Raw genomic sequence first — 72,089 nt, 5'->3', positions numbered from 1 at the left:
TTGATGGCTTTTCTCTAAAGGAGATTTCTTTCTCCTCCTGAAAAGCAAAAAATGGGGAAAAAGTAAAATCAAAGGACAGTCTTGCAAAGAAGCGCAAAAGAGTGGAGAAAGCCAGACCAGTGAGTTGGCGGGCCATTTCAATTTTGAAACATTTATTAAAGCCACTATTGTCATTAACAATTAAACTTTAGCAGCCTGCCATTGGATGATGGACTTTTAATTTGTTTTTATTTCATTTGAAGTCATTTGCACATGTTAATTTGTAACCAGATCTGATTAAGTATACGTGTGTCATATCAACAGCTGATATGATAGCATATAGCATGTTACCATTTCATTTTTTTTTCTCGAAAAAGTGAGAGTTCCTCACCTCTTTCTATTCCTCTTATGGGTAAATTGATCGTTCATGTTTCGGTGTTTTCTTTGAATGAGCTTTATAAGCAATACGAAATTACCGAAAGAAAAGTTCCTTTATCTGCACGTAAAAGGCATTTTGTGTTATCCAGGGTCTTCCGTGCTCGCATGATATTAGGCTTAGGCACACCAAAGGTTTGAACTTGCTATGATTCGTCCATAATGGAGGTTTGATATAAGAACCTTGGATAGTGACACCTCTCAAGATAATAAAAGAAGATTCGTTTGCAGATTTACTTCTCAAGTTGCATTGAAAAACACAGAGTGGGCTTTTTGCAAACAAGAAACAGGTTAAAAGCAGATTCAGCAAACCCTAAGAGGAAGTGATCATTTTTTGTATGAACCGACACTTAACATCACGCAAAGATTGGCCATCCGGTTCAAAGGCTAGAGGGGGACCAAGTTCTACAAGACGCGATTCTTCAACCATTCGAGATTATTGAAAATGGGCGGAAGTGCGGTAAATCTAGAGTCGTGTTCATAATAGTCACGCATGCATATTTATAAGACAAGTTCCTGATTCTGACCCTCATTTAAAGATCGTTGATGCCGATGATGATGAGATCATGAGAGACGCAACGAATTCAAGCTCGCCATCTATAATTATAAACAATGGAGACTTATTTCAAGGTTAGAGATTTGGAACACTAAAGTTCAGCTTTTATCTCATTAAAGATTTGTTCAGGACCATTTTCGAGCAGCAATCTCTCTTAATATAAGGATCTGTTATGTCTGTTCTTCATGGGATGGTGCTTTGTAGCTAATAGCTCTAATTTGTGAGAATTATAGTTGTGCTGCAATTCTTACTTCTGGATGAAATCAGTACAAACTTCTGCGCCTTCTCTTATTTATCATGTTCTATTTTTACTTTTTAAGTTTTTCTCCTTGGACTCCCTTGAAATAATGAAAAATAACAAGGTTTGTTGGTCACAGATAATTTCTATAGATAGACATTACTCGACGACATCATATCTTCTCGTAATCAAAAGTTACTTATAGTAATTGGTGAAAAAAGAAAAAAAAAAGAAAAAGAAAAGAGAAGAGAGTAATTAGTTTCGGCATAGTAGAACTTCCTCAATTTCAGTACAAAAAAAGTAAACTAATTATTGATGGTTGTGATCAATATGCTAGGGCCTTTCTTCGCAAAAAGGAAGGGTTCCAAGTTCGGCCAGTCGTCTGCCATTCTACGGGTCACCTTCAAAAGGGTCATGAATTAGTGCGACTCCATGACTTCCCGGCGTGATCATGATGGGAGTTTTCACACCCATTAGCAATTAATCAGTTAATCAAATGATATTTTTTAAATAATCGATGTTAAACAATGATGTCATGCCAAAATACGGTCGATTCCGCTAAACATTCGAGTTCAAACGGTGTCGGACCACTTCTTTCAATATCTAATATTCTTTGACAATGTCCCCGCCATCTTATCATTGCCTACATTGCTAGCTAGTTATGCAATAGCGAAAGTGCTCTGGGTCGTTGATGTTTGCGACCTAATTTCTTTGGCTCAATCTTTGAGTTTATAATTAGGGTTTAGCAAACCTTAAGGGAGTGATGATAATGAATGACCAACTAGGCGATCCACATAGCGCACAACTTCTGCTCCGTGACTTACTGCTAAACTAGAGAGACCCTCATGCGATGCTTCAGGCAACGCTTCACAGACGGATTTACCGAATCTTTCCAGCATGATCGTCTAAACACGAGTGATGTTAAGTCCGGAATTATCGACCAAAGCGCTAGAATGTGATTGTCCTTAACTTGGCTAAATTTTCAACTGCCTTGCACTGGTCATTGCCACGCAAAATCCCAATCATCACACAAAAGAAAAGGAAAAGGCGACATGTGTCGGCGGCATGCTTTTCTGGTTGATGATTCTTGAATTATTATAGCTAGGGTTTGACAGGTTCTCGAGGTGGGGACTTGGGGAGGTTCTTGGATGATTCCACTTCCCTTTATCTTTGTCAATCGTTCAGAAAACAATTGGCTAGTGATTATTAGGGCATGCAACTCTTAATTGCTTGGTCCTCTTGAATTGAAGTTTCCACTCTTGCTGTGGTCCAATTACACTTTCCGGTTTATTTCTTTTGGAATACTTTATTTTGCAAGCAGATCAAGAGAGGAAAATAAATTCTATTTGTTGAAGTTTTTTAAGTCCTTGTAATCATCGCCACCTCTAGACATCTGTCTAGCTAGCTCATTAGAACTAATGCTTTGAGGCCATGTCCAGTTTTTTAATTGGAACACTAGGATAAGTTATTAATAAAGCTAAATCCTAAATTGACGCATCATGGAAGCTGGCAGGGGTACTCAAAAAGCACGGGTAGCCCTCCCGAATTGGTTCACAAACAGAATAATCAGATATCATAAGTTAATTCATTCTTTCTATTCAGAAAATAATGAAAAACTACCAACTTCATTTTTTCTTCTCGAGACAGCATAAGGGCGAGAACCGAAAAATGACTTACCTTCTTCAATATATATTTTATGGAGTTTGTTCCCTTTTAATTAATATTTGTTTCGTTGTTTGCTTGACTTCACTTTTTGTTTCATGTAGTTAATATTTTTAGCAAAATTATTATTGTTGTTTTTGCCGCCGCCGCCTCTGCTGCGGTGGTGTTGTTGTTGTGACTATTATTATTATTATCGATTCTTGCAATTTACCTTGACATTTAGTTTTATGATTTCTGTAAATTATTTTCTATTTGTATTTCTTTTAGTTTTAAAGAGGAAAAGAATAGGCATTTCATTCCACAACGAAAAATGCAAATATTTTCAAAATTCACGTGCATTGCATGTGCAAGCGAAAAAAAAAAAACTGTAACTAAAAGGGTTAATTCCTAAAAAGCACAAATTTTTGCTCTAATACCAGTTTCGGTCCAAATTTTTTCCATCTCATAAGAAATCACAAATTTTCACCCGATTGCCAAATCTAGTCTCCGTCAATTTGGAAACTTTAGTTGTCCAATGTGGCAAATTCATGTCTGCAATAAATACAAGTTATCTTAATTTCTTTTGACTTTTTTTTTTTTTTTTTTTTTTTGCACTTTTAGGATACTCTCCCACGTCCGTAGCCTAAAATTTCTTCTGCCTAAGCAATGGTAATAGGCGACTCTAATGTTGCCGTCGTTGGTGTCCATTGTTGGTAGCATCCGTTGGACGGCCCCGTCATGGTGGTCTTTATGAAATAAAAAGAAAATTAAGGTCAAAATTGGCACCAATCCTACAGTTGGTTTTTTTAGGGAATTAGCCCCATACTAAAAATGAAAAGCCGCATTTTACTTGTCAAGTTTGTGCCATGTGGCAAAAGTATTTATGTGCCGTATGATGTGATAACAAGTACTACCAAGCGGGCATAGGAGAAAGCATTCTCTTCACCCTGACTTTAAATATAGACATATAATAGAATAAAAGTGCATGAACTTTATCCGTATCAATATTTTTAAAAATACGTAGACTATATCATTTGAGATCACATACTTAAAAATTCTTTCTTTAGATTCATATTTGAAATTAAAATACGTTAAGAGATAGAGATTTCATGATGATAAATTAATAAGTAAAAGCTTATTGGTCAGGGTCACATACAAAATTATGACGTATGTCTTACCACTTGGCAACAATAAAAGCCAAATCAAGTGCCAACATTCTCTCAGCAATCAACGAAATTAAGAATAGGTTTTCTTGCTTTCATGATCAGTTCAATACCCTCAATTTGGATAATTTTGCATAGGCCTTTCTTATTTGTCATATAAATGATGTGGCAACATGATATAGTTTTCAAATGAGCCGAGTTTCAAATGTTTCTAACCCAAAATTCTTTCTTCAACACTTTAAAATTTCTCGTTCATTTAGCAAACCCATTTTAGCATTGTACCATTTATCCTTTTAAGCAACGCTAGAGGTATGCCGGATGCATAATATAAATTCTTTAGCAAATTATACTTCAATCAATTTCATTGTTTCAAGACTATCAACAGTTTGGCAAGAGTCTTTCGTTTGAAAAGCAGGATACACTGAAAGTCTTACAAACATGCAAATGTAATGTATGTCAATTTCACATAATGTATGAAATAACTTATTTGTGCACATATCATCTTTATTCTATTTTACACCAATGTTTCAATCCAAACGTTTGCTTAAACTTGTAAAATAAACAAATGTACAGGTCAAATAGGAATAATTCTTCACGAGAGAAAACAGAATACACAAGTATCAGGAATGAAGTAACACCATTTAAGGAAGAAGTTAGTATATAGATTTAATTTATATATATCAACGTCGCCATAACTATTGATGATGTGAAGTGCTTAAACTGAGTTTGCGTAATAAATTTTCTTTCGGAAGGAAAAACCCATTGAAAATTGAGGAGATGATCATGTTCCACGCGTCAGGGACCCAAAACCGCTCGTGATCTCGTGCCGGCTGCCGCCACCGTTAGCCCAACATCCGAGGAAGCCATGCTTGTAGGGCAAGGTGGTCCTCCTCTTCATCTCCTCCGCAGCTGCTTTCTTCATCCTGTAATGCAACTCGTGAGTCGACTCAGTCGCCCGCCGACTCGAGCTCGACACTGGACGACCAGCGATCTCTCCTCGCTTGAATCCAGAGGAGTACTTCCTGAATGGGTCCTTGCTCGTACCCCGGCCTTCCGATGCGCTTCGGAACAATAACAGATCTTTGAAACTCCATTTTTTCTTATCACCCTTCGAGAACGATATCAGAGACGAGAAGTAGTTGGAAGAAGAAGAAAGAGAAGAAGACGACGACGACGATGAATTCTTATGGATGTTCAGTCCTGAATTCTCCAAATCCTCATCATCTCGGTCGAGCAAAATGTCGGATATTCTCAGGGGTGAGAGAGATCTCGTCCCCTTACGAGAGGAAGACGATGACGATGGTCGGCCGTTTCTCTCTCGACCACGCTCTCCCCCTTTTTGTTGATAACACGGCATATCAAAATCTTCAACTCGACTAATCTGGACAGGTTCAAGTAATTTTCCCCCATCACGTTTAGCAGGCAAGACTCCACCAATGTTGCCGTCTTGTGACTCAGCTGGTGACTGAAGAGGTGGTGACTTCAAGGGTCTGATTTTGCCGCCATGGAAGAGCTCGTCAGCAGACATGGTGGAACTCTCACCTAAACCCCTGCTGAAATCGAACGCAAAGTCTTTCCCATCGTCATCTTCGACGACGCATCCATCCTCTTTCTTCGCATGGATCATCATCGGCAGGGCGTTCTCCCATGCGAAGGCTATGGAGAACCGTGGGTTGTCGTGCCACGAGCCCTCATCTTTGTCCTCGTCCGGGACGAGGGAGATCTCATGGAATTCTTCACGCAAACAAAGATCGAAATCTGGGCGACCAGGACTAGGCGGAGACGTCGGAGGAATTGTGGATGGATTGAAGAAGTTGCGGAACGCTTGAGGGCTCGAAGGAGCGGTGATGTATGGAGTGGAGGTCGTGCTCTCGAAGCTTAAGTCGATAGAGGGCACTGCTGAGACCACCTCCATGTCTGGATCCTCTGAACACAGATTCGCTGGGACTAGGAGAAGGTTAACAGGTTTTGGGATTTGTAGAGGGTGTAGAGCTCATGATTCATGTGTGCGCGGCAATGATTAGCATGGCCACCGATTAACTTTTGTAAGCTGGAGGAGTACGGTATCATATTAAAGCATTTCTCATTTTTCATTAACAGAAGAAAAGGACGATTAGGTTAACTATCATATCCTTTTCCCTTTTCTATTACGTGATTATGTTTAGACTCGGGTTTCTACGAGAATTGAGTGTCTGTGTGTGTGTGTGTGTGTGTGTGTGTGTGTGTGTAATTGAGTTTTTATGAAAAGGATCTTTTAATGACTTTATTATCTACATGTCCTACCAATGCCTCACCAACTATTCTATGAAATTATCTATCATTATTTGAATGGCTTACCAACTTTTTTCGATAAAACAATCCTATAGAAAACTTGGTAATTAGAAAAGGTAACGCTATTTGCACAACCAAAATATCTTTTTCCACAACTTTTTCGAAAGATATATCTTGTTTGGGCTTAGTTGCTTATTGTATTGATTATCAACATCCTATTATAGTCTTCATGAAACATGATCTATCTCTGTACTCATGTCCTAAGCAATTATTACCTTCTAAAACAAAACCGTGCTTTTATAGAATCATTTTAGATTCAACATAAACAATTGAAAATAAGCTATAAGATACCAGCTAATATTATGATTACAATTCTGTTACTGAACTTATTGTTTACTGAGTATAAGTAATGTATTTATTAAAAGTAGTCTATTCACTTAACTGACTAAGATATGAAAATTTTTATGTAGTATGTCTAGTTATATAATTTTGTCATCTCTTCATTTTTAATTTGATAAGATATGTCAATTTAAGTATTTTCACTTCTTCTTTTACCTAATTCTTACGTTAAGAATGAAATCATGAAATGCAACTTATTCGCATAATAAAATAACTTATACTTCAAACCATAAAAAATTAATTGTGATGATATGTTTTAAGTTATATGGTTTTTTTCATTTTAATTTGTTATGATGCATATTTTTTATTTGTTCAGTAATTAATTATATTATGATATTTAAATGAAAGTGAAATTTACTTATGTTAAGTGAAACTTATTCACGTCATAATGTAAGGGTTATCTTTAGGAAAGAAAATAAGTTATAACTACAAATAATCTACTCATAAATTAGATCTATTATTATTATTATTATTATTATTATTATTATTATTATTATTATTATTATTATTATTATTATTATTATTATTATTATTATTATTATTATTATTATTATTATTATTATTATTATTATTATTATTATTATTATTATTATTATTATTATTATTATTATTATTATTATTATTATTATTATTATTATTATTATATTTTAATTTAATTATAAATTAAAAAATTCCTAAATTTTGTAATCATAAATTATTTTTAAAATAAGCTATATTATCTACCAATATATTTCATGATATTTTCTTTTCATAGGTTTTTCCTATTTAGACTCAATCAGATGTAATTGTTTAGAGATAACAAATAAGCTAAAGGTTTTTGTTAAAATAATTGCGAAAAACAACGAAGAAAGACAATACTCCATCAAGAAAACAAACACTTGGAATGAAAAGGAAAGTGGAGCTAGGGATTTTGCTGTAGAACAATGCAAAAGATAAGTTCATATGGATTTGATTATTTGCTTAATTGTTTAGAGAGTATTGTCATGTTAATGAATACGTTGTGGATGAATTGTCAACGAAGAGTAAGTAACAATATAGAAGAATAAAATTGTGGAAGAAAAACATTTGATTGTGGAAATATCATTTCCCTAAAGAAAAAAACCAAATAAGTAGCAGAAATGAATGGTAATTTAAAACTAGTTGATAACTTAATTGGAGAAAATTGGCAAATTAAAGTTGATAATCAAAAGAAAAATAAGTATGGTAAATTACTCAAATAAAAGGGTAACCCAAAACTAGTGTTAACCTAATTGGGAAAAAGTTATTAAGTCACTCTAATTAAGGTTCTTAATTTCTAATAGATATTGATAAATTTAAGGCATAGAAATGAAATTTGGAAACGATAAGAAAGTTAGCGAAATCAACAATAAATTAAAAATAAAATATCAATAAGTAACTCAAATAAGAGTTGGTTACCTCTATGTGCCTTTATAGTGGGAGACAAGTTAGTGAGTTACATTAATTTATGATGGTAATATCTGAAAAGATTAGTAAATATATGATTTGCAAACCAAGCCATATAAAAGTTAGTATATTAAAATGAAATGCAATTAAACATTGGTAAGTAACTCAAATAAAAGTGCTTTGCAACACTTATTGAAATTTATCAGCATGAGAAGAAAAAATGTTTTTTTTTACAATATAATTTAGCTTAGTCTTTAATGAAGCTATATATATGACGTATTTTTCCCATCCACATGCCTAATTACTCCTCTTTTTTCTTCCTTTTTTCTTCCTGTGCATCGCGGGGATAAGCAAATGACGTTCCCTAAATCAACGCAGACGAACTTCGAACTTTTTTGCCTTCTTGACAAAATTAATTTAACTTTTTTTCTATATGAAATTATACAATAAAATAAAATAAAAAGAACAATCGGATACACGTCTTTGCAATCATACACATTTCCTCAATCATCGAAGCAGCTAATGATTATGGCATGAAGTCCTGGTTCGTTTCCCCCTTGTGGGGATTCGACTTTTCTCTCCAATGGTCCCAATCACTTTATTTCTCTCTCTTGATGCATCGTCGGTCGTTGCAATCATTGACATATTCCCCAGAATGCATGATAAGTTAATGTCTTTTGGGGCATGCATTTTGGTACTTAAAAGAAGAATGGCAGGTTCCTTTTCCGTGGAATATGGCTTTCAGTCACGCGCCTTCTTCATTAATCTAATGAAATTCTCGCCTTTAGCGGTACTTTGCGATGTGAATCATGAAATTTTATAGTATGATATATTTTCTTGGTTTATATATAATATGCCTCTTTAGGTACGCAGTTTCATGCGGAAATGACAATTGACACTAGAAGGCTTGTTTGTTGGGGGAAATCTCACCACCAAGCTGGACCAGAAGAAGCGCAGCAAAGGCCTCTCTTCGGCCACTGGCCTGTAATTAGGGTAATTTACCCTAATGCCGTTCGAAAGTAGAAGCACTGGAGCTGGACCTAGCCCTTGGAGCAAGCCAAATTCATAGCTCAGGCTCGTCCAGTGAGCATCTATATATATGTATGTATCATATGTATATTATAGTGAGCACCAAATCCGGTTCAATCTGAGGAAAACCTGTTCGGTTGCAAGCAAAACTTGTTGGAAACTTGTTTGGTTCCAATTCTGCAAGCTTAGGACCAACCAAGGGCTGGTTCAGCTCTTCTTCCAAGATTGAAACCATGTGTTTTACCTGGGAATTAGTTCAATTGATTCAGTTCTCGGGTTGAACCAATTAACGAATTTGGTTTTGAAGCCTATTTAAGAAAAAAACAATCCCCATCAAAAAACGAACCATAATCTTCAACAGGGAAAAGTGTTAAAAAAGTTATAAACCTTTTGCATTTATGTCAATTTAGTCTTAAACCTTTTTTTTTTGTGCTAATTAAGCCTTAAACATTTTTACGTTGTGTCAATTCAGTCATTTCCGGTCAAATTTGGCCGAATTTTGCTAACTAGACGCTAGCCGGCTAACATGGCCTAATCGGCGCTGACGTGAACAATTTTTAATAATATTTTAATATATATTTTTTTTTTATTTTTATTTTTCCTTCTCTCCTTCTTCCTCCAGTCGGTTGCCAAACCTCCCACATGGCCAGTAAGGAAGAAGGAGGAGAAGGAAAAAAGAAAAAAAAAATTAAAATATTATTAAAAGTTAAACACATCAGCACCAATTAGGCCATGTCAGTCAGCCAACGTCCAGTCAGCAAAATCCGGCCAAAATTGGCCGGAAGGACTAAATTGGCGCAATGTAAAAATGTTTATGACTTAATTGGCACCAAAAAAAGGTTTAGGACTTTTTTTTTTAACACTTTTCCCATCTTCAACATGAATAAACAAAAACATAATGACTTAACCATCATATGTTTTGTGGTGAAATGGCATAATTTTTATAATTGACGATCAAAAATTTGATTTTTTTACACGGAAGATAAAATGGACCAATTCCCAATATCAATTAGTTTGGCTCTCAAATCCAATTTTTTGGAATCAAGAATCACACGTTAGTTCCCAAACCCATTCGAGAAGGGAAGTGATCACTACTAGTGCACATGATAAATTTGTGGGCTGAGAAGGCCTAGCTTGGGCCTAACTAGATCTTATAATGATAAGCTTTTGCCCATGCCCACCCAAAGATGCCTTTGGGCACTTGCGGCTTAGGCAGAGCCTATACGGGCCTATGGATCGCTAGGCCTATGATTAGATCTATTGGAAAATGGATTGTTGGGATCCTTAGGATTCTTTTCAAGTCATGGGCCCAACCATTCTAGCACTAGCCCACATTTCATTTGCAAAGTTTTAGGCTTTCAGAATTGGGAAAGTTATCCAAAAAGTTTCAAGCAAATTCAATCATAAACCTTTTAAATTTGCAAAATTAGTCATAGATCTTTTGACAACCCGTCAATTTATGCTAGTTTAGTCATAATTTTTTAACAACTTATAAATTTATTTATAAACCTTTTGATGATTTATTAATTAAATCTTTTAACGATTTGTTAATTCAAACATTTTGGCCAATTTTGGCAAAAGTCACTGACGTGATGATCTAGTCAACGTTAGCCATCTTACATAACATAGGCAATGCTAATATGGACTCTTTTTTTTTTTTTTTTTTTTTACATTTTAAAAATTTTATTAAATTTTTTCTTTTCTTTTTCATTTATTATTCTTCCTTTTTCTTTTTCCTTTTTCCCTTCATCGGCCTTCAGCGAGGGCCTCCCTTGCTAGCCTCACGTGAGGGCCACCTTTAACAACCCTTGGCGAGGGTCGCTCTTGCCTATACCCTCACTTGATTTGGTGAGGATATGCCTTACCTAGCTAGCAAGGAAAAAAGGGAAAGGAAAACGAAACACAAAGAAAAAAAAAATTAAAAATTTGTAAAAGTAGCCACGTTAGCACCAGCTGTGCCATGTAGGATGGTCAACATTAACTAAACTGTCATATTAGCTATTTCTTGTTAAAATTGGCCGGAAAAGATTTAAGATTAAATGAACAAGTTATTAAAAAGTTTAGAGCTAAATTGACAAATTATCAAAAGGTTTATGATTTAATTAGCAAAATTCTAAAAAAATTATGACTGATTTGACTACCGTACAATAGGCTTAGGATGTTTTGGACAATTTACTCTCTAATAATCATGTATCATTAGTCAAGTGAAAAATACGAGAAGATAAAAAGGACAACTCACAACATACTATGATAATATAAACTGAAGATATAAATGGTCACGTGGACATGGTTTTTAAAGCATGATTCTCAAAAGTTTGGGTCATCAAAATCTAATCAGCGAGTCTTATGTTAGGAAGAAAGTTGGTGGAAGACTACGACTAACCTCTTTCGGATTCGCAATAAACAATTTATCCTGGAACGAACGTTAAATTACAGGTGATCAACGAACAATATAACTTCACAATGGTTTGGATGTAGTCACAAGGAAAACATCCAATTTCACAGCGTAAATGCCTATTGTCTTCATAAAGGAATAATGAAATGCCTTTTTTTTTCTTGATGGAAAGGAGACAAGAAGGGAGAACAATTTCTTTATGAATGTATGTTTTGCCAACCATCCTAACGGTTATCTTCAGAAGTTTTTTATATGACTCTCTTATACTCTTTCAAAGGGTGTCTTTCCATAATGACATATCAAGACGAAACGATGCATTTTAATTGCACCCCATCATGGACGTATTAATAAAGTACAACAACACAAGAAGAGTCACTGCAAAAGACCGTTGGAAGCTATTTCGACCTTAAAATGAGTAGTCTTCTCATTTTTCAAGCAAAATTTTATTTTATTTTATTTTGGTTCTCATTTTTTTGGTTATACATATATTTGTTTTTGCTTTATTTCATTAGTTTGGGTTTATCTGAGATCATCTTATGGTTTCAACGATTTTAATATATATATATAAGCTAGACCCAAAACTTTCTAAATGAATGTTGTATAATTTGTTAAAAGAATTATTTATTCATGCAATAGCATGACCAAAAAAATTTGGACATTGCGAAAAATGTAATAGGACACGACAAAATAAAGACAAAAAAGAAAAAGAAAAAGCCAATAGTAGAAAAAAGATTGATACACTAGTTTCACGAAATATAAAAATTTGAAAACTATGAAAATAATTTGATTTTATGTCTTTATATTAAACTTATTTTTAAAACTTTATGCTGCCTCTTTTCCTTTTTTTTTTCTTTTTTTTTTGGGGGATTGATATGAAAGAACTAAGCATGACTAGTTCCTGCCTCGCGCCGGCGGCACAATTTGTTCAGTGACACAGCGAAAAATAGCGTAATTAAAATTTGTTATTTTGAAAGTATACCATATTTCGTAACAACAGCTTCGTCAATAAGCATGTTCAGCTGGATTTATAAATACCATTTAATTTTCTATAGTTAGAAATTGCAATTTAGTTGAATGAAATTTTATGTGTGAATTAGATGTGTGGTATAGGTTCAATTATTATATCATAATGCACAAATTACATGTTTGGGCCAACTAACTCATTTTGGAATCACGTCTTATCTAATTCATGAAGTTAGTGGATACTTTACTACAAATGATCAACTAATCTATAAGGACGAGCAAACAATAAGTGAAAATAGAGATTTACTCCGGTACTTGGAGCTTCTCATTTGATTCAAAAGGCATCGTAATAATTTGAGTGGACATACACTTTTTTTCCCTTTTTCTTTCAAACAAATTATTTCAATTGTTACACTCTAATTTCGGCCTACAAATTACGAAAGATCTCTTTGCATTTTTAGACGTAAGGAAAATTTTCTCGAGGGGGACGTTAAAATAGTTCATACATGAATAATGATAAACTTGAGCAAAAGAGCAATTTTAATAATCAAGAAACAAATAATAAGTAAAATTCCGGGAGCAGTAAAAAGATTAAAAAAAAAAAAAATTAAGATGCACACCCCATATATCAGTGAGGTGAGCATCGAGTAATCCCCACCTAATGTAGGAATCCCCTCGTCTCACACATATCAAATATCTATTGTCGATAGACAAATCTCTACTTCAGCTATTGTCGATAGACAAATCTCTACTTCTGAAGCTGAAGCTGACCCTAAAGAAATACTAACTATAGTGATTCGAGACCAAGTCCTGAGTGTGGAGGATAAACATGCTTCCGACATGAGCAGCCCTTATTGTTAGTTTCATATATTGTATTTTTTTAGTAATATAAGCGATTAATATTTTGAAAATCAAACATTGTGTTGTTAAGTATGCTTGGGCACTTAACAGGGGATGGGCTCGCGACATTCGAGTTCGATCTTCTCCATCCGAGGAGTGCTATCAATTTCTTGTGGGCCCCCAACTCGGGCAAAGCTCTAACTGAGCCATGGGCTAGCAAGGATTGCGTGGATCTCCGGGATTAGTCGGACGAAGCCTGCATCACCTCAAATGGACAAATATGTATACATATATGTATATATTTATGTATGCATGTATGTATGTACATATGTATGTATGGTCACACGAGAATACTACCTGTATATGGCCAGAAAGTGAAGCTTAACATGACAATACTTCAAATGGATCAAATTTAATTAATGATGCGATGGAAGCATGTCATATTTATGCTCTCCACAACTTGCAATAAATGCATCACGCAGCATTATTCATCTAGAAGTTAGTTTGGAGGAATCCCTCCGAGCACATGTATCTTTATACATATACTCATTTGTATCACAACACATATATCAATATACATATACTAATCTTCTTCTCACTGTAGAAGTTTCTCTCGTTTTGTCGAGTCTCTGTCTACCAACCATGGTAGTTTCAATTTCTATACCCTAACCCTAAATCAATCCCTCTTTCACCTCACTCCTGTTTCGACCTCTTTTCCCACGACCACAACCTCTTTTCACTCGGCGAGCCATCCCAATTCCATGGTTTCCTTTGCTAATCGACTCTTCACCACCACCCTCTTCTCCAAAAGATGACTTCGCAGCTTCGTTAATCTGGTCCTCAGCTCCATCAGCCCCTGCATGCAATGGATTCTGTCATTTTCCAAGCCTTTGTAGCTGTTGTTGACATTCTACATCAATTCCAATTGGTGTATCGTTTTGAAAACCCCGTCTACATGTTTTAGTCATGATCTTAACTCGGTCGCATCTATGGCAAATCCAAGACAGGATAGCATCCCTTCTAGCCCAGACATCCCGCGAACAGACCCTCATGAGGAAGCACGTCTAGTAGCACTGTGCAATTGCCTGGGTCGGCTATGGTCTGAACAGAACATTGAAGTGTGGGAGGATGCGCCGTCATAAGAAATAATGGAAGAATGTAAGCTCATCCTTGTCGGTAAGATTCTATCAAATTCCTCAATTAATTTACAAGCCTTTCAGAACACTATTAAGCGAGCTTGGTGAATTGATCAGGTGGATATTTCGCAACGTGAAGCTGGATTATATGTAATAAAATTTAGAACTGAAATAGAGAAAGAGAGAGTTCTTGATACCAGACCTTGGCTTTTTGCTAGTAATCTAGTTATTCTGAAACCCTGGTTGCACAACACACCATTACACTGCTATGACTTCTTGACTTGTGCCTTCTGGGTCCAAGTTTTTGGTCTTCCTTTGGAGTGCTGCACGGAGGAAATGATTAGCAAAGCTATCCGTCATGTCGGTAAAGTTCTGGAAGTTAAAATTGACAACAAAGAGGGTACTTCACTTCGCACTGGTAGGGCACGAGTTGAGATAAATTTGCAAGAACCTCTCAAAACGGGCCAACTCATCACAGTAGAAGGCAAAAACATCTGGTTAGATTTTCGTTATGAACACCTATCCCATTTCTGCTACTCTTGTGGTAAGCTCGGACATTACGCCATGCCCTGCAAAGATTATGCCTTTGATGAGGAGAAATTTGATAATAGGGATAACTTATATTATGGACATTGGCTAAAGGCAAAGGTCTAGGAGTACAGCCCGTTCTGGCTCACCTTTTACGCCTCACCTCAACCCCTTCCAGAGGTCGATGAAACTGTCCCTGAGACCTAGGTCAGGCCTTCGACTGAGCTTCCAGCATATCATTCCCACATCAACAAAGGCAAAGACCTTTTGTAGTTTTCTGATAACCGCCAACCTTTTACTATGGCTGAACCGATTAGTTGGAGACCACAATCAGAGGAGCAAATAGTTCAACAAGCTGGACAAATTCAGTTTCCTGCACACAACGATAAACCAGTAGTAGCAGAAGGGTCACTTAGCTCCATCAAAACAAAGAAAACTAGAAGCAATAGGTTGAGCACAAAGGCTAGGCCGATCAAGAAAATTAGACGTCACAACCCGTTGAGAGAGGGGATTAATAAATCCCATCTTTTGGAAACTCCAATCTTTGAGGCAGTAGGTTCGAATAGTTGCGCTCTGGTGGTTGGCCCTAATAAGCCACCAATAGACAAATGAAGTTAATCAATTGAAATTGTCAGGGTTTGAGCAATCCCCTGACAGTTCAAGCCCTGAGAGCCCTGGTGACTCGAGAAAAGCCCAAAGTTCTCTTTTTGATAAAAACTAAGAATAAAGAAATGGTTCTTTGCGGACTGCAAAAATGTCTTAAGTATCCAAACAGCATTTTGGAACACCCATCAAGCCTAGCAGAGGCCTTGCAATTTTCTGGCAAGATCAGATTTACTCGGGCAATGGAGCAACAAACCTCAAACTTCATCGATTTGATTTACGACGATAGGGACAGTGGAACTTCTATGCGGCTGACTTGTCTTCGTGCGCCGGCTTTGCTCCCACTTCGACAACAATTCTGGGAAAAGTTGAAGCTCATTAGCAACCACAATACCTTACCTTGGCTTTGCATTAGCGATTTTAATGAAGTTATGTATCCTTAGGAAAAACAAGATAAAAGACTAGCCAATTTTCAGCGTATGCATTCCTTTAGAGAACTCTTGAGTGATTGCTCACTATTGGATTTAGAGAGCAAGGGGTGCTCTTTTACTTGGTGTAACAACAGAGAAGGCGATGATATGGTCAAGGAAAGGCTGGATAGAGCCCTTTGTAATATGCAATGGCGACTAACCTTCCCGACTGCTGAAGTTTTCGCTCTTCCAACCATTGGTTCAGACCACAACCCACTGCTTTTGAAGACCACAACTATCCAACCTAGGCTTTGGAGGATCTTTACTTTCAAATCCTATTGGCTACAAGATCAGGATTGTCGTTCAGTAATTTCAGACGCTTTGAAATCTACTCAGAATCAAAATTTAACCTTACCTCAAAAGTTGAGCAGGATCTCGGCAACCCTATCCAGTTGGAGTAGGTCCAAATTTTCAAATGGTCAACGCCAAATAAATGAGCTACAACATTAACTCTAGCTCTTGACCAACAAAAAAAATTGTCAGTTTGATAAGTCAAGAATGGATGCATTGAAAAAGGAAATTCAACGCTTATGGCAACAAGAAGAACAATACCGAGCAATGCATTCTCGAGTGAATTGGCTAAAGTAAGGAGACAAAAATTCTAAGTTCTTTCATGTGACCACCATCCAAAGGCGTCAACGTAACATGATTAACATGTTGCAAAATGAAGAGCACCAATGGGCTCGAGATCACAAATCATTACAGGACATGACTCGGGTTTTCTTTCAAAGGCTATACTCGGTGGGACAACGAGATTATGGCCTAATTTTAGCTCAATGCCCGGCTGTAGTGACAGATGATATGAACAGCACTCTCATAGGCAAAATGACTCCCGAAGAAATCCAAAGAACAGCTTTTCAACTTGGAGCCTCAAAGGCACCAGGCCCAGACGGATTAAACGGTCAGTTCTATCAAACTCACTGGGACATTTTAAAATAATATATTATTAGCTCAGTAAAAGTTTTCTTTGCTTCCGGTGTGTTGGATCCTAAACTCAATAAGACTTCTATTACTTTGATACCGAAAATCTCTCACCCTGAAAGACTAGACCAATATAGATTGATTAGTCTCTGCAATTTTATGTATAAAATCATCTCAAAGGTCTTAGCTAATTGATTGAAGCCATTGCTACCTGCACTCATCTCTATGGAACATAGCACATTTGTTAGTGGACGTAAGATCCAAGATAACATTTTAGTGGTGCATGAAGTTCTACATCAAATTAGAATACGAAGAAAGAAGCGGAATTTTCAGGGCGTACTCAAACTTAACATGCAGAAGGCCTATGATTGCGTCAAATGGGATTTCCTTCGAGATTACCTACATCGGCTTGGTTTTCATGCAGTTTGGGTCCAACGGGTGATGCAGTGTGTGACTACCACTTCTCTAAGTATCAAATTTAACAGCGGACCACTTCAGCCTTTTACAATGACAAGAGGTCTTCGGTAGGACGACCCACTCTCCCCATACTTATTCATTCTAGTAGCAAATGTTCTTTCGACTCTCATACATCAAGCAGTGGACATGGGTAACATCAAAGGTATTAAATTTAATCAGAGGTGTCCTACCCTCTCACACCTATTTTTTGCTGATGATGCCATCTTCTTTATAGAAGGAAAATTGATTGAATGTCAAAACTTGTCAAATATCTTAAACCAATACTGTCTGGCAACAGGACAAGCTGCAATCGCAATAAATCTGGCATATTTTTTAGTTGTGCTTGTCAAGATAATTTTCAAGAGCGTCTAGCTAGAGAATTTCGTGTCCCAGTGATGAAAAAGACGGGGAAATACCCTAGCGTACCATTTGACTGGGGGAAGTCCAAAAAAGAAATGTTTTATTGGTTGTTGGCCAAAGTGAACTCTAAACTGGATGGTTGGAAAGAAAATTTATTTTCCAAAGGAGGTAAGGAAGTTTTGATTAAAGCAGTTGTTTGAGCAGTTCCTCAATACGCCATGTCTATCTTTAAGATCCCAATCTCCCTTTGCAAAAAAGATATCTAGATTTTGGTGGCAAACACAGGGCAACAAATCAGCTATACATTGGAAAAATTGGGAATCACTCAAGAGTTGTAAAGATGTAGGTGGTCTCGATTTTCGAGACCTTGTTGCTTTCAGTAAAGCCCTATTGGCCAAATAGGCTTGGCGTATGTTTCAACAGCCTGCTTCCCTTTAGAGTCGGATCTTTAAAGGGCTTTACTTCCCTTCAAAAGACTTCTGGCTTGCAAAAAGAGGCGACAGACCCTCTTGGGGATGGCAAAGCATTTTGCAAGGCAGAGATTCTATTTCAAACAAGTTACAGTGGTTAGTGGGAAATGGTTAGCATATTTGAGTTAGAGAGGATAAGTGGCTTCCTACAGGCATAATAGGCGGACCTACACCTCGCAACGAACCTAAAATGGTGGCTGATTTTATCTGTCCAGAGCGACAATCATGGAATATCCCTTACTTAAGGGTAGCTTTGATGATCGAATAACATATGAAATTCTCAGAATTCAGCTACGACCATAGTACACACAGGATCAACTGATCTGGATGGGGAGAGCTAATGGAAGTTATACAATTAAAAGCGGATATAATCTTATCAGATCAGGCGAGACCAAGATAGTTCAAAATCAGGCGTTATCTTCCTTTCGTCCTCCAAGACGACTTTGGAATGCAATCTGGAAAGTGCAGACCAGCCCTAAATTACGTATCTTCCTATGGTCTTTGTGCCAAAATGCTCTAGCAACCAGTGAAAATCTTTACCACCGACATGTTATCTTAGATCCGATATGCAGGTTATGTGAACATAGCAAAGTATCCACCCTGCCCCTGAATCCACATAACACCTATTCTTACATTGCCCGTGGATGAATGCAGTCTGGTCTCATCCACAGATTTAACTCAATATTCAACAACATCAGACAAACAGATTTGATGCGTGGTTATTGCAAATATTAGACAAGAAAAATCTCTCACCAGATCTTGTGACAATAGCATCCGTTTTGTGGCATATATGGAAAGCCAGAAATGATTTTATCTTCCGCCGAAGAACCCCCTGATATTGCTAGTATAAGTATCTAGAGGGGGTGAATAGGTGTATAATATAAACCTTGGCAAATATATGCAGAATAAAATAAACTTCGAGTAAAATAAAGGAGTTAGGGAAGAGAATAAGAACACAAGATTTATAGTGGTTTGGCTTAATCCAAGCCTACGTCCACTCTCCCACGATAATGAGCCTTCTTGGTCTGGATTCCAATATGCAATCAACAAGAGATTACAACTTCGAGTGCAAACACTTAGTAGATCACACTATCTCACTAAGTCACTCTCTTGGTATTTCTCTCACGATTACAAACGTTTAAGCTCTCAAGAGACAAGTATATGATCGAAAGTCGCTTAGACTTTGAAATTATAAATTCTACGCTCTGTCTCTTACTTGCTCATCGGTCCTTCATCTCCTTAAATACTCCTCCACTTCCAAACTACCCGTTGGACAGTATCCCGAAGAATTGTCTTCCAATATACCCATTGGACAGCTCGTATCTAGAAGATTTGGTAGCCGTTGAGTGACAAAGGTAGAATCCCAAATTGATTCCGATCGCCCATACAAACGAAATCTTGGTTTCCATAAGTAAAGCTTTTTCGTATAGGAAGATCTTGTCTTCAACATCCAATTGTCAATCAAATAGATTGAATCAATCAAATCAATCTTGATGTGGAATCCAAACCAGATCACTAGCCGTTATATGATTGGGCTTGTATTACGTTCGTCGAACTCCGAATGTAAAGTCCGAGAGCAATAAACTTTACAACCGAATCAGACTTTACAATCTAGGTCCGAACATATCCGTTTTCGAACAGTTTTAGCTTTAAGGTCTATACCCAGTTTAGTTTCAGCATAGAGTCCGTCTTCCGGTTCAGCTTCGCATAGAGTCCGTCTTCCGGTTCACCATTCACGTTCAACTGGAATTAGTCGAGTGAGCAGATTTCGATGTAGAATGACTTTGACACTAAAGTCTGGCGGTCTTCGACTTTGAGTCTTGAGTCTAGCAATCTTCGACTTTGACACGTAAGTCTGGAAATCTTCAAAATATACTCGGGCATATGTTACGTTCAGTCTTCCGCCGTCTTCGACTTTAATAATATCCTCTACATGTTCTAACATCTGCATGGTCTATTACTCAACCATCAAACATGTTAGTAGCCTTTGGTTTATTTTGTCATCTTCAAAACATCATAAGGGATTTCCCTAACACCCCCAACCCTGATTAGGTTGTCTTTATTGCCATCGCCCACGCTCAATCCTACTAGAGTTGCCTTCTGAAGTCCCTGCAACAAATCTCACAAATGCATGCTCCAGTTAATAACCAAAGATCAGATCTGAATCAGCCTGTTCCAGAGACCCTTACCATTGCTGAATCTACTCAATCAAGTTCTAGATCGTTGCTGAATCATCGTCCACAACTTCAATCCTTGTTTCAGCGCTGGCGTTCCCCCGATCCAGGTGTGCTGAAGGTAAATATAGATGGCTCCTTTCCTACGGCCTCTCAAGAAGGATATGTGGCTTGTGTTTGTCGAGACTCATCAGGAAGGCTGATCAATGGTTTCTCCTTTCGAACCACCTCTGCTTCTGCCCTGCAAACAGAAGTTCAAGTCCTCACCTTTTCGCTTCGTTTTTTGCTACAAAGAGGAAGATATGAAGATCACCTTATTCTAGAATTCGACTGTCAGGAAATGGTGGTGACGCTTCAAGACCCTAGCCGCACCCTTTGGGAAAATAGAGCTCTCTTCGCTGAAGCGGATGCACCGTCGCCTCTTCCCTAACCTAGTTGTGCAACACTATCGACGGGAGACGAATTCCGTGGCTGATTGGGCCGCCAAGGCCCACGGGCTTCATCTCCTCCCCTCTAATTGGCCTGAATTCCCCCCTCCCAAACGGTTTGACCTGATGTTTACAGTAAATGAATCTTTACCTGTTTTGACCAAAAAAAAAATACATATACTAATATTTATCATAACATATTCATATTTGCTTTGATAGTGATTATGACAATTTGATAACATGAATAATTGTCAATTGTCATTGTAAAGTTAGATAAATGAGATACTAAATTTGTTAATCTTAACAATGTAGAGAGGACCCCAACTAGCCCAAATTGAATGAAGAGACAAATTTTCTCATATTAAAGGATCAATTTTTTATTTATTTATCACAACTCAATGAATCATTATCGATGGAAGAAACGCTATGTAACATCTTTATATATACATTTGAAAAACTCGTTTGACAATAAATTTATCCCATGTTTCAAGCAATTTTCTTATTTTGGTTCTTATTTTTTTCGTTGTACAAATATTTGTTTTTGCTTTATTTCATTAGTTTGGGTTTATCTTGTGCAAAAGAGCAACTTAAATATTCAAGAACAAATATAATCAATGTGAAGATGATAATAAGTGAAATCCCAAGAGCCATAAAAAGGAAATAAGTAATCATGGTTTACCCCCAATATATTCATGGATCTTGTAGGGCTCTTCGAGCACCCAAGTAATTCTCACCAAATGTAGCAATCCCCTCGTTCTACACACATCAGGTGTCTACTAGAGATACACACTCCACCTATGAGGGCAACCCAAGGAAATGCTAACTATGGTGATTCAAAACTAAGCCTTGAATGTGGAAGATAAACATACTTCCCATGTGAGCAACCCTTAAGATTAGTTTCATATGCATTGTCTTTTCTAGTCAAATGAGCAATTAATAATTTGAAAATCAATTTGTTGAGTATGCTTGGGCACTTAATAAGGGATCGGCTCCGGCATTTGACTCCATGTGACGAGGTCGATCCCTCCTGTCCAGGGAATGCTACCAATTCTTTATAGGCCGAGCAAAGCCTAAAACAGGGCCATAGACCAGGAGGAGGAAAATGATCCCACAAGAATACGACTTATATTTAGTAGAAAGTTTACTTTAGACATCACCAAAAGGCACATTTGAAAAGTCTTAAAAAGTGCCTTTAACTTTTTTAATTACATTTCCATATCTACAATAGTGGCTCAACTTTAGAAAGTGAAGGTTAATATGAGAATACTCCCAATGGATCCACGAAAGCATGTCATGTGTATGCTCTCCGCAACTTGTAATAAATGCATCACATAGCATTATTCATCTAGAAGTCAGTTATAGAGGAGTTCCTCCACGCACATATAAATGCATCATTCATATATATATTTCTACACTTGCTCTTCTTTATTACAACGTATTCTTATTTCTATCATTAGTCATTGCAATAGATTTGATGATGTGAATTATTATAAGTAATCATTGTAAAGTTAAATATAAATGAGACACTTTATCTATAAACCCTAACAAGGTTGAGAGAACTCCAAGTGACCCGAACTGATATGAGAGAGATGGAATTTCCTCATATTGAAAAACCATTTTTTTTCCTTTTTAATCTCAACTCAACGAACACATTATCGATGAAAGAAAAGCTATGTAACGTTTATCGGCTGTCACGGAAATACCGTGTTGCCTGCCATGCGGAAATGGAATGGAATGGAAGGGACAAAACCAATCTGTAAGTTAGACACGATTTTCCGGAACTAAAGCTAAAAAGTTCATCCGAGACAGAGAAGAAAACCTCTGTCCCTAGATTCAAACCCAAAATCTACGTTCCAAATACCAAGTGCTACATTGGAAGTTCTTGCCTACCTGCGCTATTTGTCATCTTCCAGAAAACAGCGTCAATTATCAGATACGGTTAATTTAATTACGCAAAAGTTTTAACTAACTTACACAATATAATATGAAGAAAATAAACAAGTGCAATCCAATTGAAGTTTAAAATAGTGCATCATGCAGCTAATTTAAATCGACTTCTTGCGACCTTGCTTAGCCCTGTTCCCCATTATAATTGCCAGTTCTCAATATGATGCGTCGGATTCTCTCCCTCCTAGTCAATGGCAGGTCAGTGATTCCACCATAAATGAACTTATTCTAATTACCATGTTGTTAGAAATATGATTTTATGAGAATAATATTTTTAGATTATCATCGTTCACTTTATATTAAATATGTGGTCAATAAATACGGGAAGTGAAATTATTTGTCATTGTTATTTAAGCAAGTTTTCATTTTCTTTCCTCTATTGCGAAATTTTTCATAATGATCTCTTGACGATGTTTTGCTACTGCTTATTCCCCGTGTTAGCGCACCAGTTGAGACTTAAAGGACTCAATATTTAACATACATAGCAGAAGTAAGCGATGTGCTCGCTTATAAGTAAGTAATATCGACACTATAAAAATGTGTAGCAAAAATTAATTGTTGATTTAACTTATTTATCAAACATAATTACAAATAAGACCGAACAAATCATTTACCATAACACCAAAAATCAAGAAGGTCTATTCACCAAGTTCGACCTTGACATCAAATCTGTAAGTCATATCGCACTCACTTTCAAATTTACTAATATTTTTTTTAAAATTTTTAGAGAAGATGTTGCTATTGAAAATTGAATTCTTTAAAAATGTTTTGAACTAGTATATCCACGATTCTGGTATTTTAATATATTGATGAAGAAAATGGAAATACACTTTTATAATAAAATAAGAAAAAGAAGAAGAAAAGAAGCATTGAAAAATCTGGGAGCACCAATTCTCTAGGCCCCAAATCACTCAATACTCACTGCCAGTAATTTACAAAATAATAATAATTTTAAGCAAGCATATGCTCCTTTAAAATGATTTTGCTTAACCTTGCCCATTTAGAAAAAAATGAATGAACAAATAAAATTCATTCATTTATAAGCGCCATTTAATATTGTTACGTCATGCTAAATATATACTCTTAATAAATGGCATATAATAAATACTGTACCTTTTCTGGAAGCATGGAAAATATATACTCTTAATAAATGCACCAACTTAGTATCTTTCAGAATTTAAAGTGGACTCTTCCCCAGGGACATATTATATATATTCATGTTTCTTTTTGTCACAATATAGTCCTTTATATATATTAAGGAAAACTGAAATTCTTATGCCTTAACTAATTAACAATGTAATGCCATAAAGTCATGAGAATAACATGTTAGCTGCCATGCATAAATGGCAGGAACAATAAATTTGTAAAGGTAGAAAAAGATTTGCTTGAAGTAAATTGAAAAGCTTCATCCTGTAAACACCATTTAAGTGCTACATTGAAAGTATTCACCTCGTAAAATTCCCTTGATATTCTTCCTTATTCTAAGGTTCGTTTCCTGAATTTTTTGTATTTAGTTCTATGGAGCGTTACTTGAATGAGCAGTGTACGCAATAAACAACAAATAAGGCCGGCGGGAATCCCGACATGTCATCATTATGCAAGGAAATGTAACACCCGCACTTTCATTTAAATCAGCAGAAATTTCGTGATAGACAAAAGACGCGAACTTTTCAAATCAAATAAATTATTCAAAAATAACCAAAGACTCGACTCATCCTCGTAATCCAAAATACTTTTAGTTCATTGATAGATAAGTCGAGTTTACATGCTAGAGTGTTTGAACTTAGCTTGAAATATTTGCAATTCTAGAGTTTAACTTATTTAACAGTGAACAATTTTTAATCATGCAACTGACTTAAAAAATTACTCAATCAATCATAAACTTATTATACGAATATCGATTCAATCATAAACTTTTCAATTCTGTTAATTTAGTCTTGTGCAAAATTTCAATGTAGTCTTTCTGATTGTTGAAAATCGCTGACGTGGTGGCCCAATTATTATTAGCTATCCTACATAATATACCGTCACATCAAAGATTTTTAGCAAAAGTTGACCAAAAGAACTATCCTAAAATTTTGAGATGAAGTTTTTAGACTGAATTGATAAAATTGAAAAATTTTAAAATCAAATTGATATTCGTACAATAAATTTAGGATTGATCAAATAATATTCAACCAAATTAACATTAACAAGTTTTTTTTTTTTTTTTTTTTTTGTGATAGGAGAAACTAGCTTACACCGACAGTGCGCCGTAAACCCCTAGTGACACTAGTAGGGAAATCACCACCCCGACGCCACGCTTAAATCGCCTAATGATCCACCAACCTCCTGCAACTTAACAAGTGTTTGTTAGTACTAAATTTTTCAAAATGAAGTTGTCATTCAAAGTAATCTTGTCATAATTGGCGATTGGCTCGGTCAGTCTTCATGGGGCCCATCGGTTCAACGGGACCCGCCAGGAACGGCATTAGTCTTTTGTCTCTATTCTCTTATGGCAATGCGTTTTCGTTTTTAAGCCAGTAACGGCATTAGTCTCATGATTGTACTTTGGGCTCTTCTTTAAGCAAGTGCATCGCCTCTATTTCATGGCTAGCGAAGAGAAGAAAAATATTTCAAAATTTATTAAGATCAATTTACGAAAATTAATTTACTTAAGGATCCTTCTATTGATCACTAATTATGACCCACCTTTTTAAAGATTCGTTTACAGTTTGACCCATCACTTTAATAAACTAGATTTGCAGGTCAGTCTTAATTAACTTACCAAGTTACCGTCTCTGTCTTTGTTTCCTCTTTTTCTTCTATATATCATCCTTCTCTTGATTACTCTTCACCCCCCTCTTTCTCTCTCTCTCTGTCCTCCCCCTCCCTTTCGCCCTCTCTCTCTCTCTCCACATAAGCTATTGTTGTTGTTGCCATGTCTGAAGGAGGAGATCATGTCGCTTTCCCATGGAAGAACCCAACATGGGATTTTGCAAAGCCTGATAATTCTAGCAATGTTGGAGATAGGTTAGGTAAGAAGACTGCTTGCTCTAGCTCTCATGCCCAGACCGCGGTGGAAAATGAGCTCCGCCCGGTGCCAACTAGGAAGCGATCCCGCGACATGATCAAAGAAGGCGAGGACAAGAACGGAAAAGGTGAGCTCGCTGCGAACGGAGCAAAAACGGTGGGCGAGTCGGACCACGAGATCCATATATGGACAGAGAGAGAGAGGAGGAAGAAGATGAGGAACATGTTTGCTAATCTTCATGCTTTACTTCCTCATATTCCTCCTAAGGTAGGTTCGTTGTTTGTCGCCTCAATCTCTGCTTATCTTGCCTCACTCAAAAAGAGAGAGAGAGAGAGAGAAGGGAAAACTCATTCAGAAAATGAGAGGAAAATCATAAGGGAAACGATAATGGTATTGAGCACTTGATGGAAGAAGATTTGCTTTCACTTGCATTTAATGCTGACACTCGGTATTTATAGAGATTTAATAATGACATCATCATTGGCTAGTACTATGAGATTTGCATAATCTATCTTGATTTATAAAGCACAAGATGATTGTTTATCAATTGAATTCCATCGTTGGAGAAACCAAATTTATCTGGGCAACATTTTCCATAGCCTGTATAAAAGCATTTAAAGAGAAATAATTTTTCTTTTTCGTTGGTACTTTTGATTTCAATTGCACTAACACATACAGTCAATGGAAATTCCCAGATGTAACTTGTAACTGTTCTTAAGTCTTATTCATCTCTCTACACAATGATTTTCTTGTGCAGGCTGACAAGTCTACCATAGTGGATGAAGCTGTCAACTACATCAAAAACTTGGAGAACACTCTTCAAAATCTGCAGAAGCAAAAGCAAGAAAAGTACCATTGCACTGCCATCTTTAACTGCGAGCCGTCGACTGTGGTCAATTCCCAGAGTCTAGCTAGTGACTCGAGGGAAGCTTTCTTGGCCAGTCAAGGGTCTGCCGCCGGCAATTTGCCCATCAGCGCCGCAAGCAGTTCAGCGTCATCTCCAGTCTTTCGACATCCTATAGCCTTTCAAACCTGGTCTTCTCCCAATGTTGTTCTGAACATCTGCGGCGATGAAGCGATGATCAGTGTCTGCTCGCCCAAAAAACCCGGACTGTTTACTGCTATCTGCTATGTGTTGGAGAAGCATAAGATCCAAGTGGTATCCGCTCAGGTGTCGTCGGATTACAGCCGAAGCCTTTACATGATTCAAGCTCAAGTAAGTTTGCTTTTAATTCTCCAATACTGATAAACGATATGCTGTTGTGCTATAAATAATTTAATGTGTTTTAATCCCCATTTTGCCGATAAAAAGAAGAAGATGAATCGATTATGCGAGGAGCAGTGTATAGCATTCGCACGCACATTTTCGAGTTCGGTATGCCAGACAATGTGGCAATCGGATATTGAATATAATCCTTTTTTTTAAAGGCCTGGTTACAATCTAACACTACTCTGAACATCAATTTAGCGTGGTAGACTTAGTTACCCAACATTTTTTTATTTTTTGGTAACTGAGGAATCTGCCTGAGCTTAGTTACCCAATATTGTTGCACACTATTTTTACTATTACATTGATTGTTACGTTTATATATTCTAAATTAGAACTTTGCCCTAGATTAATGTTTGAGTTCGATAGCACCACGGATGACTACTTTAGTAACTTACACGGGCTAAACTTCATTTGCAATGTTTACCTAACCTAGTCACCCATTTGGCCGATATCATCTATGCTTATATTTCATTTGATTATCTATACATTAGATAAAAGAGTGATATTTGTTGTTCGTTAGCCCTAAATAACCAAATAAGGGCAAAATTAAGACTATCCTGCAGTTCATTAAGGCTAGTAAGTGTGAGGCAGAGGTGAAACCGGAACGTGATGAGAAAGTACATTTTAAACCTTGAGCCCGTGAAACACACCATAAGCTCATGGACCCTACGAGGCATAAATCGAAGTCTTAGAGTGTTGGGCGATTGCCCTAAAAATGAGATTGTTAGTGCTTAATCCCATATAATACCTATAACACGCGCCTAATTATACATCATAGTGCCTCAACCACTAAGCCAGTCTCACCAGATTAACAAGCAGTTCTTGTGAACAACATATATATATCCCAGAAGCTAATCAGCACCTAGATAGAAGTACAAACGTGTGGTGAGTACTTCTGCACATTGTGCACATTACTTGTAACTTAAAATCAGTGTGTCCTCGCATTTGTTTTTTGCTGTGTAATGTGCACGTGACCAACATTGACATCGAGTGAGGGACACAATACGACTTCTTCAACCTGCGCAGGTTGCAGGAGCTTCGGACCAACAAGCAGAAGTGCTCCCAGTGGAAGAGATATTCAAACAAGCCGCAACGGAGATCATGGTCTGGACCTCCCCCTGATTTCACGAGCAATATCTGTTCATCGAAGTTGGTATTTTTATCAAATTAATGTCATGCAGCTGTTTCTTTAAGGAGCGATAATAGCAGATGAGGTTATCTATATGGTGTTTTTGCGGGCAATGTGCAGGCGCATAAACCCTAAACTAGCAACCCTGGTTTCTTTTTGAAGGCTTATTTCCTTGGTGTTCTTACCTAACAAAAGCTTCAAAGCATGTTTAAACATCAAATACTCTCACCAAAACGATTCGAGAGCCTTCATGTCGTGATCTCGAGATGAAGAGCACAAGAATCGATACTTCTCACAAGAAGGTTTTGAGGCCTTCATGGTGCGATCTCAAATCAAATGTTGCAGGCTTTGGTTTAGAAGATCATCGAGGTCTTAGTGACTTGATCTAAACGAACTTCAGTCGGAAAATAGAACTCGTCAGGTCTCGATGACTGAAATCCGACAAGCATAGCTCTATGCGTGTTGGTCTGTTGTTCTAGAAATGAAGAGTGATGCTCGCTAAAGAGGAGAAAGGGGAAGCTTTGACGCTCATTTTTGCTGCTAGATCATGGATGTTTATTCACAATTTCATAGTCTAACAATCATCAACTTTGAATTCAAACAAATATCCAATCCATTTTGATTTTTATTTAGATATATGTTGATCTAATTTAGTTTTCCAATCGACGATATTCAAATTTATGACAAAGTAGGCAGATAATGAATTTGTGTCCAAATTCAGTCGAACAATTACCATAATAAAACAAAAAAAGATTATGACGGGCTAGTGGAATTTTCAATGGAGGAGTTGAAATATAAGTGTAGAGCTTCACCTGTAAATTTTGAGAATCAGCTGTACCATATCTTCTAAACAGTTGGAAAAACCACCTCTCGATCCCGGCCATGAAGAACCACCTCTTCAAAGTGGTCTGAGACAAGGCTATCACCTTCAAGAATGTCGAAGATAATTTCAGAAACAAAATGTTGCAGAGAAGTTGGGGCCTAGACCTGATTATTTTCACTAGAGACCCATAGGTAGTTCGTTCCGACGGTGGCCTCTTCCTCGCCTGTGGCATGTTTGGTAGCCAGTTCACCGTGCCGTGCTTCTTTTGGTCTTGGTGTTGTAGTGTGTGTGCCATGATTTGTGGCTTTTACATCTCATCACCCTTCCACTCCTTTTGTTCCTGCATTTAGAGTGCAAGTTAGTGACGGGATCTTTTGTACATTTGGCCCTTCCTCAATATATTTCTTACATTTTACCCAAAAAAAAAAAAAAAAAAATCTTCTAAACAGTAAATTGCCAATAAAAAAAAAAGAAAAAAGAAATCAAACTCAAGACTTCTTGAATAGAAAAGAGCCGAGAATCCCTTGGTTATATCCTCATTTCCGATTTTATCATAGAGAATGACAACGGTAAATTTATTTGCAGAAAATGTCGATGCACAACTTTCAAAAGCTGCGCATAAGCCGATTCACATGCTCTGCGGCCCATAATCTGCATGTCACAAAGAAAAGAAGTCCCCGGACCATTTGCTTCTAGGGTAACCTTCAATGCTTAAGTCGGGAAATATGCATGGTCTTTATTGTTGGGTGCCCCGACAACCTTACGGTCGCGCGTCCCATGACATGATGGGCCCGCTTGCTTAAAGGTTTCCACCAGATCTAATTTGGAGTTCTGGATGATGCAAGCTCAACGTACTTAGGCCGTTTGACCCCCTAACCATGCTAGTGCAAAAATAATTAAACAAACAAAACAGAATAAAAATAAAGCACTGCGTTGTTGCCATAATGAATTGAAAAATCATCTCGTTTACTTAGTGTAGATTCTATTAGAGCTTCAAGAATTTTGGAGCACAAGTTGAGGGCCGCAGTTCATTTTAAAGAGAGAATTTCCAATTCTAGCCAAGTTTATCTCTTTTTTTGGGTCAAATACTTAATCTTGCGCTTTTATGAGCTTTCAAATATTCTAAATTTACTTGTTATTATACATCTACACTATAATAGAAGAAATAAAAGAGACTTCTAAAGGACAAACAAGAAGGTTCCACGAGAACGTAGCACTAATTTGACTCAACGATTTTCACATTTAAAATAGGGGTTTGCCAGCAGGCCGAAAGAAATTGGAGGCGTCGTCGAAGAAAATTCCTCCCAGTTTTTATCTGGCAAATTAATGAAGGAAATAGTTGAATACTAGGCGTTATTCACGCTTCAATCCGATTCCCATATAAAATAATAATTAAAATGGAGTATGAAAAAGTTCAAGCATAATAAGAACCTTATAATACTGTACGAAGTAAACAATAAAAACTTGAAGCAATTATCACGAACGTGAAAAGGCCTACATGCTTCGTATATTCTTTTGTTACTTCTCATTCCACGCCTCACTACTACTTAATCAATTAAATTAAATAATAAAATTGAAAAATATTAAAATATTATTAAAAATTATCCACGTCAGTACCGATATTCATATCACTCATATTCAGCTAAAATTAGCCAAAACGACTGAATTGACAATAAGTCAAAAGTTTGATAACTAAAGTAGCATAATTAAAAAATTTATAAGTAAATTGATACCAAGACGATAGGTTTAGGACTTTTCCGATATTTTTCCCCGTTCCAATGACAGAATAATTAGATGCAGCCCACCGTATGTTTCTGAGATCCACAGATAGACAATACTTGATTGAGCCATTCTCAGTATTTGATGCATCTATCGTCGCCGAATGGAAATATTTAGTCATCGAACCATGAGTATTCCATCACAATCGCGAGGGTGCCCCCGAAATCCTTGTCCGTTGTCGCAAAAGATGGGCTTTCAATCGCAACCCTCAGTAGATCGACAAACTGAGCATCAACTACGATTCCAATTGTTTAGGAGGGAAATTTGCTACCTCCATGTTAACATCCAGAATCCACCGTCATCGACCATCTAGGCCACCTTCATCTTCGTTCCACCCTACCTACCGTAGCCACCACTGTATTTCTCATGCCGCACAGCGGCCGCCACTGCCTGCTCAGGTCGCCCGCAACGCCAACCTTGCAATCCTGCAATTGCCACCACCGTAACTACGCCTTGTTCTCTCTAGATGAAGCTCGCAAAGCATTAAGCTTTGGCGATGGCAACAAGCTTGACATGGCACGAGCTCATTCTAAAATCTGAAGTAAAGGTCAGCGGGTGTTTCGTCCTCCAATCAACGCCACCTTAACTATGTTTTACCCTCTCTAGACAAAGGTCGACGTTGCACGAGCTCATTCTAGATCTGAAGTAATGGAGAACGAGTGTTTCCTCACCACCACCATAACCATGCTTTACCCTCTCCAGTCGAAGCTTGCTAAGCATCATGCATTAAGCATTAAGCTTTGTTAATGGCAACAAGGTCACCATTGCAGGAGCTCATTCTAGATCGGAAGCAAAGGAGGCCCGGTGATTCCTCCGCCAATAGCTATGAGCTCATTGCAGTTGCAGGAGAGGACCCATTCATCAGCCAGAGGGAGAGGGAGAGGGAGAGGGAGAGCATTGACATTAGCTTGCTTGCAGTGAGTTATTTTTAGCTAAATTCACATGTAAATGACGGAAATGAGAAAGTATATACGAATGTGTTGCCACAGCACATGCCAACTGAACAGCGACACATTCATATGCGGTTTCGTATATATATAAACATGGAGTGAATAAGCCTAATTCCTAAGATGACCTAAAGAAGAAAGATTCGGAGAGAAGACCATTCATCAATGTTCTACCAAGCTGAATGGACATATACTTAACCCTGTGATCAGAGAGAGAGAGAGAGAGAGAGCACGACCACCTTAACACCGGTGGCTCGATTAAGAGAAAGCATGCGTGATGGTTGCGAGTTGCGCTTCCAAGGTTGATTCGAAAAAGAATTAAGCTGTTCCTCTACTCCCACAATCCACCTAAAGTACTCATACATCCCTACACAATTCTAGTGTCAAAACACAATCTTCCTGGGAAAAATTCTTCACACACTTTAACTCCATGAATAATTCGAGAAGACCATTTGTTTCACATCCACGAGTTTTTTAGCTTACTTCTATTACATAACCCCATTAGCCACCGCTGCAACATTTAGGCTAGAATCCTGGTTTGATGTAGCAGCATACCCATTGGCATATCCACCGTGGTACGATCCGTTCCACTGGTTACTACTCCTCTCTGTTCTCCACTGTCAAACCATGTACCACTATTGAGTGAGTTCAAACAGATTATAGGCAAAAAAGGGTTGATAAGCATATAAGGAAAGAGAGGAGAAATCTATAATGTCACTAGGAAAATCCAGTGGAGGAGATAAAAGGCATGCTGGACTTCTGATACTGTTTTATAAGACACAGCAACAACTGTGGCTCTTAATATCCGACGTATCCACACCACCAAAATCTGACCAATCATGTGGAGCAATCCATTGAGGTCGCCTGAGAACGATGACCACACCATTGCCGTCTCAAGCATGGTGGTCACTGTCCTGAGGTGACACCAAAGACTTAGCAACCATCATGTCTTTGACTGGAAAGACCACTTTGTGTAAGCACAGAGAGAGAGAGAGAGAGAGAGTAAAACTCGCGGCAGTTGCACACTGTGAGCCACCACTCATTACCTTCTCTGATGACAATTTGGTAGAGAGATAAACCAAGACCTAGAATGGAACCATCTTTGGCATCTCCACCAGTGACATCACTGGTGGTCCATATCTACAAAGATTTACATAGGTCGTTGCACATCTAAAGCGCGATCTCTGCAACCTTGATAATATTTATAAATTGGTCAATATTTGGAGATCTTTTGTTGGAAAAAAAAACCATTTTAGATTTCTTAATTTAATCTCCTATTTCAGATTTAATTTTTTTAATCTACAAAAATTTCCAACAACATTAATGTGACCGTGGTAATGGTGGCGATGATGATGGCTGAGCAATGGCATGGTCATTTTGTTAATGCATCCAAAATATTGGATTTTTGAATGGACTTGGCTCATGGCCAGGTCATTTCAAGGATGGGTCATTCAAGTTGTATAAGACCAAAATGGGTGAATACATATTAAAATGGGTTGTTATGATCATGAATTATATTTTACCCACACAAACCCGACCCGACCCGACCCGCTAATTTGCCAGCCCTATTCGCACCATGCAGTAGACAAAAGAAAGGTGTTTCACAACCTTCAAAAGCATGACTATGCTATTTCCTTCCAAATGAACCGAAACCTCCAAGAAAGCTAGTTAAAAATGAACAATGAAAGAACCGAAATATGAGCAAAGGTGCCCAAATGACTATCTTATAAGGATAAGCATGCAAAAAGCTTTTTCATTTTGTTCACCTGAAAAAAGCTGGTAAAGAGGGCATCCAAATATCAACTAAGAGCTTTAAAAATTTACCTGCTTGTTTGCTGGGCTTCTGCCCCAAGATAAACGAACAGACTGCTTGCCGATGGTTGTGCCATTCAAGTCCTGCATAGCTTCCTCCGCATTTTTCCTAGTGACAGAAACAGGCAGATGTAAACACTAGGCCTTTTCAATTGTGATGGAAGTAAGATAATGACTTCATATTTGATCATGCTTCGGTAGGTAATGCTCTGAGGTCCTGCACGTTTTTCTCTACTGGCTTTTTCATAACTTTATGGCTTCTTTATAGTATTTTCCTCCCATCTTTTACAGGAAACAAATACGAATGGGCACCTGTCTGCAAAATGCACAAAGCCGCATCCTTTTCCAGCAGGTATTTTTACTGAGACCACCTCACCAAACTGAGAAAATGTCTGCCTGAGATCTTCATCACTAACATCAGAGTCAAGCCCTCCCACAAAGATCTGCAATAAAGCTTGAGTTATCAAGATATATAGGGCTCAAATGACTAACTGTAAGGAGAACACTCACAGTAGAATTGTTTGACTCGTGGGCCTGGGATCCTTGTGAAGTAGCACCATTTGATGCGTGTCCACCAGCATGTCCACCGGCCAACACCAAGGCTAATTAAAGAGACAATCAGTACAAATCTATGACACAACAAAGATAGACAAGACACTTCATCTAAATAGAATAAAGAAGAAGTGATATCACGAATAGCTGTTGCTGAAGAGTAACCTGAACTAATATATTCCCATTAGACTTACAGAAATTCACATGCTCAAGATTCTTGGGTGCTAACATAAGGGTGATGAAATAAATCAATATTTCCTCATGACTACAGTTCTCATGGGAAGTAGATGCAAGGACCTAATAAATTATATAATCTACACATCAAGACAACAACTCTTAAGAAGCCTTGAGAGCCAGTGAAGAGACACTATCTGAGAAATAAGGAAAGGAAAATTCTTTTTCTTCACTGCAGTTGAGTATTTAGTGTCCGTGTTTCATTGAAGGATCCTTTTTCGCAGTCTATACTCATGTCATTGTAATCCAATACATTTTATTAATACAGTTTATCCACTGAAAGAACATAATTTCTACTCACTCCAAAGTCAAATGACAATTAAGAGCAATGAAAAAGCCACAATATCATGAGTTCGAGCAACTGCCACAGGTCAGCATGCAAAAATTACTATTAATACCTACAATTGTCTTCATATACTTCATTATGCCCCCATCGTTCTGTATGCTTTACACCCACTAAATTCTAACTACAAAATTTGACCCTAATAGAACATGAAACACCCGAATCACAAGAAAAACAATATTCCTGACTTATAAATCCACTCAAATTATTCAAACACATGAAAAAGAAAAAAAATTTATTCCCATTTTTCGCGTGATTTATGGTCTTAAACCCTATTTTAAATAGAACTCATATCGCAACTTATTCATGTGACACAAATTTTTAGGATATTTTGTGTTAGCTTGGACTATATATGTCGATAATGTAATAGAAGTTGTCATTTAGCACAATCACATGCAAGAATGGTGATCTGAATCCTATGCAATCTTTGCTTCGCGACTTTTATCTGCATAAAATTTGGACCACCAGTCTTGCATATGACCTGTATTCCAAGGACATTTTACGGTCAATTCGGCACCATTTGTACCATCCCATAACAATGTTGCCACTAACCTCAATTACACGCAAGAGTCAACCATAATTGGCACAGACGACAATTACAGTCCAAACTAATGTACAGCTTAAAGTACTCAAATCTCAACGACTAAAGATTATTTTGCAAAAGCTATCAAACATAAGAATTGTGGATTGCCTCATGTTAAAAAAGAAATCATATTTTTTTTTTATTGACCATAATGGCAAAATGCCCGAGATCATCCACTGCTGAGATGATCAACAAAAATTTGATTTATTGTCCTTGGTTCTAAATTCCCACATAACAAAATCGTTTCACACAGCTTGAATCATGCATTGCCAAATGCATGCTCTAAAACACAAAATAGCATGACCATATCACAGCAGAGCCACAGCACAACCATAACCATCATTAAATGGAACTCCTTATGATAAATCTGAAATAGTTGCAGGCATCAATTGTTACACCTCGGATGCACATGATATCCACACATACAAATGATGGCAAGCCAAAGAATGAGTTTACTTAAATGGCTGAATGATATCAAAAGCAAATGGAAAATAAAAAATTTCAATAGGTTTGAAGAAAACTCAGGTGGATCATAATTACAGGAAGTCAACCAAGAAGAGTTTAGTTTCACCAAACATATATAAAGATATGAGACAAAATTTTGACTTGTGTGATATTAAATTACCCTTCCTGAATTTTTAAGGATGATCTCAAGCAAACAAAGGAAAGGAATCATTCCCAAATACCTTGAGATGAATACTGTTGCTGATATCCGGAAGATTTCTTTGGCGTAGCAACACCAATGCGCATGGGCCTACTTGAGCAATATGCACCATTCATTTCAGTCATGGCCCTTGACTTCTCATTCTCATCACCAAACCTAACAAATCCATAACCTTTTGAACGGCCAGTATTTGAATCAATCACAACTTTTGCCCCTTTAACAGAAGTATATTTAGCAGCAAAAGTCTCCTGCAGTAAAGCATCGGTTACATCCGAAGCCAAATCTCCCACAAATATCGAAAGGTCAGAACCCATGTCCAATCGCTTATCACCTGAACTGAACATTGCCCAATTCAAGCGGAAGGGTTGCTCTGTATTTGGCATGGAAGTGCCATTATAGCTCTGTAAGACTTTCTCTGCTGTAGCATGTGAACTAAACTCAACAAACCCATACCCCTCTGACTGACCAGTTTGTTTATTACGTATTACTTTTACAGAGGAAACCTGCACATGCAAGAAGCAAATCAGAAGATGAGGGTGGAGTTACGGGAAAATGCTTCCATGGCAAAGATAAAAGAGATTATACAGAGCACATTTCCCTCAATTTTAAAAACAAATAATCCAGCAAAGTAAGTATTTTCTTCAATTCTTGCCGAACAAAAAATTACTATAGAGCTAGTTATCCAAGATCACATGAGGTCAAACATGAAGCACCCTCTAATAATCACACTTGTCAAGACACAACTTTTAATCTCCATGAAGTTCTGATTCAATAGCCCAACACAAACTAAAATTACAGACAAGTTTCCCATTCATTATTTCTCTTTATATGCATTTACACCAAAAGCTTGATCGCCGAATAAGTGATAAGACTTTCTCTAAAATTATGAAAGAAGTTATTTGGATAAATGAAAAATATTTCAGGTTCAAGCTTTCTTTCAGGAGAATTTGCTGGTGCACTAGTGAGGAGATATGGTATTCTTCCAATCTAAGTTACTAGAAATTGTATTTCCACTGCCTCCTATACCTGTTATCTACTGTTGTTCAGCAAATAGATTTAATTTGATCATGTGGAACAGCTCTAAACATCTGGAAGGCTAACCAAATCTGACTTTCCACTACCAGTTCCCACATGACTTTCCACTACCAGTTCCCACATGAGACTCACTTTTCAACACACCTGCTATAGAGCAGCCTTGTACACGACAATTCAAATATGCCTCTATCATTGGACTTCTCACATTAGCATATTTATGAAATGCACAACCACCCACCAATTATCTCTAGAAACTGTTTAAGAACAAGAAGAAGAAGAAGAAATGGTGCATGAAAAACATGCTTTGACTTAACAATGTGGGTTTAGGGTTTCTTCCAGAGCACTCACTTCATTTCCTACTCCCCCCCCCCACAAAAAAAAAAGAAAAAAAAAAAGAAAAGAAAAATCTCATTTTGTTCTTTCTCCGAATCAGTCATCTTTCAGCCTTCCTCAATAGCCACGATCAATCTTATACTAGAAGCAAATAATTAGTATTACCAGATCGAACTCTAATTCATTGCACTCAGCACTTCAACACTCAGATCCGGGGCTCCCAATTACTGAAGTCCGTTAGGTCAAGCTATTAATTGCTTGCGCCAGCAGGTAGCACATCCATGGGCTTAAACGTAAGAAGATGCATTGAATCATGCGGGACGCAACTTTGACCGAAGTGCACGTTATGTTTGACTTTCAATCCTTCAAAACAATTAAATCAATCCGCTTAACCCCCCAAAAACGCAGCTCACGAAACTCCCTCATTCCCATCATCTGGAGCGGTACAATAAGGCAAACACACGCATAAATCCAACAATATACGTCCCTCGAGATCCAAAAAAACCAAGTTCCACTCAAACAAACACGTCATTCCCTATACGCACTCGCCCTAATTTCATTGCTCATAACAGAGTTACTCATCAGTCATGGCGGGGATCCAACCGAAATCGGGGACTTTGCTTAGAACTGAAGAAGAGAGAGAGGAAGAGAGATTCGGGAGTTGACCTCGCCGGTGTGAGAGAAGCAGCTGTGGAGGTAAGTCTCGTCCATCCAGTGGTGCAGATCGCCGATCCAGATGGTCTTTGCGTCGTCGGAGCCCGACGCGCCCTGCTGCAGCTGCTGCTGATACTGCGGCGGCTGCTGGCGCGGCTGCTGCTGCGGCTTCTGGTGGTAGCCCTGCTGCTGCTGGTGGTACCCCTGCTGGTAGCCGTGATGCTGGGGCGCGAGCTGCTGGTAGTGGTAAGGCAAGTAATGGTGGGGATACAGCATCATCTGCTGCTGCTGCTGCTGCTGCTGCTGCTGCATCATCGCCATCGCGGCCGCCGGGTACTGCATCATGCCGCCCCCCGCCGCCGCCGCCGCCGCAGCCATCATCCACTGCTGCTGCTGCTGCTGCTGCTGCGGCTGCTGCTGCTGCTGCATCCACTGCTGCTGCTGCTGCTGCTGCGGCGGCGGCTGGGTGGGGTGCTGCTGCGGGTTCGGATCGCCGCCGCCGCCGCCGCCGTCGCCGCCGCTGAGTGGCATTTTCGGTCCGGCGAGTGTAGATCTAGAACACGCGCGTCCCTCTCTCCCTCTCTCGCCCTCTCTTTCTCTCTCTAGGGGAGCGTGTGGAAATGGGGGAGGAGGTAAGAGAGAGAAAGAGACGCGGTCTGAGGGAGGGGGAGGACCGAGTAAAAGACGGCTGCAGAGGCGAGAGGAGAGAGAGGGAAGGAAGGTGGCGGATTGTAGGTTTTATATGGAGTCCCGATTTTTCTCTCTCTCTCTCTCTCCGGCGTCGTTTTCCCGATTTTCTTTCTTCTTCCTTCTTCCTTCTTCCTTCTTTCCTTCTTCCTTCTTGCTTCCTTTATTTTATTTTATTTTATTTTATTTTTGTGGGGGGAGCCTCGGTTGCGTCGTTATTGGCTCGCCGTCCAAATTTTTGTTCTGTTTTTTTTTCCGCGAAGCTCGTTAATCATGGGGTAGGACACCTCGTCCTAGTCGTAGATGTGAATGCACGCACCGAGAATCCGGCGCTTGGATATGGAAACCCTAGAACTTTTGTCTAATAAAAAACTTTTTTATAATTTTTTATTTATTCTGATGATATGACAGATAATTGTACCCATGAGGAAAATAAGAATTTTCATCGCATAAAACATATTTTAAAAAAAAAAGTGAAATCTTCTATCTTTTTTCTTTTTTTTAAAATTACCATTTTCATATTAAGATTAGTTAATTTATTGTTTGATTATTTAATTATCGTCCAAAAAAAAACTTTTGAATTCTCGGTCCCAGAAAGAGACTTCGCTATGGAAAAAGCTTTCGACAAATGTTGCCATTAAGGAAAAATATATCTTCTTCTTCTTTTTTTCAAATGTTTTTATGAATACTTCTTTTTTTTTATATAGAAGGCGGGTCCATCGAGGCTCTGCTTGGGACACTGGTACCCATACACGGGATACTAGCCCGATTAATATCAAGGCCGGGCTCAAGCGAGGGGGGTCCGATGGTCCCGAGGACAAGGGCCTAAATGGTCCTATGAATTCAAGATGTCCGTGCTTGTGATTAAGTCAAGGATCTAGCTTAAGATCTGATGGCCATGCTGGGATTTTTGGTATTTATGTGTGAGTTATTAGTGCTTGAATAGTATTTGTTTATTAAGGAAAATCAAATAAGATTTTTCTCACTAAATAATAGAAAATATTTTTCCAATTGATTTTCAAATCTTAGCTAAAAATATTGTTATTTTTCAAAATAAATTATTTTTCGAAAAATTTTTTTAAGAAAATATCTTTTTTTTTTTAAATAATCGGAGCTTAAACTTATTGATCTCCTCCGATTTTATTTTCAAAACGACCAAGAAATTAGGGAATTAATGGAGGTCTTCGATCCGCGTTCGAGGTCAATGACATTTTGTGATCTGATTTCGCTATCCAACTGGTCTACTTTTGCGGCTTCAAAGTATACGCTTGCTTTCTCCTCATAAAGCCGAGAGGTCAAGTGTACAAGTGAGACTCAAACATCTAACAAGATTGAAATAATATTTTAATATTCGAGGTTGTCTAAAAATTGGTTTTGAAACGGCCGACATTAGGAAGGTTTAAATTTGTATCTTAGGCGAAGTGAAGAACTTACAATTATTCAGATCTTTTTCTAATTACGATTTTTATTCATTGGAAAAATTAAATGTAACTAATGTCGTCTTATGGTTGAGCATGAAATTTCGTGAAAATTCTATATCTTCAACATCTTATCTACTACATTATTAAGCCGAAATACCATTTTGTCTCGCTTTTCACAAGTCCAGATATTATCTCCAAGGCTTTCTCTCGTGATTAAAACAATAAAGACTATATTGTCATTGGATAAGTATTTAACCTATATTTTTTTTTTCTCTTTTCACAACCTCCTTTTCCCAACTACATGAACTGTAACCCTCTTGTCCCAAGAAAACACTAAATAAATTTAGCATAGAACTCATAACACTTTTAGATGCAATTGTGCACATGCGCAGCACATGCTAAAAAGCTTATGAATGTTTAAGGTAAAAAAAATAACCTTCGACTTCATCTTATATGGTACATAGTACATGAAATTCATATGTCCTAGATGACATTGTTTGTATCGTCTCGTGAGTAACGTGAGGAGGACGAGTCTCATGATTAACATGAGTAGCATAATGCCTAAAATAACGCTTTTTTTTTTCCTAAAATAACGCTTAAATAAGCCAAAATTCTTATGTTTCAAAATTTTTATTACTATTTGCCAAAAAAGGGTTTGGCGGTCCGAAACTCCTCTGTCTATGCTCAGTTTTGCAAAATCTTGATTAGTCTACGAATGACAAGTTTGGCTTAGAAATATTGTCGATTTTGGGCTCCCCGACTTGCATTGTTCCTGGTGCTCTATAGTTTGCCTAACGACAATCGTGCACAGACCAAATCTATGGTCTTAAACTAAACATTCTCTTCCTAAGGCTCTATAGTTTGCCAAAGTTGCACACTTCTTTTGGCTTGCACACAAAAAAAGTATCACGTTCTTGAAAAAGTACTGGCGAAATGCCTTATAATGTTTTTAGGTGTCGTTGACGTGTGGTAATGCATGTTTTAAATAATGTATCAGATGTTCCTAGAAGCGTTTGGCATCTGTGCCAAAAAGCTGAACCACGTCGAAGCTGAAAATATGTTTCGTTCTCATTAAAAACCAATTTTTTTTTATCGGTGTCGTAACCAAACCGAACCGACTCAAACGTAAGAGGTAATGAAAAATATATTTTTAAAGCTACATCTAAAAGTTGCTGAGACGACTTCCTAGAAGCTTATGCGAGTTGCTGCATCCGATAAATTTGGCAAACGCCTTACAAAAGCTACAATTCGACGTCCCTTTTTCACGGTTGTAAGCTTATAGTTAATGCGGGAAAATTATATCAATTAGGCTCTATTTGATTTTTGATGACATTGAAGCAAAACCAACATTGTCTGGGGATTTGTCCCATGAGTACCTTTCCCATCACTGCAAGATTAACCCGTCGGATCAAATATAAGTGATGCATGTCGACACTCGTGGAGTCACAAAGAATTACTATCTCATGACGTAGCCTCAAGACGCTGTCTCCAGTAGGATTAGATAGTGTGAAGGTTAATCTATCTTCGTATTCACATTGTATTGATGTTGATGTGATGTCCTTTAAATCGTCCGTCGTTAAACTATTCGGAAATGAATCTCTCTAGCGCACGACGCAAGGGGAAATTCACTAGTTTATTCACAAAACTAGGTTCTTTTCATGAAACAAAGAAGCCAAACATAGGCTATCTCTTGCATAAATAGTTTAAGGGTGTCAATGGCTCAGTTTGGGTTGTAACCAAAGCATATGGATATGCGATTATTTTGATCCGAACAACGGTTTGATTCGAGTCAGGCTGGTTCGGGCCTTTTCAACACTCCTAAGGCCATGTTTTGTTCAAATTTGGGGAAATGGCTTTGCATTTTCCAAGTTATCTTTGAATGAATGGGCATTTAGTCAAGGTAAGAATATTTGGATACTCACTTTTATGCATATTTCGTAAAACAACTTTGAGGTGAAAAGAAAAAAGGAAAAAAAAAGAAAAGAAAAATAGAGGAGGAGATGTAGAACGTTGGAAAGGGCGAAATCATGGGGGAGGTAGCTCGAGTTGCTGCTGTTGGTGGTGGTACTGCTGGTGGGGAGGCGACTCACTAAGGTCATGCGACCTCAGGCGACGCCCTGGCTTGTGCGACCTTAGGTGATGCATTGGTTGGGTTGTAGATGCAGATGCATCGAAGAGGGTAAAATCATGGGAAGGCGGCTTGAGCTCCGCTGGTGGTGGTGGTGACAATGGTGATGGGGGAGGCGATTGGTGATGGTGGTGGTGAGATTGCATGACCTCAGGTAACGCCTTGGGTCGGGCGACCCAGCCACCTCGCACGATCTCAAGTGGTAGTGCTTGAGGTCGAGCAACCCAGGTGACTCTTGAGGTCGCCCAACCTCAAGCGAGGCTTCTTGACGTCTAGATCTAGCTACTCGTAGTTGAGCTCCGTTGGCTTAGCTTCACTAGTGGACCAGCAAGTCCAAGGAAGAAGATGATGAACAATATTTTTGAGGGCAAAAGAGGAAAACACGATTATTAGTGAGGGCAATATTAGAAAGAAAAAGGTCATTAAACCCTTACTTAGCATTCCGAAAATGCTAAAAGCTCAAAGAGGATTCTATTTGTTTTGGGCTTTTAGCATTTTAAATGCTAGCATTTGACCAAAGAGATCTTAAAATGCTAAACTAAACACCTAATATTTTTTCCGAGGAGTTTTGAGGGCTCAAAGCCCAATCCCCAAATTTTAGGTAGGATACCATTGAATTTGAGGTTCCAGAATATAATAGAAATCAATCAATAGTCAAGCTCCCAGCCTGTATGATGTCTCCCCAAGGTAGGCGTGGGTGTCCAGTTGCGCTTTCCGACGCCTTCTTGGTCAACGACTTTTTTTTTTGGTCAACCTTCTTGGTCAATGTTGGCTATTGCAAACTTTGAACGGCCAAGGGACAAAAAGAAAATTATAAAAAAAAAAAAAAAAAAGAGAGAGAAGAATACCCCGCTGAATACTCCTCATATATATAAATAAGATATAATCTAATCTCTAATCTAATTAATCTCTAAAAATCTCTAATCTAATCACAAGACCCAATAATCAACTGCCCTCCCTCCCTCTCTCCCTCCATAGTTCGATTCGGTTCTCTTGCTGTTACCCTCCAGACCCCCACTTCCCATCCCACCGTTTCACACCAAATTATCGATTCGAGTTGATTCAAAAAAACAAAAAATTATTTTCTAATAACTATCACAAAAAATCCTAAATTATACCCCAGATTTTGTTATCATAAAAAATCCTAAAAGGAAAAGAGGGCAAAGTTTGACCGTTTCAGAGAATCGTGGACTTATTTGAAACTAGTACTATACGTACTAAACAATTTTTTTTTCAATAATTATATTAACAGGTGCACTAAGTATATTATGGGAAAATATCACTAAAATCCTTAAATTATGTTAAAAGTGATATCAATATTCCAAACTTTTTCTTTTATATCACTAGTACCTCAAATTTATATCAATGACAAAAAAAAAAAAAAAAAAAAAACCTTTAGTCACAATTCCGTCCAAGATGGCCATTAAACATTCGACAAGATAGCTTGCGTGGATAACACCATGGATCAGAAATTAGGCTAATGGCTTTAAGGTTTTTTTTTGTCATGCTAGTAAAAGTTTGGAGGTTTTAATAACATTAAAAAAAAAAATAGGGGCATTAGTGTCATGGTGAGTATAATTGGGAGGTTTTTATGATACAAAAGAAAGTTAAGGTATTGGTATGGCACTAGGCATAATGTTAAATATTTTTTACAAAGAGAAAATTTTAAGGTATAAGTGTTATTAGTGAACATGCACTATAGCTTTTCTTTTATGGTACTAACCCTTCTTGGTCAACGTTAGCCTCCTTGGAAAAAGCAAGGGACCCAAAGAGAATTAAAACGAAAAAAAGAAAAAAAAATATGACCATGTCGGAGCACTGGATCGTTGACCAATTTCGAGCAAGTGCCATACGTACTAAACAAATTTTCTACGATTTGTTAACGGGTACGCTGAGGTACTTGTTGAACATTTAAGAAACTTTTTTTTTTCTTTTTTCAGTTTGCATTATTTTGACCGTTCTCGTGCCGATACAATTATAATGGTTTGACGATTGAATTATTGCAATTGAAGCATGTATAGAGTATTTTTTTTTCTTTTATTTGTAAAATAGTGGGAACGTGCGATCACTGTCGGCAATATAAGGTTGTGAGCCTTTTTACTTAATATAACTTGTTGGGCTAGGTTACTCCAAAGTATATATATCTTATTAATAACTTAACGTGAATATCCTGCCTTTGATCCAATCAAGACCGTACAAAATACTGTATATCATTAATCTATTTGGCTATAGTTTAATTAAAAACATGAAAATTGGAACGGTGCTAATCAAATTTGACCTAATTATTCGGTCGGGAGCTTCGAAATTTACTCTTGTACGTGTAGGCGTCTTAATGCCCGCAAAGAGATAACACTATTTAATGAGTGTGGGGTCACAAAACACATCGGACCGACATCATTTAGTGATCATGGTGTATTTACGAAAATGTATTTGGACCTTGTATATATAGTGGATCCCATATTCCTAAACTTATTTTGTGCATGTCAATTGAATTCTAAACTTTTTTCTTTTTATTTTGTCAATAAAATCCTAAGGTTCGTTCGTTTCGCGGAAAACAACTTCCGAAAAAACATTTTCCGGAATTTCCGGTGTTCGGATGGTGGAAAATAGATGGTCAAAGAAAATGTTTTCCGGTCAATGGAAAATCTCCTTGTAAGATTGTGGAAAATGATTTCAAAAACATTTTCCATAACTTCTTTCACCTTGTTTCTTTTCATTTATGCTTTCTTTTCTTTTATCTTTTTTTAAAAAATCGAGTTTTTAATTTTTTTTCCTTTTTCTTTTCTTTTTTTCCATTTCATCTTCTTCCTTGGTGGCCGGTCGTTGGCGACCGGCCATGAGCCAACTCGAGCCTTGCCTCAAGCCGGTGAGGCTTCGCCTAGCCCGATCTGGCGAAGCCGAGCTCGGGCCTCACCAGATTGGGCAAGGCAAAGCCCTGCCGGCCTGGGGTGGAGCTCGGGCCTCGCCAGATTCGGTGAGCTAGGTGGGGCTTGGACCTCACCTGAGCTCACTAGAGGTTCGCTGGGCTCTGGCAAGCCGCGAGCATGTCGGATTTGGCGACAGAGCTCAGGCTCTCGATCTAGGCAAGCTCGAGCTCCACCACTAGATCCAGCGAGCTCACGGCTCATCAAAGCCCAGCGAGCTGGATAAGGCTCGAGCGAGATCGGCCGAGCTCGAGCGAGATCGGCCAAACTTCGAGCTTGTCGGACCGGTCTTGGTCTTGGCCGCCAGCGCCCGCCATCGTCGGGCATGCGGTGGCGGAGGAAGAAGGAGGAAGGAGGAGGAGGAAGGAGGAAGGGAAATAAAAAGGAAAAAAAGAAAAAGAAAAAGAAAGAAATAATAAAAATTTCGTTTTTTTTTTTTTAAATACAAATAATTAAAAATTCATCTTTTTTAAAAATTAAAAATAAAAAAAACTAATTTTTTGGTCAATTAAAAATATTAGTTAACGAACGGTGGAAAATATTTTATATTCGAAGTTTATGTTTCAAATTAACACTAGAAAATAAAGTCATTTTCCTGAAAAATGACTTCTAGGAAAATGTTTTCCGAAACATAATATTTTCCGCGAAACGAACGGACACCTAATTTTGCAAGAAATTCCAATTATCTTTCCTATCAATTGTTGTTGGAAATGGCTAATGTAGTGTCTTATCATTATCAACGATCCTACGGTACATGCTGACATGGACAACTTGTGGATTGCTACGTCAGCAATTTCCCATGGAAGTTAGGCGAAATGACAGTATTCGAATTTTATACAAAGATTTAGGACTACAGCATCAAAGATTACAAAGCACTAATAACTTTATTTTTTAATATAGTTGGCAATCACCTCATAAAACTCCTTTAGTGTCAATGCACGATTAAATCTCTTTAAACCAGTTCTCGATTACGTATTTCCATATTTTAGTGATAGGCAAAATCCAAGCCTATATGGGAGGAATCACGTTGCAATTATTAAGACATGCCTTCATACGCACAAAGTTTTCCACATTGTCTGTTTTTCATCCAATTGATGATATTTGTTTATTAATATATGTGATGATTTTGCTTTAAATCCTTTTTTAAATCTAGAATTACGTCAGATGTGATAACATTTTATTGACATTTCAATTTGTAACGAGATAGTAAATATTAACATCATTCTCTATCGAGACAAAAATTGTTGTGTATTTTCATTATGCTTAAGTAGGTATTTACATATCCAAGAATGCATTCTTGAAGATTTACTTACAATAAAAGAAATACATAAAAAAAGAAAAATTCAAACTTTCAAAGATAGGTTCCCAAAACTTCCAAAATCCATAGCCCTATATTTGGTTTATACATTCCATAAAGGAGAAGAGTCGAGACCGTGAATCTTCAACTTGTATCGTCAAAATTCAAAACGTGTTATAGGAGTAGCTTTGGTGAGAGCATAAGCTAGTTGGTTAGCTGTGAAGATCAAATGCACACTAAGTTGTCATTTGATGACACGATCATGGACAAAACGGAAGTCAATTTCAACATGTGTTGGTACGAGTATGGAAAAATGGATTTGTAGACAGATAAGTAGCATCAATATTATTATGCCAAAGAATGGGAGGACTTCCTGAAAGAGTGAGCCAAGATAGATGAGTTTAGCTGCAGCATCGACAAGGGCTTTATACTCAGATTCTATCGAAGATGACGATACGGTTCATTGTTTTCTAGTGCACCAGGAGATCAAGTTAAGACCAAGAAAAATAGCATACCCTCTAGTTGACTTTTTGTCGTCAAAGCTACCAACCCAATTCACATAAGAAAAGGCTTGCAAGCAAGTATCATTGGATCGAGAAAGAAGCAAACTAAATGACTTTGTATGTTTGAGATAGCGTAAGCTGTAGTTTTCAGTTGGTGCATGCATGAATTGATAGGCTTTATTAATGGCAAAGGAGAGATTTGGTCTTGTTAACATCACATATTGGAGGGCATCGATTATAGATTGACATAGAGTAGGATCAGAAATCAGAGCACCCCCTTTCTCAGATGGTTTTGTAGTTGTGATCATAAGAATTAGGACTAGCTTGCACTCAAACATCCTAGCTTGGTGAAAAAGATCATCAATATAATGTCCTTGAGAGAGAAGTAGCATTTTAGAGTGAGAGATAGCCTCTATCACAAGGAAGAAGTGTAGTGGGTTGAGATCCTTAATGGAGAATTGTGCAGACAATTTGGGTAAGGTTGCACCAATGGTAGATTATGTATTACTTGTAATTTGAATGTCATCAACATAGATAAAAATAAATACATAAATAAATGACATTAGTGCCTCTTCGATAGATAAACAATTGGGGATTTGTTTATAATGTTGAGAATCTCAAATGAAGCAAAAACGTTGAAAGTCAGTGAAACTAGGCTTTCACAGCTTGCTTAAGATTATATAGACAATGTGCAATTAGCAAACATAGTTACGATTGTTGGGATATGATCCATACTCCTTATCAACAAGATGGCATAATATTAGAGTGAAACAAGATAAAACCTTGCGTCTCGAATTCCGTTTCACTTTTACTCTCTATTTCCTTATGATTGTGCGACAAATCAAACAACGTCAAGTTGGGCCCTCAAACCCAGGGAGCTGCTCCATGTACACCTCTTCAAGAAGAACCTTGTGTAAGAAGGCTTTATACACATCCGGTTGTTGTACTCGCCACCTTAAGAGACAACAATAAATAGAATGGTACAAACAGTGGGAATCATCATAAGTGGATTGAATATTTTCGTATAATCCAAGCCTTATTGTTGATTAAAACCTTTAGGGACTAGGCGAGCTTTATAGCACTCAAGACTATCATCAGCTATGTGCTTAACTCTATAAACCCATTTACAATCGACGAGATTTGCTGAGGAAGTGCGATGGACCAAAGACAATGTGTCATTTTTTAATAGGGTATTAAATTTATTGGTCATAACCACATGCCACTTAGGAATTTTGTTGGCTTGAGTGAATGAGGTTGGTTTATTGAAGTGCCGATATTGATTTGAGGAGGACTAGAGCGACATTGCATGGTGTAGGTGCTATTGGCCTAGGCGAGGGCCACGGTGGTGGTGGTGGAGCGGTCGATGACAAGGGAGAATGATAAAGATCACCAAGGGGCCGGGTTCTTAAGATAGGGGAGGTGGATGAATCGGTCTTAGACAACACTATGGGAGCCGGTGTAGGAGTTTGTGATCTCACTATAGTGGTGGGGGAGGAATGCCTATAGGGCCAAAGCCCACGATATTAAGATAGGTGTAGGAAGTAATGAATTAAGTGATGGATCGAGAATGGAAGGAGTTGTAAAGGAAAAACATGTTTCATCGAAATGAACATGTTAGGCAATGTATAAATGTTTTATGATATGGTCAAGGCAATGGTACCTTCTGTGAGAGAGACTCTATCCCAAGAAAATATAGGAAACTAAGCGGAAATCCATTTTATGAGAGTTTTAAGGACGTAGATATGGAAAACAACGATACCCATAATTTTTTAAGAGTGAATAATTCGGAGGGTGATTGTAAACCATTTCAAAAGGGGAGATGCAATTGGTGACATTGGACGGAATCCGGTTAATAAGGTAGGCTGCCATTTCGAATATATAGTGCTAATATTAGTTAAGGACAGAGAGATAAGCATATGATGTTAAACCAATTTCAACTATATGTTTATGACAATGCTCAACTGCCTCTTGCAGTTGCCCAATTGACAAGTTAGTGATATTGGACGGAATCCGATTCATGGGTATGAGAGGTGAAGAAGTGGTGAGCAATACCAATTTTTGAGAAAATGGAGTAGAGGGAACGAAATTCTCTACCCAGTCCATTTGACACAGCTTTAATTTTTTGTGATAAATAGTGGCCAACAAGAGTTTGAAAAGTAACAAAAACATAGTAAACATCTTAACTTGCTTTAAGAGGATAAAACCAAATAAATTTTGTGTGATCATCAATAAGAATATCAAAATCGCAATGACCATTAGTTGAACATAATGAAAAGAACCCCAAATAAAACTGCAAATTAAATCCGACAAAAATAAATTACAAGTTAGAGACAATTATAAGCACTAGCGACTAGCTTTGCCCAATCGATAAATTGTACATAAATGTCTCAATCATGTGGATTGAGACAACAAATTATTCTCTTTGATCATAAATCGTAAGAGATGCTCATGGGGATGGCCAAGATGTTGCTTTGAGAGGATAAAACAAAATAAATTTTGTGTAATCATCAACAAGAATAACAAAATAGCAATGGCCATTAGTTGAACAAAATGAGGAGGACCCCAAATATCACTAAAAATTAAATCCAACAGAAACAACAAATTATTCTCTTCATAGGAAGAGAGGAATTGTATATTAGATGTGATATTGTGGGAGTACCAACGTAGGGTATTGGTAGGCGAAGGTAAAAGAAGGGTAATGATATGGCAGTAGTGCGATTTGTACGTTAACATATGGTACACTTTAGCCAACCTTGCGAGCATTACGAGCACCATGACCACAGTTAAAGCAACCACTACGATCCCCATGACCTCTAGGTTGCTCATGGCTAGAGAAAGAGGAACTAAGAGGAGTGGAGGCAAAGGTTGAAGAAATTACGTTGAGTAGAGTTGGCTATAGCAGAGTGACCATTAGAGGAAGGTTCAAAGATCTGCGACATTGAGAAAGCCTAAAGACTTTCGTGACTAAGAAGACCTTGAAGCTCCATGTAATGAGATTACTTCAAAACAGCCAAGTAATGTAGTTTTCTGGAGATTAGATTGAAGACCACAGAAGTTGTGGACATTGAAATCCTCCAATTTCGAGAGGCCTGCCTGCAACATCCTTCTCATAGGCAACGAATTTAGCACATTGGAGGAAATTGATAACTAATCTGTCATTTTTTTGTTGCAGACGTTGAAAACCAAGATGAAGAGAGAGCATAAGTGTAGCGGAAGTTGAGCCAAAAGAGGCTTTGAGAGCATCCTAGATGTTTTTGCTAATTTGTTTACCAAGAATGAGTGGTAAACCGATTCTGAGAGGGACGCAATTAGAAGACTCATGATTGAAGCATCTTGTTATTACTGAAGAGTTGCTTGGGTTGCATTAGAGGGACACAGTTTGGTCCCATCAAATGACCATAGAGGTTATGGCCATTAAGTAACAGGATAACTTGTACATTCCATAGGAAAGGAAAAAAAAGAGGAGGAGGAGGAGAAAGCTAGCGTTGAAAGGGGCATGAGCCCTGAACGGCTTTTGATACCAAGTTGAGATATAAATTGTCATATATTTGCAATAAGTTTAGGTCGGTATTTATATACCCTAGAGTACACTGGAAGATTTGCTTATGAGAAAAAAAAACATAAAATAAAAATTTGTCTAACTTTTAAACAGAGGATTCCAAAACTTTTAATACCATTAGCCCCATTTAGTTGATACTCTCATTATTGATTTATTTTTTCTTTGTTTTCTAATTTAATAGTTGTTGACATTTTATCTATGAATAGTGGAAATCTAAAAAATTCATTATAAAATTTTTCATTGTAATCTTACATTATCTTCAAAATGATTATTCAGTTTATAGTTTAAAAGATCGATATTTATTAAGCAAATATTCAAACTTTTCAAAAACTTTTCTACACAACTTGTATTCTATTTTTCGAGTTGCTTCGTTTTATGAGATGAGATATAAGAAGGAATGGGAATTAATATACGGTGGTTTTCATTGAAGAAAATCCATTTAATATTTTGAGTTTACTCTTCTAAAAAAAGGTTGATTTTTGGATACATAAAAAATAAGACTTCATTCAAAATCATATATATTAAATTAAGGGATAAGAATACTATGAGCATCATAACTTTTACATACACACTTGAGTACCATGATTTTTATTTTTTCTCTCACTTAAGTGTCATAAATTTAAAAGATCGATCACTTGCAATCGGTGATTTGAGTCATCTGAAAATCCAACATGTTGAGTTGTCTGAAAATTCAACATGGACGCCAACCATCCTAAATGACATTACTTGGTGCAAACATGGATAATTTTTAAATTTTTGTAATTTTTATTTTAAAATTTTCTTTTCCCATTTTTTTAGTGCCAGTTAGAGTCTTTGGTAACCCTTGTCAGTTGCGAATGCCTTTTCTAGACTAGGCAAGAGCCACCTTGCCCATGGTTGGTGTGGCTGCAAAGGCAATAGGTGAGGCCATCGTGGCCTTTTTTGCCATGAGTGAGGTTGTAGTGGCCTTAGGCGAGGCCTTGGCAGTTGCAGGTGATGGCATGAAGGCCCTCACCAAACTGTGCAAGGGCTACCTACCCACGGCCGAGGATCCCACCCGGGGCCTTTATGACCACATTGGCTGAGGGCAAGGTCTTTGCAATCAACGATAATTGCTTATTCTCACTGGAATTGAAAAAGAATGAAAAGAAAAATAAAAATTCAAAAAAATTAGTAAAATTCAAAAAAATATTTAAAAAAATCCACACCAGAATGGAAAATTAATTAAAAAATTCATGTAGGATGATTTGTCAAAAATGACAATCAAATTATCCATTTTACTCCAATGTGACGCTTAAGTACGCGAAAAAAAAGTTACGGTACTTAAGTGAGCATTGTATGAAAATTATGCACTTATGCTATTCTTATCTCTTAAATTAACTTAAGGATCATTCGGGTGTTAATTTCATTTTTCTTATTAATAAAAGTGAAAATTTTGCAGAATGTTACACATTAGATTATACTTTTTGGATGATTTTTTGAAAGAATATAGGCATGAAAAAAAAATTCTATGGTAATACAAGAAAAATCATACTACTTGCAAATTATAAACGACAATTTCCTTTCATTATATTCATAGGAAAAATTATAGTGGTTTTTAAATTTCCCTCGTGTTTTAGCACGTACGCAAATCTTGCACAATCGTAGGACAAAAGCATAATCAAATGATGTCGCACTCGTAATAGTCCGAAATGTGATAATAAATGTGTATGGATCAAATCATTTCTAACTCACTCATTAGGCATACTTTTGATTTATCGTCGTGCAACAGAAGTCAATGTCTAGTAACAAATAAAAGTGTGAGGAAAAGGCATTCACTTTTCACCCTTTTCACTTTTTTTTTGGTCTCTCCAATTTTCCAGGACAATCGTGCCTTGCCTTCTCTACTAAAACTGAATTGCATGCCATAAAAAAAATAAAATAACAATCTGAATTGCACTGTTGTCATCTGATTTGAGAACCTCCTAGTCCAAGGCCGAGAAGCCAACGAATGGGCAAATAACACTATGCCTTTTTAAAGTTCCGCGGCTACCAGGACAAGCGAAAAGGCTTAATCAACAGGCGGACGACCCATTGAACCACCTAGGCTGGAGAGGCTCAAAGGCCTAATGGGTGAGCTTGGATAATAACCTCACAAAAAAAAGCCTAGGCCATCTCAGTCACAACCTTAGCCACAACTCGGCCACGACCTCGATCACGATTGATGCACTCGGTTACAGCCACGGCCACAACCTGGGCCAGGATTTTTGAACTCAATCACAACCCGTCAACCCTAATCCAGTCCAAACATTTTAGTGTACCATTTTAGCTATGGGAGAGCGTGGACAATCCCTTGGGCCCAACCTTTAGGAATAGTCTGGCGCGTTTCCCCCGAAATGGTATCGCTGAATGTGAACATCACATAAAATAATCTTAAATTTCATCTGGTAACATAACTTAAGAGGACTTTTGATGTATTCATTCTTTCAACGATCATCATTTTGCCATGACTTAGAGGTTTGGAAAGCTCTATGTGATTCCTAGACCCTTACGATTGCGTTTGGTTAGACTTTCAAGAATTTTTTTTAGGAAATGCGAGCTTGAAGAGTTTTCATAGAAGATAAAAACTGTTTGGTAAATTGTAATTAAAAAGTACATTGGAATGCAACTTTATAAGAAATACTGTTTGATAGAAATATATTCGAAATGCTTTTGGTATAACCAAAAAAAAAAAAAAACAATGATTGTAACTTTCGAAGTTCTAGTAAATGGGAATGAATTTGAAATTATATAACATGTGAATTATTTATGCGGATTTGGATCTAGACCACCCAATAAGAATGGGTCGGAGCTAGTTGGGTCGGGTAATCCAAGAACATTTCATGGAATTACCTAGATTCGTTCTGTAATGCGGTCAAACCCAAACTAGTGACCAGCTGAAGCCTTTGATTGCTCCTTCTGCTGAAAAAGATGGACCGACAACTGTAAGGGAGAGTAAAGCCAAAGGGCAATGACAACGGTGTCCCCCAATCACTATGCCAGCCCCACCAGAACAAGGCCGGCCTAGACGGTTCCACCAACCATTCCGCCGAGCAAGTCATGTCTCATTCAATGTGGCTTGGACTTCTAGCTTCATCTCCTCTTTCTATCTCTTTTGTCACCGCATAAATTTCAATCTTCTTTTTCATCATCACCCTCTCTCTCTCTCTCTCTCTCTCTCTGTGATACTTTCACACGGTTCTAGCAAGAAGGAGAAGATGGACGCCGGCGCTTCGGAGGTGGCCCGAGATTTCCGACCCTTCTTCAGGGTCTACAAGGACGGACGCGTGGAGAAGTACAAGCTGTTCGAGCAGATCAAGCCCCTCCCCGCCGGGCTCGACCCGGAGACGGGGATCGAGACCAAGGACATCGTCCTCTCGCCTGAGACTGGCGTGTCGGCCCGGATTTTCGTCCGCAAGACCGACGGCGGCCCGGATCGGAAACTGCCCCTCCTCATCCACTACCACGGCGGCGGGTTCTGCGCGGGGTCGCCCTTCGACACGGCATCGAACGGTTTCCTCTCCACGATGGTGACTCGGGCCAATGTCGTTGCAATCTCCGTCGACTACAGGTACTTCTAACGATGCCTTTTGTCAATCGCGATGCTTTCTCTAGTACTAAACCACTATCCCGTCTCTCCCACTTGAATTATTATCCGATTTTAATTTTCATCTAACTTTTAGCTAGACGACAAAAATTAGGATCTTTAATTGCTAGTTTATAAAATAAGTTACACACTGGTCATCGAATATATTGAGATTATTCTAGGCCGACAATGGATCGAATAATAATCCCAACAACTACTACTATTCTATTTTCTTGGCATGCTAACTTTGCCGACACTCACGTCAATTCGTGATTATTAGAAGTTTTGAATTTCTTTTTGACTAAGACCATTTTTTATGATTGAACCGAAATTCTAGTTTTGAGTTCATGTAGAGCATGTCGTTTAGTATTTTCTTTTTTTTTTAAAAATTTGAAGAAAGCCAGACATACTTAAGGACATAGCATAGCTGGACTGACTAGCAAATCTTATTTATTAAATTAAGTGAAGAAGACGTTGACGGGAAGGGGCAGATTAATTTTTTAAGGTAGATGGATACAAGTTCTGGTAGATCGAAATAAACGATAACTAATTTTAAAACATTATTGAAAAATTAAAGTGATTTTTAAATGATATAACTATTGAAAGTGCTCTCGTTTCGTCACTTAGAATCTTGACGTGATGGCGTGGCATGTCAGAGAAGTTCAGGTCAGCAATCATAATGTTTTTAGCAATTACGAATTACCGAAGAAGATAGATGTCGATGTCGCGGGGTTTAAGGTTTGATGTCTAGTCTACTAAATAATATCATGAAAAAAAAGAAAAAAGAAAAAGCTGTGCTCATGATTTTCTCTACGACCACATTATCATATTGCATCTGAAAATTATAAAAATTACTTGATGGGAAAGATTTTTTCGGTGGGCTCCGATTATTTTGATAAAAATGAACAATTTGAAAAGTATTTTTTTTAGAGTTATTTGTTTATATTATTTCAAATAATTAATTAATAAAAATATTTTTTATTGCCAATGACAATTTATCTTAAATATTTTCATGAACATTGAAAATATTTTTTATTTATATATTTTTATAAATGATACAATCGATTATTTTTATAAAGAAATATTTTTCAACTCATTTATTTTCTGCAAAATAAACATGCTATCAAATGATTTAAGTAACTTTCATTGGTATTTTTTTCCCTATTAAACACATCCATATGCTTATGAGATGTTGCATCACGTTACTTAAAGTGTGTCATAGAAATCCTATTTTTCTACCTAGCAAAGATTACTTATTAGAAGTAAATATTTCTATTAATGGTAAATTATCAATTAGGATTGGCGCAGGAAATATTGAGTTAATTTTCATTGGTGATAAAGATTTTAGTAGATTTTGCAATCAAGTCAATGAACTTCGAAATCAATCACCCAATGCACTTAGTGTTCATGTTTCTTTAATTGATGCACGTCTGATCGGAATATTCCAATTCTCGACGACGTGCATTTTTCAATGTAAGTGCCGACATGGAGGGCGCATCATTATCATGCGTCCGCAATGTCAACACCCTGTTAAAATATTGGCTGAATTACGATAAAAGTTTATCAATTGTTGAAAAAAAGAAAAGAAAATGTGGTCTATTGGGTAATTTAAATATAACCGTGGGCCAACTCAACTTATAATTACTTCCGGTAATTGAAGGTTGGCCCCGGAGAACCCGTTGCCCATTGCATACGAGGACTCGTTCGAAGCCCTAAAGTGGATCGCGGGCCACTCGGAGGGATCGGGCCCGGAACCGTGGCTGAACCAGTATGCAGATCTCGAGCGGGTCTTCATAGTTGGGGAGAGCGCCGGAGCCAACATAGGCCAGTACGTGGCGGCCCGAGCCGGCGCGGCCGGATTGGTGGGCGTCGGGATCAAGGGCATGCTGATAGTGCACCCGTTCTTCGGAGGCAAAGAGGTCGACGAGATGTACAAGTTCATGTGCCCGACGAGCTCCGGGCTCAACGATGACCCGAAGCTGAACCCGGCCGTTGACCCGGACCTGCCCAAGACGGTGTGCGAGAAGGTGCTGGTGTGCGTGGCGGAGAAGGATTGGCTGAGGAATAGAGGGGTGAAGTACTATGAGGCACTGTGCGGGAGCGGGTGGAAGGGGAAAGCGGAGCTTGTGGAGGCCAAGGATGAGGGACATTGCTTCCATCTGTTTAGCAAGAATGAGAGGGCTGAGGAGCTGATCAAGAAGATGGTTGATTTCATCACCACGGATTAGCTTCGGTTAGATTAGTTATATGAGGAAAATACCCTTTTAATTATGGTTGATTTTCCACATAAATAATCGCGTTTTTTTATGCATTTATAAAAAAATAATTCTTCTTGTTATTTCTGCCTAAACACCTAGCAAATCCAATGTTTCTTTCCAAGAGATTGGGTCAACGAAAGGTACAAAGCTGGAAATGTGGAGAGAAGCTTTTTGTGGCCATTCTTAGTGAGAAAATCTCCAGTAAATGAGCTGAACAGCTAATCAAAATCTTTCTTGTACCTACCTGAAATTGTTATTAGAATTAAAACTGAGGGGATTTTCTTATTTTTGCTGGGGTTCTATAAGAATGCATTTGAAGATTTCGAAATGAGATGGTTTATTCAGATGTGCGACTTGATCCACATCAGCCAGTACTATTCATACGTGATAGATATTATAGCTTTAGGTTCTATTTGTTTTGCGAAAATGTATCATTTTTGAAAAATATTTATCAAGAAAATGATTTTATTTTTTGGTATTTGACTGAAACCATAAAATAAATTAGAAAATATTTTTTGCCATACGGTGTGGAGAATTTGATTTGATTTACCCAGAGAAAATTACTAAAAAAAAATCGATTTCCTTTTCTATTTTTCTATTCCTTCTTCCTCTGCGTTGCTTCTTTCATTTCTCACCACCATCCCTGTCTCCTTTTTCTAGTAGTTCGTCCCCAACCGGCTTATGAAGGCCAAGCTCGCCCTAGGTCAGTGAGGCTCAAGCTCCCCAAATTGGTGAGCATGAGGCTTGCCAGAGGTCAGTAGTCATGGTGAGCTTGAGGCCTTGTGAGTCAATTGTCCACTTGAGCTTAAATGAAGTCGACAGCGGAGGAAGCGAAGGGTTTCATGTAGACTACGATAAGCTTGAATGAAGAATCAAGCCTTGGGTGAGCGGGTCGGCGAGGCTCAAGCCTCACCTAAGGTTGCTAGAGTTTAGTGAGACTTTGGCAACCTCGGGTGAGGCTAGCGATCACCAAGGAAGAAGCAAAAATAAAAATAAAAAATAAAGAAAGAAAGAATAAAAATTAAAACAATTAATTCATATTTTTAGATAAAAATAATTTAAAATTCGAATATTAAAAATAAAAATAGTCATAAATTGATTTTTTTAAATATAAAAATAATCATTTAAAAATAATTTTATAATAATGAATGTTTCATTAATCAAGTACCCAAGCTTGAGCACTGAGGACCTATACACGTCTATGGACCTAAGCCTGATTGTTGGATATCAGAGCTCAAGTGTCGGTGACCTAAGTACAATGTTTATGGACTTAGGCATTGGGCATGGGACTAGGGGTTCGGGCTTGGCCTCAATATATCTAGGCATGGTTGCTGGGCTCCTTGGCCTAACCTCAATGGACCCAGGAGACATAGTCTTGAACTCTGGGATCCAGAAACTAACATTTGCCCAAGCCTACAATTTTGGATCCAAGTGTCAACTCCTAGACACATCTTGAGAAACGTTTTCTAATTCTTTCAAAGAAGAAATCATTTTCCCGAATTTAAATTTTATAGGAAAATCTTTTCCATCGAATAAAATCTAGACAAGGAACAAAGGTGTATGGAGCCATTTCTGTGTGGAGGTAAAGCCACCTTTTTTTTATATATCTTCTACGATTTTCCGAATTTGAAAAAATATGTACAAGTAATTACGTCAATTTGTTGATCAATCCAGCTAGTTGCATGACTACATTTTGCTTTGGATATGTGGGTTGTTGAGAAACTTCTTTGTGATATTTTGAAGATGATAAAATAATCAAAAGCTACCTATGCGTGCATTGCTTTGAGTGGAACCAGTTTATAGATACATATGTCAATATGCAGATGGAGTTAGGGACAGAAAAGTCAGAAGCCTGGTGGAGCGCTGTATCTACGGAAGGTGGATGAAGTATTGACTATCTAAGGCCATTTAGACCTATGTTGATAGGTAAACAAGCCATAGGATGATGGGTGATTGAGGCTTGGATGAACTTGTAGAAGGTGAGTAGCTTTTGTAGAATCAAAATACGTTAATACGGTTGGAGCGACCAATAGGTAGAAGGTGAATAATCAACTCAATATAAGTGTGAAAAGATTGGATAAACCATACATAGAAGTAGCTCTTGTTACAAAAGGAGTAGAGGACGCAATGCATGCTTCTACATTCCTGTTTTTCAAATTGGTGAACAACTACTTTCACATTATAAAATCCATATAAAATAAGCTAGAAGAGCAACGGAGTAGTTTTTCAATTTTTGTAAGAGTAGATTAGAGAGTCAACCGGACCATAAATGTAGAAGGCATTATTTCTGGAGAGCTTTTGCTTTATCACATATTGCACACTAATCTTGTAGAAAGCATGTCTTTTTCCCAAAGAAGTTGGTGCAACAGCTCATTTAACCCTGAAAAAGGGCTTCAACCAATAATTTGAAGATTGAAAGCCTATTTAGACATATTAAGGTGTGTTTGGTTCAGTTTTCCCAATGGGCTTTTAGCCTTCAAAGCCTCTTGGGGAAATGATATGGTGTTTGGCAAGCTTGTCAAAGAGGCTTTTGAGCAAATGTTGACCTTGGGAAAGCTGAAAATCTAAAGCCGGAATTAGTTTTGGGCTTTCAGTATTTGACCAAATGATGAAACTAGTCTTTTTTTCAAAGCTATTCTCATCAATTCTTTAGTCTTTTGGTTTTACCTCTCATTGTTCCAAAACTACCCTTACTTTCACTAGAGTTGGCAAATAGTTTAATATTTTTAATAAGAAAGAAAAATTAAATCCAAAAGCCCTTTACCAAAAAAAAAAAAAAAAAAAGATTTGCTAAACACTCACCCCAAAATAGCTTTGCTTTTTTTTACCAAATGCAATTTATATTTTCCCCAAAGTCCTTTGGGCCAAAGACATTTGCTTTTCCCAATGCCCATTTTCAAGGTTAAACCAAGCACAACTTAAAGGTGGCAGAGGACTTTGGCAACAATTCAGAACTTCTATTCTCTCTTTCAATTATAGTCTCTATCTATCACTTGTGCAAAATTGTTTATTTTCTAATTGTAGTTCCTAAGAGGGCTGAATTCTTACAATTTGGAAATAGAGGGGATTATAGTGTTATAAAAGGGGCTCGTGTTTAAATTGTTATCTACTAAGTTTGGTGTAAAAGTAGCACCATTTGAAAGTGCTAGTATGAATACCCAGAGGGGGGTGAATAGGCGTGAAAACAGATTTTGCAAAATACAGTAGAAATACTGTATTTTTAAACTGAGTCTAATAAACAACAGACTTTGAAAAAGAATTCATACTTTAACAACTATTTCGAAACACAGAAAAGTATCATGGCAAATAAAATAAAGGAGTTCAAGGAAGATAAAATGAACACAAGATTTATAGTGGTTCGACTTAAAGATTGGTTTAACGATTCTACTCACTCTCACGCCGATAGCCTTCTAGTTGGTTTTCACTATGAATCGAAAAAGAGTGTTACAACCTTATAGCATTGAATTCTCAGTGAAGAATTTCTATTGCTCTCACAAATTCACTCTTTAGAGTTTCTCTATTTTTCGAATACAAGTTTGAGCACTGTATGAGGAAGAGTAAGTAATTTGGGAAGTTTCAGACTTTGAAATTCTTATTTCATGCACTCCTCAAATGGCTTGAAAAACCTCCTTAAATACCCCTCCATGCATTTTCGACCGTTGGCACTTTCCAGAGAAATTCTTCTAATCAACCCATTGGACATAATCAATTAAGGAGATCTCGAGCCATTTGAAGATTGAGATGAAAGTCTGATAATTTTGGTCGCCCATACAATTAGAATCTTGGTTTCTATAAGTAAATTTTTTCCAAATAAACTTGCCTTCCAAAAATGATTTTTCCGTTCCGTGATTGATTCCAATAAATATAACCAAAAAGGTAATTGATATTTCCAACTAGAAAGCCATATATATCATGTTCGTACTGGAGCCTTGAAGGAAGAAAAATAATCCCGAGTCTAATTAAATCTTCGTTCTTCACTCGTGTTTAATTTAGGTTTTTGTCAGAGTGGGGGCAGACTTCTAGTATAGGAAAGACTTTGAGAGAATTCCATAAAAGTCTATTTTACTTCAGTATGAAAAGTTTTGTTGGCTTCAAAATCTAATAAGAGTTTTCTCCAACAATCTTTCCCTTTTTTATGGTAACAAAACTTTCATGCAAATTTAAAAACTTATATCCTGCAAAACAACACTTTAGCAGCACATGATAACTTAAAATAAGAACAGATTATTATAGAGCTGAATAGCATTGATTTTGTAACAAAAAAAAAATTAGTCTTAACAGTTCTGTAATAACATAACAATGTAGAGTTCAACAAAAGTTATCCACAACCACAAAAGTTAAGTGCAAGTTCAAACAAACATAAAAAAAGAAAGAGAAAGTCATAATAAAAAAATGAATAAAAATGATATAAAATGATGGAGTCATTTAGGGTTGTCTGTGAATGCGAACAAGTTGGAAATCCTCTAGCAACTACACCGCCACCTCAAGCTTCTCTTGGCACCGATGATAGACATTCGTACTTTGACTACGCCTCCGTGAAGCCTATTGATTCAATGTCTAAACTTGAGTATCAAAAGATCGTACCTTGCCAATTAGAAAATCTGAGGTAGATCTTAAGGTAGTATGTAACTTCTGGATTTCAACCTCCACGGCATATTGCTGTGCCTTTATCTCCAAAAGGAGTTCCACTATCCTTGGATAGTTTGTGTCAGGATCAGTTTGGGCACTAGCTTCAACAAAGTGAACCTATGGAGTATCCGGAAGTGAAGGAACATCAACTTGAACGCTTGCAATTTGTTGCTTGTCCTGATTCAGAGTTTCTTCTTCAACCTCAACTTCAGGGAAATGAGAATCAAAGACATCTTCAGCATCTGCAAGAGATCGACTAATGCCATCATTAGCAGTGGGTGCATGAGTTTTTTCATGGTCTCCCCCTATTTTGGTACCTTCAAGTTGAGATGAGACTTCTTCTTCTTGTACCTTTCCCTTTCCAGTGCTAGATCTCTTTTCTTGTTTAATGTCTTCTCCTTCCAATGCAGCATTTTCCCTGTCCTCTTCAGTGTCATCCAATATTGGTATTGCATCAGTATCTCCTTCAGAATCTTCATCTTCATTCTCATTCTCTGCTAATTTTTCAGCATCACCTTCATCTTCATCTTTTTGTTCAACTTCTTCCTTTACTTGTTCACCTTCTTTTTCTTTTGTTTCTTCAGAATCAGGATAACCTTGAAGATTTCGCAAGGTGAGCGTAGAAATTGCCAGATCATCCTCCTTTTCTTCGCCCATCAGGAGGATAGACTTCTTTTTCTTTGAAGTCTTTTGGATAGTATCTTTTCCTTTTAGCTTCCTTGCAGCAGTAGATCCTTCCTTCATTCTGGTAGATGATTCCTTCTTCAAAATATCCAAGGCCTTAGACAGATCTTTCAGCCTCATTTTGGAAATCATCTTCATTCCTATCTCCATAGGAGTGAGAGTTCTTGATCAAAGTTAAGAGGGCAACTGGATTTGAAAGTGTCTGAACAATCTTTTAATCAAGGCAGAGTAGGGTAGTTGTTCTTTGTCTTTCATCACAGTTCTGTAGATATGCAAAAAGATAGTATGTGAGAGAGAAAAAGGAATGCCATTGCAAATTGCCCACATGATCTTCGCTTCAAATCTCGACACATCAGTCTTGGAGACAGCCTTGGGTCTGATACAATTGATCACAATTTTATGCAGTAGAATGTGTGAAGCTAGCATGCGAGAGTAAGTGATACTCCCACTTGGTAATATGTCCTTCACCAGAAATCGAGTAGACTGATGGAGACATTTATAGGTAGAAAACCACTACGTTCTACTCCTAGAATATCAGCAAGAATTTTTACCTCCACAATAAACACTTTATCACAAATAGTGAACTGAATGTGAGTTTGATCCAGGAAAAACATATTGGAGTAAAAATACGTTGTCAATTCAGGATAAGCTTCTATTGTCTCAGCACAAAATTTTTCAAGTTGAAGATTGGCTAACCTTTCCCTCAATATGGAGTCTAGAAAGTCAAAGTTGACTATGCGCAGGTTTATCACTCCTCTATTCAAAATTTGAGCATAAACCCTTTTATGCTCTTTTGAACGAAAAAGCTTTGTTCTTTCTCTAGGAATTTCAGCAGCCACTCCCATCTAGGGTTGAAAATTTGTAAAAATTCTCTCATCATCATCTTTGTTTTCAGGTTGACTTTTTGAACCAAAACGTGGATCAAAAGGAGAATTTTCAAATGCCTTTTCTGCCATTCCTTTTGGCGCCACTCCTAGTCTTTCCATGGTTCTCAAAAATAAGGTTTCGTTTCCATACCCATTATCTTTCAGAAAGTCAGTGATAAATGTCATTGGACTTCCACCCTATTTCAAAAAAGTGTAATTCTTGAAGAGTACTTTAGGTCTCATTACTTTGATAGGAATCGCTTCTTTTTCGTCGACATATTCGAGTGAAAGAAAGAAACTTGCACAGAGATTTTGAGAGTAAAAAAAAAAAATCGAGAGAGAGAGAGAGAGAGAGAGAGAGAGAGAGAGAGATTTGGTATTAGGGTTTGAAGGTGATGTGCTTGAAAGAAATATTCTGAGGTATCTAAAGAAATCGAAAAGAGGTAAACGAATCATAAAAAAAAAAAACATTTTCAGAATAAATTCAAAAAGGTAACTGCCAAATATTTGAAATCCGATTTTTAGCAATAAAATAGTAATTTTTAAAAATAAAATAGGCAAGCAATGATTCAAATATAATCATACCTTATTAGAATTTACATATTAGAAATAAAATACCTGAATTGGGTAGCTTCCTCAAGTTGAAGTCCTCAATCTAATCGCCTTCAAACTTTAATCGAGAGGAGAGATGATATTCAGCTTGCTGCGAATTGACTCAAATAAGTTTTTCTCCAAGAAGATATCTACCAGTTGATTCTTTGACTCAATAAATTGAACATTAATCTCCCCATTCTGAACATGATCTTTTATGAAGTGACGATGAATCTCGATGTGTTTTGCTCTTGAATGAAGAATTGGGTTTTGGTAAGGTTGATAGCACTTGTGTTATCGCATTCGATTTCTATACAGGATTCTTCTATTTCAAAGTCTCTTAGTTATTATTTTATCCATAGAATTTGAGAACAACTCCTCCCAAGAACAACATATTCTGCTTTTGTTGTAGATAAAGCCACTGTACTATGTTTCCTTGAGAACCAAGATATCAGCATTTGTCCCAATAGTTGACAAGTGCCAGATGTGCTCTTTCTATCGACTTTACAATCGGCTAGATCAGCGTTAGAATAACCAAGTAGAGTAAAGTCTCATGATTTTGGATACCATAGACCCAACCTTAGAAAAGTTGCAACATATTTGATAATGGGTTTAACAGCACTTAGATGTGATTCTTTTGGATCAGATTGAAATCTAGCATAGATGCACACACTGAATAAAATATCAGGTCTAGATGTAGTGAGATAAAGTAAAGAACCAATCATGCTTCTGTATAGCTTTTGGTCTACTTTCTTTCCTCCTTCATCCTTGTCGAGCTTTGATGAGCTTGATATGGGAGTTTATGTTCTTTTGCAATTTTCTAATCTAAACTTTTTTATAAGATCTTTGGCATACTTCTCTTGGTGAATGAATATTCCTTTCTTTGATTGTCTAACTTGCAGTCCCAAAAAGAAAGTCAATTCACCCATCATACTCATTTCAAATTCTTCCTGCATAGATCTTTAGAACTTATTGTTGAGATTTTCGTTAGGAGAACCAAAGATTATATCATCTACATAAATCTATATGAGTAGAAAGTCTTTTTCTTCTCTTTTTATAAATAAACTTGTATCAACTTTTTCTTTTTTAAAGCTATTGTCTATTAAAAATTTACTCAATCTTTCATACCAAGCTCGAAGTGCCTGCTTCAGACTGTACAAAGCATTCTTTAGTTTGTAGACAAAGTCTGGTTTTCTTGGATCTTCAAATCCTGGTGGTTGTTCCACATAGACTTTTTCTTAAATGAATCCATTAAGGAAAGCACTTTTGACATCCATCTGGAATAACTTGAAATTTTGATAACAAGCAAAATCAAGTAATAATCTAATTGCTTCTAACCTTGCTACTGGTGCATAGGTCTCGTCATAGTTTATCCTTTCTTCTTGTATGTATCCTTTTGCCACAAGCTTTGCTCTTTTTTATTTATTTATTTATTTATTACTTTACATTTCTCATCCATTTTGTTTATGAAATCCCATTTTGTTCCAATCACAAATTTGCCTTTGAGTTTTGGAATTAGTTCCCACACATCATTGATGTTAAATTGTCTGAGTTCTTTCTGCATAACTTCTATCCAACTTTCATCAAACAATGCTTCTTCTACTCCTTTTGGTTATATTTCAAAAACAAGTGCTAATGTACTGGAGTCTTCTTTTCCTTTGGATTTGGTGTGGATTCCTTCATCAATTTTGCCAATGATAAGTTTTTTGGGATGACTTGACTTGTGCTTCCAGTTGCTATTTAATTTGAGAATCTGTTGATCCCCTGCTTCTTTTGATTCTTCAAGTTTTGCTTATTGCTACACTTCAGAATATTGAGATTCTCCGGGGAAAGTAGACTTTGCTGAGTTTGGAACTAGTTCAGACTCTTCAAGTCAAATTTGATCTGGTTGATTCGGCACATAATTCTTAATCTGACGTTCATAGATTCTTCTACAGATTGAGTCTTCTTATTAAAAACCATGTAAGCTTTGTTTGATATAGAATAGCCAAGAAAAATTCCTTCATTTGATTTTTCCTCGAACTTTCCAGATCGATCATTCGCACTCTTCAAAATGAAGTACTTACAGCCAAAAACATGAAAGTAGAAAATATTTGGCTTCTTTCCTTTATATACTTCACAGGGAGTCTTTTTTAGGATTGACCTTAAAAATACTTTGTTGATAATATAATAGGCAGTATAAACTGCATATGCTAAAAAATGAGACGAAATTTTGTTTTCTATCAATAGAGTTCTGGCCAACTCTTGTAAAGATCTGTTTTTCTTTTCCACAACCCTATTTTGTTCTGGAGTGTATGGAGAAAAGAAAATATGTTGAAAACCAGATTCATCACAGAAGTTTGCAAACTTTGGGGCATTCATTCTCAAAATGCTCTGAGCTATTACACTTAGAACATCTGAGAGCACTTCGGCCAATAGGTTTTACAAACACTTTTTGAAAATGATTTCTGTAAAATGCCTTTGCAGGTTTTTGTTTAAGTCTCTCTTTTACTTTAGGAAAATCAATTAACGGAATGGGCTCATTATTCATACCCAAACTAGATTTATTAAAATAGGATATTTGAGCTGTAAGAATATTTTCCAATTTTTCTGATGCTATGGAAAATCTTTTTGAAATATTTGAAATCTCCCTTTTTAAAACAACGTTTTCTTTTGAAAGAGAATCATAATTTTCTTTCAAATCATCGAAGTTTCTTTTCAGACTTTCAAACTTTACTTTCCAAGACACTTCCTGTTGCTTGAGTTTAGAATTCTCATTTTTCAGTTCGGAAATCCTTTTAAGAGAGGATTTAAGATTGAGGCAAAGTTCATCTATATACATAACGACTTTAATAGGAATTTCTAAGTGACTAACCTCAATTTCTTTATCAGAATCTGAATCAATGTCTGTCTCTGAATCTGAGTTTGACTTTGAGTGAGCCATCATAAATATATTTGCAAATTCCTCTTCGCTTTCTTCACATTCAGTATCACTCCAGGTTTCTACTTTAAGAATTTTCTTGTACTTCTCAAATTTTCCTTTTTTCTTTTCCAACAAAGGACAGTTTGGTCTGATATGCCTATTTTTCTTACACTCGAAGCATATAACATCCTTGTTAGTTTCAATGTCCTCCTTTGATCTCTTCTATGAATTCTACGTGCTTTGCTTTTTCCAATTCAATCTTCTTCCCTTTCTATTCAGTTTTCTGAATTTTTTTATCATAAGGGTCAGCTCCTCATCATCCATATCATCATCTGAATTTGTAACATTAGAATCGACGTTAGACTTTAATGCAATTGATTTTTTACCTTTTAGATCTTTCTCATCATTGATCTACTCCACTTTGTATGATTGAAGCGTGCTTATCAGTTTGTCAACTGATAGAGGCATGATCCTCTGAGTTTCTTTGATTGAAGTCTTCACATGATTCCAGTCATTTGAAAGTCCACGCAGTAGTTTGTTGACTTTCATTGGTCTAAAAATCGGTTGACCTTGATAAGCCAGTCCAGTCACAATTTATGTAAAGCGATTGAACATATCAGAAATAGATTCTGCAGACTTCATTCTAAATGATTCATATTGTCCAAGCAAAATGTTTATTTTTGTTTCATTCACACGATCAGTCCCTCATAAGTAACATGCACTCTATCCCAAATTTCTTTTGCTGTTTCACAAGAAGAAATTCGGTTATATTCAGTGGGAGACAAAGTACAGTATAAAGAATAAATTGCTTTTGCACCAGGAACTTGTCTCTTGATAATTTCAGCTTGTGTGGATTCGTCAGCATCTTTCTCAATCACTTCTTTCCCTTTGTCTGAAGCTGATGTTGCCTTTGGATTGATTCCTTTTTCAACATCCCACTCTAGAGGATATTTGGATCCAAGAAATGCATTCATCTTATTCTTCCATACATTATACTCATTTCCATTGAAATAAGGAGGTCTAGTGTTACTCTGTTCTTCAATCAATCCTTGAGCCAAAATACTAGCCATAGAAGATATTTAATTTAGAAGTAAAAACACTTCAACAAAATAAGCACACAGGCTTTGATACTAATTGAAAGTGCTAGTATAAATATCTAGATGGGGGTGAATAGGTGTGAAAACAAATTTTGCAAAATGCAGTAAAAATACTTTACTTTTAAACTGAGTCTGATGAACAACAGAATTTGAAGAAGAATTCATACTTTAACAACTATTTCAAAACACAGAAAAGTATCACAGCAAATAAAGTAAATGAGTTTAAGGAAGAGAAAATGAACACAAGATTTATAGTAGTTCGGCTTAGATTAAGCCTACGTCCACTCTCCTACGCTGATAGCCTTCTAGCTGGTTTTCACTATGAATCGAAAAAGAGTGTTACAGCCTTATAGCATTGAATTCTCAGTGAAGAATTTCTACTACTCTCACAAATTCACTCTTTAGAGTTTCTCTCTTTTCCGAATACAAGTTTAAGCACTGTATGAGGAAGAATAAGTAATTTGGGAAGTTTCAGACTTTGGAATTCTTCTTTCATGCACACCTCGAATGACTTAAAAAACCTCCTTAAATACTCCATGCCTTTTTGACCGTTTGCACATTCCAGAGGAATTCTTCCAATCAACCCATTGAACAGAATCAATCAATGAGATCTTGAGCCGTTTGAAGATTGAGATAAAAGTCTAATGATCATGGTCGTCCATATAATCAGAATCTTGATTTTCATAAATAGATTCTTTCCAAATAAACTTGCCTTCCAAAAATGATTTTTTCGTTCCGTGATTGATTCCAATAAAGATAACCTAAAATGTAAGTGATATTTCAAACCAGAAAACTACACACACACACACACACACACACACACACACACACACACACACACACATATTGTTCGTACTAAAGCCTTGAAGGAAGAAAAATAATCATGAGTCCAATTAAATCTTTGTTCTTCACTTGCATTCAGTCTGGGTCTTCGTTAAAATGGGGCAGACTTTTGGTTTAGGAAAGACCGAGAGAATTCCACATAAGTCTATTTTACTTCAGAATGAAAAGTTTTGTCAGCTTCAAAATAAGAAGTTTTCTCCAACACCATCTACGTACTGTGAAATCTCTAAGAGTAATTCTAGCTTTGTTAGTGGCTGTGATTTTTGAGAAAATAGACATAGGCCTAGTGGAAGGCCGAACCACTATAAATTTATCTTGCAATATCATCTATCCCTTAATTCTTTTATCATCCATTTGACAAAAGCAACTACATATGCACACTTATAATCCTTCCACAAAAGCATCTTCTCTCAACTTTCATGTTAAAATTTATTTAAATTAAAATAATCAATTTACCTCCCTCTTAGTTTTTTTGTTAGTCATTTCCATTGGTATTAGACTCGACTACCAATTATTGAAGTGTTAAAAAAGATCTTAAAAGCTTGTCAAAGAGATGAAAGGAAAGGAAGTAGATCCTAAACTATTTAAAATCATGATAGACCCTCTCTTATATAATATTGCTTTTAGGCTAGATGTTTTATTTAGTGTTTGTATGTGTGTACATTTTCAATCGAATCCAAAAGAGTCACATTATGCGGCGGTGTTGACACCTTAATTTTGGCGACCTGATTAATTGTTTATTGCATGGAAAATTAGGGATTAATTTTTAAGCCACAAAAAAAAATATTAATTGCATAGCATATAATTTTATGTGTATTTATTTTTCTTATTATTGCATTTTAATTGGATCGGTGACAAATGAATTCAAGTGAATGGTTTTGAGCTTAATTGATTAATTGGACTGAGCCCATGATAATATTATATTAGAATTTGGTCAAGCCCATTACTTTCTTCATGGTTTGAATTATTCACAATAAAGCTTTATATTTTGGGTCATATAGAAAGCAATCATCAGGATATTCCAAAATATTCATGTGTGAGAGATGGGCGGATTACTTTGTTATTCTTAAGATCTCTCATATATTGGATATCTACAAAAAGGCAGAAAAAGAAAAGGCTCTTGGGTCAAGTAAAGGAGAAGTATGGGCAGAAAATATTCGGCTCAGCAGAATAAAATATTTGCATGGAATCAGTCAACCAGGAAAGAAATAATTGATTGAGGACAATAATATATGAGGAGGTTGGTTCCTAAATAGTATAAATAAGACCATCACATAGCTAAAAAGGATGGCCACAACATAGAGAGAAAACACACGTGAAAGAGAGAGGAGTGTTTGGCCAAGCATCACGTGGCTGAGCCTCTTGCGGCGGCGATCTTGATCCACTGGTTGTTGTGAACCGCGATCTTGCTCAGCGATCCAATGGTTCTTACTCAGGGAATCTTTGGACTTGGTTTGAAGTTTTATTGAATCATTGTAGTTCTAGTATGAATTTGAGGTTTAAATCAATTCATAGGGTCTTAACAAGAGAATTCTTATCAATAATAAATAAAAGAAGAGTAAAGCTGCATTACACCCAAAAAAATAAATAAAAATAACAAATCAAAGAAAAAGAAACATTGAAATTCGTTGTCTCTTTCTAGTTTTTTCAAATCATGATCATTTTCATAGGTACTCTCTTCCTTGCCAAATAAACTTCTAATATTCTCTAAAGCATCTTTGATTGCTCTATTTAGAGCAATGTCCTTCTTGGACTTGTACATGGCTTTTCCCAGAAGCTGACTGTTCACAAACACAATGAAACTCGAGCTTTCATTCCACAGATCCCCAAATCTCAACTTCAAACACTCCTAGCACAATTCATGTAGCTCAAGAACCGGATGTTGTTTTAGGGCCGACAGACTAATTATTGGCTCCAATAAATGTCATTTCATTTCTCCTCGCTAAATGACGATCATCTTCATAGGTATTCTCTTCCTTGCCAAATAAACTTCTAGTGTTCTCTAAAGTATCTTTGGCTGCTCTATTTAGCGCAATGTCCTTCTTGGGCTTGTACGTGGCTTTTCCCACAAGATAATCGTTCACAAACACAATGAAACTCGAGCTTTCATTCCACAGATCCCCAAATCTCAACTTCAAACTCTCCTTCTAGCACAGTTCATGTAGCTTAGTAACCGGATGTTGTTTGAGGGCCAAAGGGCTAATTATTAATTCCAATAAATGTCATTTCATTTCTCCTCGCTAAATCACGATCATCTTCATAGGTACTTTCTTCCTTGCCAAATAAACTTCTAATGTTCTCTAAAGCATCTTTGGCTGCTCTATTTAGCGCAATGTTCTTCTTAGGCTTGTACGTGGCTTTTCCCATAAGCTGATCGTTCACAAACACAATGAAACTCGAGCTTTCATTCCACAAATCCCCAAATCTCAACTTCAAACTCTCCTTCTAGCACAGTTCATGTAGCTCAGTAATCGGATGTTGTTTGAGGGCTGAAGGACTAATTATTGGCTCCAATAAATGTCATTCATTTCTCCTCGCTAAATCACGATCATCTTCATAGGTACTTTCTTCCTTGCCAAATAAACTTCTAATGTTCTCTAAAGCATCTTTGGCTGCTCTATTTAGCGCAATGTTTTTCTTAGGCTTGTACGTGGCTTTTCCCATAAGCTGATCGTTCACAAACACAATGAAACTCGAGCTTTCATTCCACAAATCCCCAAATCTCAACTTCAAACTCCTTCTAGCACAATTCATGTAGCTCAGTAATCGGATGTTGTTTGAGGGCCGAAGGACTAATTATTGGCTCCAATAACCTTTGAAATACCTATCAAACCACATATGGAGACAACATCAAATTGGTTCAACATTTTCATGGGCTTTACAAGTAGCAAGTCTTAAAAAAAGCACACACACACAAATTGGATTAACAAAAAGAAAGAAAATGAATATCTAAACTTTTTTTTTTAATATTGGACGAGCAAAGATTGAATGGGCCTACTCGAGCTCGATTTGGGACTAATTCTGCCCAACTTTATTTGGTCCTACTAGGCCCAAGCTCAAACGTCCAGGCCCATCCATTGGAAAACACGAGCATCCTAACCCCACCCACATGGCCTAATGTAGATAGTTCTAACTCATTTATATAAATTTAAAAGATAGTAGATCAATAATAAGTACAAAAAGCAAAATAATCATGTATAAGTCTAAAATTGAATAAGAAAAATAAGAACGGCACACTCTATTTTAGAAAAAGCTCTAGAATAGCACAAGCCTAGGCCCACCCATTTGCGCAAAAAGTTCAAGCCTAACCGAGACATCGTAAGCAACATAAATTGAGCGAAATTTTTTTCAACCAAACTTAGGAACATAGTGCACACAAAAATGGTCCAAGAGATCATAATTTTTATTTATACCTTCCACATGGTGTCAATTGAAAAATTGCAATCAATGAAAACAGCACTGTTGCGACCTAGCTCTTGGGGAAGGGAATATGTTTAAGGGTATTGCCTAAAAACAAGTTCACAGCCCATGATTAGGCACGGGTTCTCCCAAACCTATACCTTGCGCAAAGTTGGAGTGTTCATAAGAATTTTGTAATAAGGAGTCGCCATTAACTTATTGGGGTTGGTTAGAAACCAAGTGAAGCATGGGAGTATACCTCACTTTCTACGTAACCAGAGAATCTAAGCTCGGGAATTTGATTACACTAATTAACCAATTAGTGCCATTTCGGTACTTAATCTTGTTTATTTAAATATATATTATATATATTTTTGTCAGACAACTTAGATTGATTTTAGGCATATCCGCTAATACGTGAGGTGATCATGCAAGTGTACAATCATCAACATAATAATCAACAATCAAAGAAAGCATTAAATGCACATCATGGGATAGCAAAAATTTAACATTAAAGAAGATGTAAATACTAATCTTAAGTGGACTAAAGGGGTCAAAGCATGCCAACAAGAGTAATTGCTTTGAAGACAATTGAAATCCTAAGGTAGAGCCCTAAGGGCTTACTCAATTTTTATCACGCTTTAGAGTTAAGAAACTTCCATTTTTTAAGAAAACAGCTTGGAAATTTTGTTTTTAAAATTTTTCAAATGACATTCTGATTTTCCTGACATTTTTTTATTT

The 72,089-nt window shown here is 37.1% G+C and overlaps 5 protein-coding genes across 5 annotated transcripts; 2 read left to right on the top strand and 3 right to left on the bottom strand.

Moving 5' to 3' along the window:
- Positions 1–4,588: 4,588 nt before the first annotated feature.
- On the bottom strand, positions 4,589–6,015 carry LOC104453224. The gene has a single exon (XM_010067746.3). It carries the CDS (start codon positions 5,925–5,927, stop codon positions 4,794–4,796), a length of 1,134 nt encoding a protein of 377 aa, XP_010066048.2. The 5' UTR covers positions 5,928–6,015; the 3' UTR covers positions 4,589–4,793.
- Positions 6,016–25,726: 19,711 nt separating this feature from the next.
- Positions 25,727–31,752, top strand: LOC104455378 (transcription factor bHLH95). Its single transcript, XM_010070178.2, has 4 exons — positions 25,727–26,086; positions 26,577–27,035; positions 28,116–28,193; positions 31,591–31,752. The coding sequence occupies exons 1-4, from the start codon at positions 25,727–25,729 to the stop codon at positions 31,750–31,752; spliced, it is 1,059 nt and encodes a 352-aa protein (XP_010068480.2).
- A 236-nt stretch (positions 31,753–31,988) lies between these two features.
- On the bottom strand, positions 31,989–38,697 carry LOC104453223 (polyadenylate-binding protein RBP47). Its single transcript, XM_010067745.3, has 6 exons — positions 37,990–38,697; positions 35,978–36,458; positions 34,090–34,181; positions 33,892–34,022; positions 33,592–33,688; positions 31,989–32,384 (listed from the first exon to the last, which is right to left on the bottom strand). Exons 1-6 carry the CDS (start codon positions 38,506–38,508, stop codon positions 32,256–32,258), a joined length of 1,449 nt encoding a protein of 482 aa, XP_010066047.3. The 5' UTR covers positions 38,509–38,697; the 3' UTR covers positions 31,989–32,255.
- A 14,899-nt stretch (positions 38,698–53,596) lies between these two features.
- LOC104453222 (probable carboxylesterase 2) lies at positions 53,597–56,626 on the top strand. Its single transcript, XM_010067744.3, has 2 exons — positions 53,597–54,064; positions 55,740–56,626. The coding sequence occupies exons 1-2, from the start codon at positions 53,712–53,714 to the stop codon at positions 56,305–56,307; spliced, it is 921 nt and encodes a 306-aa protein (XP_010066046.2). The 5' UTR covers positions 53,597–53,711; the 3' UTR covers positions 56,308–56,626.
- Positions 56,627–61,083: 4,457 nt separating this feature from the next.
- On the bottom strand, positions 61,084–61,623 carry LOC120296033 (glutamic acid-rich protein-like). The gene has a single exon (XM_039317681.1). The coding sequence runs from the start codon at positions 61,621–61,623 to the stop codon at positions 61,084–61,086; it is 540 nt and encodes a 179-aa protein (XP_039173615.1).
- Between the last annotated feature and the right edge of the window lie 10,466 nt (positions 61,624–72,089).

The sequence above is a fragment of the Eucalyptus grandis genome, chromosome 7, assembly GCF_016545825.1.
Source record: "Eucalyptus grandis isolate ANBG69807.140 chromosome 7, ASM1654582v1, whole genome shotgun sequence".
Classification (NCBI taxonomy): Eukaryota; Viridiplantae; Streptophyta; class Magnoliopsida; order Myrtales; family Myrtaceae; genus Eucalyptus; species Eucalyptus grandis.
Note: the sequence above shows the minus strand (reverse complement) of the source record. Positions and strands in the feature narration are given on the sequence as shown.

What these genes read in the sequence shown, in the direction of transcription:
- LOC104453223 (XM_010067745.3), bottom strand. Translation starts at nt 38,508, where the DNA reads ATGCCACTCAGCGGCGGCGACGGCGGCGGCGGCGGCGGCGATCCGAAC. An exon ending in GCTTCTCTCACACCGGCGAG is followed by an intron (nt 36,459 to 37,989) that starts GTCAACTCCCGA and finishes TTGCATGTGCAG; the next exon opens with GTTTCCTCTGTAAAAGTAAT. An exon ending in GCAACAGTATTCATCTCAAG is followed by an intron (nt 34,182 to 35,977) that starts GTATTTGGGAAT and finishes CTCTTTAATTAG; the next exon opens with CCTTGGTGTTGGCCGGTGGA.
- LOC120296033 (XM_039317681.1), bottom strand. Translation starts at nt 61,623, where the DNA reads ATGGGCGAAGAAAAGGAGGATGATCTGGCAATTTCTACGCTCACCTTG.
- LOC104455378 (XM_010070178.2), top strand. Translation starts at nt 25,727, where the DNA reads ATGTCTGAAGGAGGAGATCATGTCGCTTTCCCATGGAAGAACCCAACA. An exon ending in TTTACATGATTCAAGCTCAA is followed by an intron (nt 27,036 to 28,115) that starts GTAAGTTTGCTT and finishes CAACCTGCGCAG; the next exon opens with GTTGCAGGAGCTTCGGACCA. An exon ending in AAGCCGCAACGGAGATCATG is followed by an intron (nt 28,194 to 31,590) that starts GTCTGGACCTCC and finishes TCACCATTGCAG; the next exon opens with GAGCTCATTCTAGATCGGAA.
- LOC104453224 (XM_010067746.3), bottom strand. Translation starts at nt 5,927, where the DNA reads ATGGAGGTGGTCTCAGCAGTGCCCTCTATCGACTTAAGCTTCGAGAGC.
- LOC104453222 (XM_010067744.3), top strand. Translation starts at nt 53,712, where the DNA reads ATGGACGCCGGCGCTTCGGAGGTGGCCCGAGATTTCCGACCCTTCTTC. An exon ending in GCAATCTCCGTCGACTACAG is followed by an intron (nt 54,065 to 55,739) that starts GTACTTCTAACG and finishes CGGTAATTGAAG; the next exon opens with GTTGGCCCCGGAGAACCCGT.